Below are 72,089 nucleotides of genomic sequence, written 5' to 3'. Positions count from 1 at the left end.
TTAGAATACCATGATAAGACTCAATGCTACCATGTGTCTCTTGATTTGAGTGTGGTAGATTGTGAATTTCTCAAATCACATTCCTTAAAAGGAAAAAAGTAAAAGTTTGTCAAATAAGAGAGACAAAAGTATTAGCACAACTACAAACCCTTACCTATTGATGCCATCCATTGGTCCTTAAAGTACTTGACAAATTCCTCCTCTTCCTTATACGTATGCAAGAGATCATCCACCAAGTCCATAGCTTCTCCCTCAGTACTTACCTAATTGGTGTTACCTTGGCTTTGGATGTTCATTATTTGACTTAGTGCTTTGAACATGTCTACCCCATCAAGGCATTGGAAACCTTCTTGATCAAGCTCTTTAATCAAGCCTATCTAACATGCCAAATCCAAAGGTACACTAGCACACTAAAGACCTCCCTATCACCAACAATATACAAAGAGCCCCCAAATGAACATCCAATTCCATACACAATGCAACATAAAGTCCCATAAAACAACACATTATGTAATCTATGCATAGCTTACCTAATGGCTTGTATTTTTGCAAGAGCATCGTTGACCATAAATGCATTAGGTTTCCACGATTTTTGGCATCAAACATTGGTTTCAAGAGGTCGCCAACCACAATCAAATGTCAATCATGGTGCCAGAAGATGTAATAATCCAAGAAATAGGGATGCTATTCTAACAAGAGTCAAACACTAAGATAGTGCATAGGTGAAACTACAAAAGACCATTCTATTAAACATTAATTAAATATGTTAGAGCTATTCTTACTCCAACAAGTACTAGGCTAGACTTCCCACATATGTTGCATTTCACGTTTGGACAATTCCTAGGAAAATGTTGACCACCACACCACTAACAACTGAATCTTGAGGGGGCACCCTCTTCAGGGCATCAACTCCCTATCAAATTCTGCTACTTCTTAAGGAAACTAGCATCAATGGCTATTTTTCTATATTGTTTGCTAATCATATTAGTATAGTGCTTCATCATATCCTTAACTTTGCTAAGGACATTCGAGGCACTTGACTCGTAGCCGCTGCAATCGTCTACCTATCATTCCATTGGCCTAACCACTTGATTAGGGATTTGGCTATTGATTCCTTGGAACAATGGTGGGATGTATCCTTAGGCTTCCAAAAATTGGTGGAGCCATTTGACTCGTCATCGGCATGGTCACACTAGAAGGAGTTGGCAACATGTGCACATTTAGAATTATGCTTCCTCTCCCGTTAGGAGGACTCATGAAGGGAGATCTCTAGCTCAACCCCCAAGACCTACGGACTGCTTACTGGTCAAGCATTTCAAGTTGAGCGGCCATGGCTACCTCTCACATAGCCGATGCGCTATCCCTACCCATGGGGTGTAGTGAGCTTACCTTGATGCTCCATCAAGTACCTTCCTCCTTCTTGCACGCCAATAGCTCTCTCCTTGAGTCAAGCTCAAGAAACCTCAATCCCTCTCTATCAAGCTCCATCCTCCATAGCCGCGCAAGACAAGAGAAGAGAGAAGAAGATGAAGAGAGGAGATGGGGAGCTTTTTCTCCTCGATCCCTCACTCTCACACACTCACTCCCTCACTCAAGCACAAGCAAGAAGACAAGAGAAGAGAAGAATAAGAATAAGATTTTTGCCACACACAAAGAATGAGTTGTCATTCACTTTTTGAACTTTATATACAAAACCCTAAATCCCTTTTGGTCGGCCATACCCTTATCCCCCTTTTCTTACATGGATCTGACCATGGCCTAGGCACTTTTTCCCATTGTCTTCCTCTCTTTCTAGCTTAGTCCTACTACCCATTCGTGGTTACAAATTGCACATGAGAGGGAGCTTGGCGCTCTTTTACAAAGGTTTTGGCTGCGCCTTTATATTTAAAGGTGCACCTTCTTGCTTTTGGCTTCTTGCAGCTTCCATGGTTGGATCTTGTACTCCTGGTGGTTGTTCCCATGCTTCTAGATTTCTTTCGTGTCCACTCTCTTGTAGGGCACCTTTTCCTTTTTTCCGTCTTGTGCTTTTCCTCTTAGCCTTGTTTTCCGCTTCCTTCTCTTTACAATAAATATTATCCCCCTCCTAGTTGAGTGCCAATTCCATGGCATTGATGGGTGGTGAGTTGGCGAACGATATTGCTGGAGTAGCTAGGTAGCTTTTTGAGTTTGTATACAACCCATATTGGAAGGTGTGTTGGAGGGATTTATGGTTCTGAAAGGCCCTTGAGTTTGATATGAGCCCTGGTGTTGGAGGGATTTATGGTTCTGAAAGGCCCTTGAGTTGGATATGAGCCCTTGTGGTGGAGGGATTTAAGGTTTTGAAAGGCCCTTGAGTTGGATATGAGCCCTGGTGTTGGAGGGATTTATGGTTCTGAAAGGCCCTTGAGTTGGATATGAGACCTAGTGTTGGAGGGATTTATGGTTCTGAAAGGCCCCTTTTGAGGTTGTAGATGAGCCCTGGTGGAAGGTGGATGGAGGGATTTATGCCTTTGAAATTGAAGATAAAGTTGGGCGAATCCCTGTGTGGAGAGAGGCACATGTGCGGATCCATCTTTGAAATTGAAGATAAAGTTAGACAAATCTGTCATTTGGTCCTTTGTGGCTGCCTTCTCATGCAATGTTCCAAATGAGCTTCTTCATTCATTTTTTGACTGGGGCTATTGTGTCTGCCCCTATGGTGACATGTTGCTTAAGATGGGGGAGTGCATTGCATGGATGATGGGGCCTCTGGAGCTAGTGGTTGGGGCCTTTGTTTGTACCTAGAAAAAAAAGAAGGTGCACTACCTAGGGGTGTTTCTGCCTTACCATGGAGTGCATGGTGCCTGTGCTTGTGGAACTGAGAGATGGATCTAACAAAGTCCTCGGTGGTGTCCTACACTTGGGGACCCAGTTTGTGCATAAGGGAGGTGCAGTGAATGGGGCTTAGGGTGACGGGTTGAACCATAGGCAAGAATTACCTTGCTAGGTATATCTTTCCCTTGATGTACCCTAAGCATGTTTCATGGGTGACGAGGCTAGGTATGGAAACCCTAGGTGCAGTGATTGTGGCGCTCAAGGTGCTTTTGGGGGGTTGGGTGTTTCTAATTTTTTTTTGAGTAGATTATTATAGCCTGCATTTGGATGCAAGGAGTGCTCCTAGGCTCTACCCTGATCTTTCTCGGACATACGATTTGCGAGGTGGTCTCAGAGACCTAGTCAAAAAGGCATGGCTCTGCAGGTATTCCTTGATGCTAGCCTTTGCATTAAGAGGTGTGGTTGACAAGAAAGGATGATTACACCTCGTAAAGTGGCTATCGCTCATGTCTTCAAGGATCCTCATACAAAATGAGGAAAGCACGGTTGCCCTCATCATGAGCCTAGCCATAGTGCAGCTATCTATTCCTAGGTTAATGTCAAAAAAGAATAGGGGAAGATGGGCTTCCTCAGCTACTGCTAGCTTTTGTTTAAGTAAAAACCTAATGATCTTAAGGTAATTACAAGGAGTTATGAAGGCTAGGTCCAAGCAGGAAGAGAAATCCTTGAGGAAGTAGTTGATGGATGGGCATAAGTCCCCTATTCTAAAGGCCATGCATTCCTTGGGAGTTGCTACATTAACATTGTAGATCTTTGGGAAGTCGTACCTACCATGCACCCCCTATCGTAATCCACTTTGTGTTTGTAAGGGTAGGGCATGCCGATAGGATCTTTCCGTTCTTCTTGTAGCGTGCTGCAAAAAGCCATCCAAGCATCAAAATTAGTGTCCCTAATCCTCCTCAGCCACTTTGGTTGCGCCCTATAACCTTGGACGGTTTTGGGAACATGATAGACCTTATCCTACGAGTAGTTCCCACCTCCATTATGTGATTACAATGCTCTACTTCTCGACCCATTGGGTTGCTAGAGTATTGCCCAAATGAATGATCCTTTCCACTAGCTCCAGGGGTAAGACTCGGTCCAAGGCTCGTGGGTAGAGGAAGAAGAACTCGAAGGGTCGAGATTGGAGCTCCCACTATTACCAAATAGCCAGGTCTTGTAGTGGCCAGTTAATGGGATGGTGATCCTCGCGTAGTGGCATGGACTCGTTAGGAAGCTACTGTGGCCTTGATCGCACTCTTTGCTGGGTTTTCTCCACAAGTTCTTGTCTTCTTCTTCTTGCACGAATAACATGCTTGGGAACCTAGGCACCCCTTGGCTCTTTTGGAGGTAGATCAGGTAAGGGCCTCTATTGGGCTCTCTGATTTGTAGTTCTTCTTCGAAGTCCGGCCCTTCCTCGACCCTTCCTCGATGTCTTGTTCCATAGTGGGTTGGATTTGGGGTGGATAGGGATGCTCTTGTTCTTCAAATCCAAGTTCCCAAAGCTCGTTGGTGGAGAGGTCAGCTCGTTGCAAGTAGCCGCGTTGCTGCTCCTTGGTTATGCTCGTGCCAGTTGGGAGTGTGCACTCTTGCACACCATACCTTAAATCTTTGGTTGTCAATTCCAACTTCCTTTTCATTATCTCCACCTAATCCTTGCCTTCAACTTGTGTGACATGAAGCACAGTGCTCAAAAAGGCTTGCCTCTGCTTGTTGAAGCATGTTTCAGTTGCCTCAGCTGTGGATTTTGCGAGCACCCTCTTGCACTTTGCCACTACCAGACGATCTCCCATTCTCTGACATGTTGCAAAAACTACGAGCGTGTTGAAGATGGAGCACCCAGTGCCACTTTGCATGATGGCCAGGAGCTCAAGTAGCCAACCAAGGCCTATCTCTTTCCATGTTCTTAGCAATAGGCTAGAACTTCACAAGATCCTCGAGTATCTAACAAGAAAAGTGTCTGGAAACCTCACCATTAATCTCAAGCCTCTCAGAGACATCCTGGACAAACCTAAATGGAGATGGACCAATGTGCATGATCTAAACTTACTGTACAATTGGGTTTTAGTCACTAATGAGGAAGAAGCTAGAGATGAGAGTCTAGGAGATGATGAGGAGTCAGAAGGTGGCAATTTTGATGATGAGTACGAGGACTGCCTCTTGGTTAGTGATGAAAGCAAGGAAGAAATAGACACCATAGAATATGACATCAAAGGAAGGGTAATAGATCAAATAAGAGCAGACTCCAAGCCCCAAAGAGGGAATTCCTGCAACAAGATTGAGAGAGTAGTCATGTAGATGGAGTGCGATCGCTTCTGGTTGGAGCACATTGGAGCAGTGGAGTACGAATAAGTAGGAAAGGCCCAACCACCTTGGCAACACCCTTGCTTAGGACAAATGCACCCTTTGAGATACAACCACTAGGGGGAAACTCCTTCCTTTAGCGAAGAATGTGAGTTTAATTCCGAATCAAAGGTCAGTAGGGAGAGTGACCCAAACATACCTTGACCTCCTAGGACCAGACGCACCAAGGGAGACCCGCCAGTCCATCTGAGGCGCATATAATTGATGGAATATAGGAAAGGACATACGAAGAATTCAGAGGTGCATAACAATAGAAGAAAGCATAGGACCTACCAAAAATGTTTCACGAAGTTTAAGAAAGGTGACGGGGTAGTGATCCTTCTGGGGGGAAACGACAAGGATAGACAAGTGAGCCGATCGAGGGACCCTCCAAGGTCAAGGAAGTCAACTTGGCAAGGGAAGGCAAGAAGCCTTAACCTATGGTTATAGCTAACCACTTGACCAAGGGGGAAGAGGTTGGTCTCATTGCACTCTTGCAAGAGTACATGGACTCATTCACATGGTCCTTAGATGAGCTCAAAGGAGTGGATCCTAGAGCGGTAATACATACCATACTAATGGCCCCTGATGCGGTGCCTGTAAAACAATGAGTGTACCCTATGAATCCAAAACATGCCCAAGCCATGAGGGAGGGAATCGATAAGCTAATGAGGTCATGATTCATTTACGAAATAGAGCACATAGACTGGGTATCACCGATTGTGATAGTCATGAAGAAGAATGGGAAGATATGAGTGTGCATGAACTATAAGAAGGTTAACGCTGTGACAAAAATGAATAATTATCCATTACCATACACGGAGCACATTCTTAAAAGGGTAGTGGGAAAAAAGGCCTACAGCTTTCTGGATGGCTTCTTAGGATACAACCAAGTGCAAGTATATCCCGACAATAGGCACAAGACTACGTTTGCTACTAAGTGGGGTGTCTTTGCTTACATCATGATTCCCTTTGGGTTGATGAACACACCTGCAACCTTTTAGTGGCTAATGTGCACCATCTTCAAAGATATGCTTAGATGAGAGCTAGAGTTTTTTGTAGATGACCTATGCGTGCACTCCAGTTGGGCAGAACACTTTGAGAAGCTGCGAGTAGTCTTTGAACGATGCAGGCTTTACAACCTGCCCCACTGAACCCCTTGAAATGCCAGTTTTGGGTGAAGCACGGATGCATCTTAGGTCATTTGGTGTCCAAGAATAGCATAGCCACTGACTCTTCGAAGGTCAAGGTCATTGTCAACTTGCCACCACCAAAGGACTATAAGGGAGTTCAATGTTTCTTAGGTCACACCGGATACTATCAGCTCTTCATGTTGAACTACACATTGATTGCAAGACCATTTTATAAGCTGCTGATCATGTTCAAGTGGATTGATGAGTGCCAATGAGAATAAAACACTCACTTCATCAATGAGGTGATTGCCCACCTACTTTTAACCTTCTTAGTCATCCACAGGAAATCCTCAACCTACTACCCTCACGCTAAAGGCCAAGCAAAATCCATGAACAAGATCTTAGTCAATGTCCTTATGAAGGTAGTTTCTACCTCATGGATATGGGTATCCAAGAAAGGAAATCCTAGAGGCATAGCCCAACCAGGACTATCGCTCACCACCCCATCTCCGGGAGCCACACTCCTGCTAAGGCAGGGAACAGCCGAAAACCCGAGTTGCAAAACCCATAGAACTTGTGACGATTGCTGTCAAAAAACCCCAACCAATCTATTGACCCAAACAACAGCTTGATACCCTGGGATCATCTAAGTCTAAAGAGCTTGGCACCCCAATGGGTGCGCAACAAGAAGGAATCACACTATCTATGCCACTGGAGCCACCCTTTGTACCCCAAATCAGCAATGAGCACATGGATTAGACTATGGAGCCACACTTAGCCACACCACTATCAAGTTTGCTACTAGTAGAACCATCACTGTCTAGCCCAATTCCACCGCAACCACCAGTAGGTATTAGACCTTCCTCTGAGCAATGTCTGTTTCTAACTGTCACCAAGGACCTTTCAAAGAATACGAGAGATGATTGGATGACTTGCATCAAGCTCTTGGACAACACTTTCACCATGTTTGCTAGGAGCCATAGACTTGACCTCAACTTGCTTGATGAACCCTTTTCCTCTGATGTTCATTCTTTATCTTGCACTTGGGAAGAATATGAGCTCATAACTATAAAATTTTCCAATGTCACAAAGGAGTTGATCAATAATGGTGAAATCTCAAAAGAGAAAGTGTTCATTAGACGGCTAATAACATCATACCGCAAGCCCCAAATGCATGCGTCACCCATTGAGCTTGAGGAACTTACTTGCCTCACTAAATATCACTCATCGTTCCTTCAAAATGGTGTAACCTATGTCTCGAATGGGAGAAATGCGTTTGCCAAGTAATGACTAATATTGAGCAGTGACGTGCAATTAAAACAATCAAATATGTCCCAACTTACGTAGCACAGGGTCTTGGCCATCACTTGAAACAAACACCTAGATGACCAGCACCCTTACATTGATAGCATCCTTATAGAAGAGGAACTACATGTGGCTAGCTACATTAACTCCGTTGAGTTTCTAATCGATGTCCTAACTTACATCACCCAAGTATACATTAGCCCTCGTAATCTCAATCGTCATGCCCACTTGGAATACAACCCTGATTACTACAATTGGCTTATGCCAAAGTAGATAGCACCATATGGCACTTAAATGCCCTTCCCTCTCCCATGTCCAATCCTAGGAAGGATTCTCATCATTTCCCAAGGGGGGTAAGGTAATTAGGTGATTAAATAAACATAGGAAAGAAGGAAACAAAAATACTTAATCAAAGTTAAAATTAGGAAAGAGTGGGAATGAATAGGTTGTTGTTTCAAAATCTTGTGTCTTTAATTTAGCTTGTTAATTTTATTCGTGGAAGCAAAATCAATTTCCTGATCACTGAAAAGCCATCTAAGGAATACTAATGTTGGACTATGGTAAATAATAGGTACCCACAATGGCAGGGCAAGATAAAGGTGGCGAAATCCCCTTCAAGCACATGTTGAATCTGGATGAAGCAGGGAAAGCATATTGACTACTGAAAGTGTGCAGAATTCTTAAGAATATTTGATGATGCAAGAAATCGTGGCACGATAACAATCAGGATAGGAGGAGAAGAACGTCAAGTGGAGGTGCCCCTAACTACTGCAATGGTAGAGAAGGCCTTAGGTTTGGCCCCCAAGAAAGAAAAATGCCATCGAAGAGATGTGTACACAATGCTGGGAATGAATAAGAATGATGTGCACATGGTGGATGGGATAAGTCTGGCAGACATCCCAAACCTAAAAGTGAGGATACAGGCAAAGATGGCCCATTCCCTCTTCTCGGGATAGAGATACAACACATTGATGAATAGGATTGGTGTGCCATTACTGGAGAGCATAGTTGCAGGGTCCCCTGAAGAGATGGATTGGAATGGATTTGTCACAAAAACCATCAAGACCTAGGCTGTTGTCCTAGCCACAAGCGCAACACCAATAGGAGGGGAGTCCCCATCCTCAATGGCCAGATCAATGCATAAGAAGCCTGCCTCCAAGGCCTCCACGATCACATTCGGTGGAGTCTTAGCGGCCATTATCCAAGAGGCCATAAAGGAGGCAGAAGAAGTTGAGAAGGAGGTAGGAGAGACACCCCAGTAGTCGTCGTGCCTTGATGTTGAGCAATCCAACGAGAGAACCATCAACGACTGGGGAGGGCAAGAAGTGCAGCCTACCCAGAAGGATCCCAAGGCACAATAGAAAAAGAAGGCCACGAAGCCCCATCAACAAAGGAGAGAGGAGATGACAAAGGAAGAATGGGGGAGAGTTGAAAAGAGCTAAAAAAGAATCCAAACGGGCGGAAGAAGAATGAAGGCGAAAAGAGGAGGAAGAAGTGAAGAAAGTGAGAGAAGAATCACAAAGAGCAGAGGGAGGAGAGGAGAAGGAGAGGGGAAGAAGAGATAGAGGAGCTAAGGAGAAAGGAGGATGAAGACATGGCAGAGGCCATGCACAGGTCTGTAGAGGAGACCCAAAGTCCTAGAGAAATGGCCACCTTGAGCCCACGGCATGAAGGTGAACCAAGTGTCAACGTTGAAGCAGCCCCAGGTGTTGCAAGAAAGGGCAAAGCCCTATTGCATCCCCTCCCTTCAACTCTCACACCTCAGAACGCCACCACCACCTCCACAACACAAGATCCAGTGCTTGCCATGGACACCACTCAGTTCATGTCCATGATGCAGTTCCTAGTCATGAAAGTACAAGAGATAGTACTAGGGATAGGAGCCAAAAGGCCAATTGCAGTAGACATCGAGTCAAGGAAAGACCCAAAGTGGCAAAGGTTGGAAGCATCCACCACCATAGCACCACCAACAATGCCCCTGATTGTGGACTATGATGCCTACATAGTTGAATTCCTAGCCCAGCTAGAGAAGGCTAAGGAAGAGAAGAAGGATGTGGATGTAGAACTAGAGGCCGAAAGAGAAGTTGCCACGGCTATAAGGCTAGAGATAACACGCCAAGCCACGAAGCATCATAAAGAAATTTAAAACCTGAAAGAGCAACTCAGTGTCAAAGAAAAGGAGGCATAAGAGAATTATGATCACCTAAGGCAAAGGTAGAGGATGAAGCCCAAGACCTAGTGGCAGAGCAGCGGGGCCACAAGTTGCTCATCCAACAATACAATGAGCTCCAACAATGAATGGCATGGGTGGAGACAATGTATGCAGAACTACAGGAGAGCTAGCGAGAAGGAGACTAGGCAGCATCAGAAATATGATGCCAAGAACATGAGGAGGCCTTAGTATTCTAGCTGTGATCGGAAATGGAGGAGCAAGGAAGGCTAGAGAGAGAGATAGGAGTTGTGTCAAAGGAGAAGGAAGAGGCCATAGAAGAAGCAACCAAGAGTTTGCATGACAACCTACAAAATGCCCAGCAGGAAGTGGAGGGACTAATGCCCATGGCCATGACTGAGAGAAAACTACACCTAGTGAAGCTAGAAAGTCACACGCAAACTATTAAAGATCTATCAAAAAGGCTCGCAAAGGCCCACCAACAGCTCTCCATGGCTGATCAAGGTAGAAGAATAGTTGAAGTGCAGGGTTGAGAGAGTAGCATAATGCAGATGGTTCTATTAGTAGGTACAAAGCTAGGCTAGTTGCAAAGGGCTATGCCCAAACATATGGCATAGATTATGAAGAAACCTTCAATCCAGTTGCTAGGATGGCAAGTGTCAGATGTGTGATTGCTTTGGCAGTAGCCAAAGGTTTGAGTTTGCAGCAAATGGATGTGAAGAATGCCTTATTGCATGGTGATTTGCAGGAAGAAGCGTATATGGATCAGCCAGTAGGTTATGAAGATTTAGAGCATCCCACGTATGTGCAGGTTGATGAAGAAGGTGCTCTATGGGCTCAAGCAAGCACCTAGAGCATGGTTTGACAAGATCAGAGAGTATCTTGTCAATATTGGCTTTTATGTTTCTGATTCTGATCACTCACTTTATGTGAGAAAGGGAGATGCAGGTTTTGTCATCATAGTCATTTTTGTGGATGACTTGATTATTACAGGTGATAGTGATAGTGGGATTGCTGAAGTCAAGTACTTTTTGAAGAAGAAGTTTGAGATGAAGGATTTAGGTGAGCTAAGGTACTTCCTTGGCATTGAGGTGATCAGATGTGTTGATGGTATATGGCTGTCCCAAAGATAGTATGGCTTGGATATGTTGTCCAAGTATGGTATGACAGCATGCAAACCACTTTCAGTCCCATTGGAGTAGAATGTAAAGTTGAGTGCTGATGTTGGGGATGAGATAGAAGACCCTACTATGTTCAGGAGGATAGTGGGGAGTTTGATCTACATGACCATTACAAGGCCAGAATTGAGCTACACTGTTGATCTTGTGAGTTAGTTTATACAAGTACCTAGAAAGGCACATTTGGATGCAATCAGACGCATATCGAGATATGTGAAGTCCACATTACATTGTGGACTTTTCTATGAGGCAGGTATAGATGTACAGGTGTTTGGATACACAGATGCAGATTGGGCTGGTAGTATACCTGATAGAAGATATACCAGCAGATACATGTTCTCTCTTGGTAGTGCAAAAGTTACGTGGAGTAGCAAAAAGCAATCTACAGTTGCTTTGTCGAGTACAGAGGCTGAGTATAGAGGTGCTACAGTTGCAGTATGTGAGGTAGTATGGCTTCAAAAGTTATTGGCTGATTTAGATGTGCAGGTGGAAGGTCCACTTGTCATTTATTGTGACAATATGAGTAGTATACAGTCGGCTAGGAACCCTGTGTTCCATGCCAGGACAAAACATATTGAGGTACACTACCACTTTGTGAGAGAGAAGGTACTAGAGCAGTTGAGATTGACTTGGTGTATGCCAACACACAGGATTAGATAGTTGACATCTTCACGAAGGCATTGGATACATAGAAGCTTCAAAAGTTTCGAAGCTTAGTTGGAATTGCAGAGATGCAGTTGAGCTTGAGGGGGAGTGTTGAGATAACAAGCTCAACACATGCAGACATTAATGGTGGATTGCTTGGTTAGATGGGTCCACACATCTACAATTAGCACGTCAGTGGTCATCATGACTCTCGCATGGCCACTGACTCATTACTTATTATATTCAGGTTGTTACACCTATTTACAGTTGGCATAGTTATAGCGCTAGTTGACTAGTGTAGTCGGTTATGCATTGTTTGACTTAGTAGGCCACTTTCCTTTATGTTGTATCTTATCTATACTTTTTGTACATTGTAAAGTGTGTGGAAGAAGAAGAAGAAACCAGCAAGAAAACGTTTTGGCATCCATCTCTCTTCTTGTCTCTTGAATGAGCTTCTCCTTGTGCATTTTGTGTGTGTTCGGCGCAGTATCTTGAGCAAGTCTCCCCACAACGCGATTCGTGATAGGTGCTACATGAGCAGGTCTCCTACACTCAGAGTCACTGGGGTGGTTACCAACATCGCAAGGAGGTTGTTAGTTGCTTGCCTCTCTCCTATTATTGTGCCTCTTGGCCATTGGTCTTGACTAACTGGCTGGTCCGTAGCATCTAAGCTTGGCCTCGGAGGGGCCGCCTGTGGCATGGGTGCGTCTCTCAACCTTGATCGTGTAGGTGAGATTGGCATGCTCACGTTGGAGAGATCCTTAATCTCATCCTCCAAGAGGGGCCACATGTGGCATGGGTGCGTTTCTCAACCTTGGTTGTGCAAGTGAGATTGGCATGCTCACGCTAGAGAGATCCTTGATCTCGTCCTCTAGGATAGGCTTAGTGTCCTTGAGGTGCTCTTGGGCTTCCCTTACCCACTCTTTTATTTTGGTTATTGCTTTGAGTTGGCGCTTAGGATAAGGATACTCCCCTACCTTGGCACTTCCTTTCCCTACCGTCTTTGGAGTGGTAGTCTCTGCCTCTGCATCCGTGACCTTCTTGCCGGTCACTGGCATTGTCACACCCTCAATCTTAAGTGTAACCTTTGCATTTGTCTTTTTCTTCCTTCTCCTTCAGCTCTTCTTTCTTATTGAGGCTTCATCTAAATTGTTGGGACCTTGCAGTGATATGCCTACCTGCTTCGTTTGTGCTCTGCTCATGACATGCACAGGGATGGGTGTATCTTTGTTGTCAAATGTCTCAACTCTGAACATCCCCAAGGGTATTGATGGCATGATGGCCGAGGTAGGGGATGGTTTCCGTCTAGGGAAATTGGCAAAGAGATGAGTGATGCCGCACTCGACACATCCGAGGTCAACTTTTTCCTTATTCGCTTATTCTCTCTCTAGATAGCGCGATGATATATGGCTTGGGTGATTGCAAGTCTAACACAAGATTGGATCTTGGGTTGGCCCTGCGAATCCTCTTTCCCTACCTCTACCTAATTCCATCACCGATAGTGGTCTATTAGGATTGGATTGCTCTCTTCGTCATACCAGACATAAGGATTCACGCAAGCTTTGTCTTCACTAGGATCCTCCACACAATGAGCTGGAGTATCACTTGCTGGATGGGTCACGTAGGGTCTTGGTAGCCTAGGTATGACCGTGAGGTTGATATCCATCCTAGGGATGGGTGGTTTTGCATCGTTTGGTATTGGGAGTGCCAATTGGGCTCCTCTTCCAAGGAAATTTAGTGGCATGTTCCCTAGGTATGACAGATTGTACTGTTGAACATAGGGGAATCTCCTAGGGAACCTATAGTGCATGGCATCATGGCCGAACCTACCACAATTCATGCAAGGCCTAGATCTAGGATCCTAGCACTTAGTTAGAAGGTGGTTTCCGCCACATTGGATGTGTGGTCTCATTGGTTTTCTCACCAATTCCTGCAGTCATGCTAGCTCCATTCTCACCTCGACTAGCTCCTAGCCTTGATCTACACTCTTTTGCTTGTTCTACATGCTAGGGGTTGATCCCTTGCTCAAGATTGTTGCCCTCTCTGAGGTCCTCTAACTAGGGTTAACTTCGAGAGCTTCTCTCTCTTAGTTGGTCATCCACCCTAATTGCTTTGTCAAAGACTCTAGCTAACACATCTTGCTGCAAGCTAGAGTTACTTGCCAAAGCCTTGTACAACTCCTCACTGCCAATTTCGTTCATGAACACGGTGGAGACAACCCTTTCATTGGTTTGCTCATTCATGGGGATTGTCTTGAAGAGGCTACACACGCCAGTGATGTAGTCTCTTATGTCCTCCTTGCCCTTTTGACTAACATTCATCAGTTGGGACTATGAGGTTATCAAAGTATCATACATCTGAGAATCTCTTAATAAAGATATCTTTTAGTCAGGCAAAGTTTTCCTGCTCTGCCACATCTAAGCTAGTGTACCATGTCATACCTTTATTGCCTAAGTAGAGCCCAAATTCCTGGGAACATTGTGAAAGGTCCGTGAGATTGTTGGCCTTGCAAACTTTCTCGAACTGCTCTATGAAACTATATGGGTAGCTACTAGGCTGGTACTTGTCCAGCTGCTTAGCTACTGTAAGGATTTTTTATTGGTTCTTCATTCCCTGAGTAATTCCTAGGCCTAAGAGTAGAGAGGTTGCTAGTGTTGATGCACTCTATTCAGCAACCATGTTGTCCATGAGCCACTTGGTCAAAATCTCACTCAGTGTGAGGTCTGCCTCTAGCACTCTCTCACTCTCTATGTTGGTCCCACCTTGTTTTTTCTAGCTAAGGTTAGCATGTGTCACGCTTCGTGGACATCTATGTCCTGCTACAGCTTCCTAGCTCTCTACTCATGGTTGCAGGCCGCTATGCCTTGTAGCGCTTTTCTAACTGCTTTCCTCTCTTCCTCCATGCTTGCCACTACCTCCTCTACTGGCCTACTATGGATTACTATTCTGGTCAACAAGTTGTATTCATTGACCATGTCTTGGACCACAACTGGGAACTCACCCAAGTCCAGTTGATCATCTCCCTAGTTTGCATTTTCTCCTGACATCATTCCTGCTTCCTGCTCCATGAGGTTGTTGATCAATTCGAGCAGCTCTAGTAGTGCTTTTTCCTCAATCTTGATGTTCTTTCTATCATGTCGCCATTGTCAAGCATTTTTCTAAAAACTGAAAACCCCTAGTCAAATTGTAGTTAGGTTTGATTTTTGCTAGCTTAGTTGTTTGTGTGACAATTTGTGTTGTCATTTCATAATTGGATTTTATGTGTTTGTTTAGCTTAGGATTTGTTTCTGTCATTTTGTTTGGTTTGTTGAATGTGAAACTTGATAGACTTGGTTGAGCTTGGTATTTTTTTGGATAGCTTGGAGTTAGAGTTTGTCAATAACTATTGAACATTATGGAATAGGTTTGTTTTCTTGCTGAGACTTTTGCACATCACAGGGATTATGGGTTCATGAGCACTTCACATTGTACTTGTTGATGCACATCACTCGGGGGTCATCTCCTGTTCTTATAAAAAATACTTCCATGCGATGGGTTGGGATTATGCACGTTTTGCACCATCATTGTGCACTGGCACGGCATGAGGCCCACTCCAGCTATATGCAATAAATCCTAGTTGCACGTGCACTAGAGAGAGAGCACTTGTCATTGAGCACACACATTTCTTGCACACACGATATTTGGGATGTTAATCACAAATGTAGGAACCATTGGATGAGTGTGTAAGGTGGTTGGGAGAGTTAGAGGGTTGTGAAGGACGCTGCCAATTGTGAGATGGGTTGTTCTTATTTGGTCAACATCTTGAGGACCATCATTTCCAAAGAGATTGTGAGATTTTGGATGGGTGGAGCGGAGAATAACATATTTTCTTGCTAAGAGTTGAGAGGTGAGGATAAGGAACTTTAATAAAAAAGGATCTTTGTTTGCATTTCACATGATGCACGATCACATGCAGATAGGCTAGCCACAATTTCTTCAATGCATACATTATTTTTGTATGTAGCATCGATTGATTGGTTACATATCACAGTCCAACATTGCATATTTTTTCAAATCATGAATGATTGAGCATGGAGTTCATTTCAAAAAACCATATTCCTACTAGGGTACATTGCATAAAAAACAGGTTTATATCTAGAGAATGTTTATTTTCAAGACTCAAGGATCAAAGAAAAAGGTCGTAAGTTTTACATCATCAACGAGTATTTCTTGAAGAAAAAGAGGACATGTGTGATGAAAGTGTAAGCAATTACAAGAAAAATAGGCCAAGGAAGGGAATAAGTCATCCAAGATAAAAGATGGAGAAAAATGATGTGATTTATGAAAGTCAATATTTTTGTCCATTTTTGATGGATTTTCACAATTCTACTTGTGTTGGCTTGTCGATCAGATGTGTTCCGATTGCTTTGAGTACCTGGACAACTAGTTTTGGAGTTCATATGACGAAGTTATGATCCAAACAAGTTACAAACATGCATAGGGTTTAAAAAAAAAGTGAAAAGCAGTAAAAAAGTAAAAGCCAAAAGCTGAAAGCAAAAAGCCTAATGTACGTGAGAGAACTTGTAAAAACTATTTAAGGATGAGGAAGAGAAGAGAAAAGGGCCTTCCCCCTCAAAATACAATTGTATGATGTGAGAGGAGAGTGGAGGGTCGCATGCAAGAGTGAACTCTTGATGTGCTAACTTGTGAAGTCGGAGAACTTGGAAGTTGAAGCGCCGAGTGTCAACCTAAGGTCGTCAAGGTATGAGAATACCATTCACTTGGTTTTGTTTTGGAATTGTTGGTGTTTTTGAAATTTGTGTTGGAGTGATTATCTACTCGCTTTGGGGTTTTAAGTTGTTTTGAGCTATGAGAGGCATTGTGTGTCATTTGGTTTCGTGTGTGGTTTGTGTCAAAACATTTTTTTTTTTGTTGTGTTGTGCATCTAACAAAGTTAATATCCCCAACAACCGGCACTCCTTAACATCTCGTTATTGAGTTGTGAGTGAGGCTTGTTCTCGATCACCACTTGCATAATACCATCTTTGAGGGTCCTATTAATGGAGCTCTGAGGTACCTGACTGTGTTTTTGGGTCTCCTCCTATTGGTAGGTTCCTCCGAGTTATTATGTCTGAGTGTGTTCCTTGTTATTGAAAATAGTCCTCAACTTGTGTACACTCAATGATGGGTGCTCTATTGTGCACAGTGCAAATTTAGGCTTTCCGTCCTTTTAGTGCACTTATGTAAAAGAAGTCACTATGGGGTGCACAAGAAAAAAAAAATCATACAAGTATGACAACCCCCTTGGCTTTTCCATGACCTAGTATGGCTCTAAGTCGGGTTGGTCTCTTGTCCACGACCTAGTATGGCTCTAGTAGCCTGGTCTCTTGGCCAGGTTGCTAGAGGTCGCTTCTAGACTACACCATTGCGATTTTCTCTAGTCTTTGGCTTCTGCCAGCCGGGTCAGGTTTCTATGGGTGTTTGGGAATGTGTCCTAGTTGGTCCTAACCTAGGGGGTGGTCCCATTCCTAGTTCTTTTGTATTTTTCCCAATTGATCAGATTTCCAAAATCAGACATGGTGGTCCCAATTGTGGGAGTCGAACGATTCGATTGGATGGTTTGATGATCGATCACACTGGTCCAACTCAGAGCTTGGTCTGAGTGGCAATTGGGTATCAGATTGAATGCTGGTCCGACTAGACCAATTGGGTGATCCGATTGAAAAAGGTCGTCCGATTGGACCGGGTGGGTGTTGGGTGGGTGTCCGCCAAATGTTGGTCTGATCAAACCAAAGGGCTTGGTCCAACTATCAAAGTGTGTGGGTGTTGGGTGGGTGTCCGCCAAATGTTGGTCTGATCAAACCAAAGGGCTTGGTCCAACTATCAAAGTGTGTTTGACTAGATGGGTGGTCTGATAGGACTTGGGGTGGCGGTCCAACTCTGGTGTCGAATGGTCCAATTCTCCCAGTCAGACGGTTCGACTGCCTAACTTTGGGAGTCGGACTAGGACACAGCATTGAATTGTGAACCTGACGGCGCATCACAATGCATCTTGGTCGAATTCTCCACTTAGTGGTCGTGGCTGCCTAAAAGACTTTCTAGATCGAGCAAACACACAACAAGGAAAGTTTGTATCTACCTGGGGTGGTCGGAAAGGTCCGAATCAATGGGCGTGATCTCTCCCTTGACTTGCAATCCTCTCTCTCTCTCAAGCTTTCTCATTCACTCTCAGTATGCAAAAATGAGCTCTTTCCCCCTATCCTTGGGGTTTTAGGGTCCTTTCTTACTCAATCCTTACCTTCCAACTCACCCTCCTTAGTCATTAGGCATGGAAGCCTATGTTTTTCCTGCTCTTTCCTGGTTGTGCCCTGCTTACAGAAGCAAAACCCTACTATTTTCTCAGAATCTTTTAGTCCTATCCTACCTTAATGCAAACAAAAATCACAAGACAATGCTTGAGCTAAATCATCATATTCGTCTACAAACCCAAAATACTTACCTATTTCACAAATTAAAATGCCTAAATCTCCTATCTACCTCAAGAACCAGTTCGGGGATGAAACCCTACTTCCATGCTCGATTCAAAGAGTGTGCCGTAATAAAACTTCAAGTAGAGGAAGACAAAGATGGAACAAGACTTCAAGTAGAGGAAGACAAAGATGGAACAAGCACAGGTTAGGAGCTACATGTTGTCCTCCTCTTCATTATTCTTCAACCATTCCTCTAACAGTCTACACACACTAAAATGGTATCCTCCTCAAAAGATAGATATCCCAAACTTAAGGACACTTTACATACAACCATAGGATATGACATATTTATCAACACTCCCCCTCAAGCTCAGAATGAGCTTGCACACATAAGACTCCAAGTGCACTCCTAAAGTACTCAAACTTATCTTTACCTAATGCTTTGGTAAAGATATAATCAACTTGGTCATTTGTTTTCACATGGACCAAGTCAATCTCTCCATCAATGACTTTTTCTCTAATGAAATGATAGTGCACTTCTATGTGTTTTGTTCTTGCATGGTAGATTGGGTTCTTTGCCAACATAATGCTACTAACATTGTCACAATACATAATAACTCCACCATCAATATCTATGCCGATGTCATATAAGATCAATCTCAGCCATGTGTGCTCATATGCTGCCAATGCAATGCCTCTATACTCTGCTTCAGTTCTTGATAAAGCAATTGTAGGTTGCTTCTTACTGCTCCAACTTACCATGGCTGATCGAAATGAGAATGCATAGCCACTAGTAGATCCTCTATCCATAGAGCTACCTGCCCAGTCTGCATCTGAGTATCCAAATAATGTAGGCTTGATTCCTTTTTCATAAAACAGCCCAAATCCAGCTGTCTTCTTCACATATCTAAGAACTCTTCTCACTACATCCAAATGTGATTTGCATGGTTTCTGCGTAAACTGACTTATCAATCCAACAACGTAACTCAAGTCTGGTCTTGTAATGGTCAAGTAGATAAGACTACCAACCATCTTTCTGAACATAGTAACATCCTCAACATAAGATCCATCATCCATCAACTTAGCATTTTGATCCAATGGTGTATCAACTGGTTTGCATCCTGTCATGCCATATTTTTCCAACATCTCCAATGCATATTGCCTTTGTATTAGCCATATACCATGAGGTGTGTCAATAACCTCAATACCCAAGAAGTATCTCAACAAAAAAGGGTCCTTTATATCAAACTCTTTATGTAACCCATGCTTGACTTCAGTAATCTCTTCTCAAGTGTATCTGTAATAATGAGATCATCAACATAGATGACCACAACAACCATACCATCTTCTGTATGCCTCACATAAAGTGAATAATCAGATTTGCTCTACTAAAATCCCATACTACATAAGAATTTGCTGATTCTATCACACCATGCTCTTGGTGCTTGCTTCAGTCCATATAAAGGCTTCTTCAACCTGCATACATAATGTGGGTATTTTGGATCCACATAGCCCTCTGGTTGATCCATGTACACTTCTTCTTCTAAGTTGCCATTCAAAAATGCATTTTCACATCCATTTGATAAAGCCTCCAACCATAGATAGAAGCCAAAGCAATTATTGATCTTACTATCATCATTTTAGCTACTGGACTGAATGTCTCTTCCTAGTCCAAACCATAAGTTTGTGCATATCCTTTTGCAACTAGCCTTGCTTTATACCTTTCAAGAGAACCATCCGACTTACATTTGACCTTGTAAACCCATTTACATCCAATGGACTTCTTGCCATAAGGTAGTTTCACCAAATCCCAAGTCTTTTTTTTCCTTAGTGCATCCATCTCTTCATCCATTGCTTATCTCCACTCTTTGCTCTCTACTGCTTCTTCAAAGCAAGTAGGCTCCACATGTTGTACATAAGAACCATGTATGCATAATGCATCTTCATGAACCCATTATAAGTCAATCTATCAACTGGATACCTTACCCTTTCTGACCTTCTCAATTGAGGTGCACTACCGTGTGTCTCATCTGAATCTAGCATGTGGTGGCACATACTTTCCTGCACTTCTAGTGCCAGGTGTTTTAACATGCAGAATGCCATACTCATCATCTATAGATTCATCTTCTGAACTTTCAGTCATTGGTCTCTTACCTTTTGCAACTTCTGCACTCCTTTGTGCATTTCTCAATCTACCACTCCATGGACTGTAGCTGCCACTGCTTTCCACATTCTCTTGAGGTCTTGAAGCATCTTCCACATGCTGATTTTCAGCCTTGTTGTTTGCTGAAATTTTCCTTCCATAGCCATTATCATCATTGCTTTCATAGGGATCAACATCCACTACAATTTTGGGCTTGTACCATGATTCATATTCACTGAATTTGACATCCTTGCTTATGTATACTTCCTTACTCACTGGATCATAGCATTTGTATCCCTCCTTCTCATCCAGATATCCAAGGACAATGCATTTTATAGCCTTATGTTCCATCTTCTTTCTCAAATCATCCGGAACATGAACATAACAGACACATTCAAAGACTCTAAGGTATGCAATAGTGGGTTTCATGCCATACATTCTCTCATATGGTGACATATTATGAATCAAGGCTGTAGGTGTTCTATTCATAATGTGAACTGCAGTATGCACTGCTTCTGCCCAATATGACAATGGCATGTTCATTTGGTTCATCATTGCCCTTGCAACGTGTGCAATAATCCGATTCTTCCTTTCAGCCACACCATTTTGCTGAAGTGTATACCTACATGTCAATTGCCTTTTGATACCATGATCTCTCAAGAAGTCACAAAACTCATATGACATGTACTCTCCACCATTATCTGACCTCAAACATGTTATGTAGCATCCAAACTGCTTTTCAGCCATAGATTTAAATTCCAAGAACTTTTCAAATGCTTCACTTTTATGCTGCATAAAGTACACCCAAGTCATTCTGCTAAAATCATCAATGAAAGTGATATAGAATCTACATTTTCCGCTCATGGAAACATTCTGACATGGGCCCCAAATATCTGAGTGTATTATTTCCAAAGGATAGCTGCTTATTCTCCCCCTCTTTGGAAATGGCAATCTGGACTGCTTGCCAAATTGACAAGCCTCACATACACTATCAAAATTAACATATCCTAAATACGGTAGACCACAGACTATCTGTTTTGATTGCATTTGCTTCAATCTTTGCAAATTAACATGACCAATCTGTCTATGACATAATTCCACATCCTTATCTTGCCCATGTCCTCTCTCAACAAACATAGAGTTTTGAATCACTGGAGTACCTACATCAAAGCAAACAATCTCCCTTTCTTTCTACCATGAGCAATCACCCTGCCAGTTCTCCCATTATGGAACTCTTCAATGAAACATCCAAACTTATTGAATCTCACCTACAATCCTTGATCTTGACCAACCGATGCTAGGTTCTTAGTTATTGTGGGCACATAAAGTACATCACCAAGCTTGTTCTCAATCCCATCTTTAGTAACAAGTGGCACACTACCAATATGAGTAATTTTGTGTAAAGTATCATCACCAGTGGCAACATATTCATCATTCTGCATTTTCTCCTTGCTATCAAACCACTCAGCATGATGAGTCATGTGGTTTGTAGCTCCTGAATCCAAAAGCTAGTCATTCTCACGAAGAGGATGAGTCATGCTCCCAAGCACATGCTCCATAGCAAATAGGTGACCTCTAGGCAATCCACCTCTAGGTCCATAACCTGTACCACCATAAGTGCCTACATAGTGGCCATATTGGGTCCTTCCATGACCCCTAAACATAGCATTCTATTTCTGATAACAATCCCTCTCAAAGTGACCAAACTACCCACAATAATGACAAGTGCCATCTCTTTGTGAAGAAGGACTAGACCGTCCTCTACCTCTAGGGAAAGATCTCCCCCTGCCTCTATGCATGAAGTCACCACGACCAAAGTTACTTCTTCCATGAGCAAAACCATAATTACTACGACCAAGTGAAGAGCCTCTAGCTCTAGATGAGCTGCCACGACCTCTCTGGTGATAGAAAACACTATCTCCACCTGCATTTTTGCCACTGCTAGATGCATTCAATCCCAACTTGATTTCTTCTGTAAGTAGCAATCCAATAAGCTCCTCAAAGTTAGGCATAGAGCCTCCCTTAACGAAAATAGAGGTATCCAAAGATTTGAAAGCTGGTCCAAGCCCATTTAGTGTCACTGACCCTAAATCATCATCATCAACAGGTGCATTAATGGATGCAAAGTCTTCTGAAATTTGCTTGATTTCTGCCACATAGTCACTGATACTGCGATTGCCTCTCCATGCACCATGTAATCTCTGCTTAAGTTGTATCTTACAAGCCTCTGTACATGTTCCATACATTTTTTCTATGATTTCCCATGCCTCCTTACAAGTACTTGCCTTTTTTATATGAGGAATCAATGTTTCTGAAATAGATATGGAGATCCAATGCAAAACCTTCTTATTTTTCCCAGTCCAATCCTTATACACCTTCTTTTGCTCTTCAGTTGGATGTTCGGGAACTTCTGGACATTCATCATCACCTGTTATGAGGTCCCATAGACCTCTACCCATCAAAAAATTCTCCATCCTATAAGACCACACACTATAGTTGTCTTTGGTCAATTTTTCCCCCACGATCTGAGTGACCTGTGCCATGTCAGACATTATGATTGCTACAAATTCAGAAGAAAACAACAATACAATCTGTCCAAAAATGGTATTCAGCAATATGATCGTCATACATGTGTCCAAAAACTGTCATATACATCCATCCATGATGCCAACATGTCATACATTCAGTTCCCAGCAAGAACCATCCAAATCGGATCCCACACGATGTCTGTATGACCCAAAATGCATCAAAACATGGGTCTAAAATTGACCATTTTCTTGTAAATTTTATGCAGTTTTTTAATGACAAGATTGAAGTACATATCAAGCTGAAGCTACAGAAATTTTCCCAGAAGCATTATCATTGATCGTACTGAGGTTTGGGTCCAAATTAGTCACGAATATCAACTTCTGCTGTTCGTCCTCGCAACCAGTGGTACCACTCAGATGGTGTTGGTGTAGAGGTCCCCTACCATGATAGTAGCCCTTTATGGAACCTTGGATGTGCTAAAATATACTTTGGATGTTTATATTGTTTGTGGAGGAGATATTAACCAAAGCAGCGAGACTGGTGGCAGCACTACTCTACAACATGCTACTACTGGAGTTTCTGTGTGCGCTCTTGACACTGCAAAGTTAATTTTGGATTTTGGAGCTGATTTGAATGTTTGTGACCTTCAAGGAAGACGGCCTGTCGATGTCATTGCCAAATTTACTAGGCTTACACATGTCAAGATAGCTTTGGAGAAGATTTTGACATCAGAAAATGGTATGCTGATGTCTTCGGATGATGGAAAAGAGGGTCAAAATGCACTCAGTACAGGTCATGTTGTTGATAGAGATTTTTTACAGATGAACCTGTTATTCTTCTTTTTACATCCTTATCATTGAGGGGATCTGGGCATTCCCCCTTTTCCTCCCCTTCTCCTTCTACGACCTCTCTCTTCTTGCCTGCTTGCAGTTGCTTTTTTTTTTTGGAGATGAACCGAGTTTCACAAGCTCACTCCTGGGTCCTGACAGAGGATCTCTGTGCCAATTTGGTAGTGCCTCGAGGAATACACCGTGAAATATGCCTCCTGGCATCATACCCCCGGGGTGGGATAGCAATTGACCTCAATTGCTATTAGCTCAATGTGGAGCTAACAGAGTGGGGAAAGCATTTAAGTCTCTAGCGTGCATCCATTGTGCTTCCTCTACAGGATGGTTCTTAAATTTAACTAGATATCTAGAATATCTTCGGCCAGTTCTAGTGGTCATAAAGTCAGTATCTATGATAGCTTCAGGTTCAAGTATTTCAGTCTCTTCCTCTAACAAAGGTGACAAGGTGTACAGGTAATTGATCTCTAAATGGTCTTAATAAACTAATGTGAAATGTGTTCTGAATTTTCCAGTGAGGTGGTAATTCTAACTTGAATGCATTGTCATTAATTATGAATGATCCTAAATGGTCCATAGAATCTAGGGGCTAATTTCACAAATGGGTGTCTATCTACACTTTGTAGTCTACGTTTTTCTATTCTCAACCAAACATAGTCATCAACTTTGAAATTCATTGCTTGTCTTTTCTTATTGGCTTGTTTGGTATATGATTGCTGGGCTTTGGCAATCATGGCTTTAACCTCATCAAAAATAGTATTATGCATACTAGCAATATCATCAGCACTCTGAATTCTATTTGATAAAGATGCAACATGTAGATAATCTATAACCATAAATCACTTCAAACGGTGCTTTCTTTGTAGATGTGTGTGGTGTATTGTTATATGCAAACTGTAATAAATGCAAATGTGTATCCCATGTCTATGGTTTAGAAATAGTATAAGCACGTAAAAGATCTAGAATAGTGCTATTAGTGGCTTCTGTTTGTCCATTAGTTTCAGGATGAAATGCATATGAGAAATCAATTTTTGTGCCTAGGTTAGCAAACAGAGTAATCCAAAAGTTGTTACAAAATCTAGAATCACGATAAAAAATAATAACTTTTGGTAATCCATGGTTAGTAAAAAACAGTTTTCAAAAACAATTGTTACTAAACCTATCTACTACTATCCAAATCATATTATGGTTAAATTTAGTATTAGGTAAACCAGTAATAAAATCCATAGAAATTTGTTCCCATGGTCTTGACGGAATAGATAAAGGCATAAGTAATCCATACTGTTTACCATGATGTCTCTTAACTCTTTGACAAATCAAACATTCAGAAACAAAGTTAGATACATCAGTGTCCATATGCGGCCAATAAAAATCTTCAGTTAATGTATGTAAAGTATATATGATACCTCTATGACCTTGATATGGAGGACAATGAATCTCATTTAAAACAAAAGGTCAGAATGGAACTGTAACACATAATCTCTTTTCATAAAACATGAATCCATCATTATAAGATAGTGAATCAATAGGAATCAAGTTATTTTGAACTAATTTATTCCAATCAGCATGAAAAGTAATGTCCTAATGATAAGTATATTTCATAGCAATCAAAGAATCAAAAGATATAACAGAAATATTATGAATGGCAGGTCTTCTACTTAATGCATCAGCCACTACATTTTCTTTACCGGGTTGATATTGAATGATAGGATGAAAAATCTGAATAAAGGATGCCCATTTGATATGTCGGTTAGATATTTGAGGTTGGCTAGGTAAATGTCTAATACTTTGCTGATCGGTCTTAATCATAAATTCTGAGCCCATTAAATTGTTTCCACTGTCTTAAGGCTTGTACAACAGCTAATAATTCTTTGTCATATGTGGAATATTTCAGTTCAGAGGGTTTCAGCTTACAACTAGAATAGGCTATAGGATGATTGTCCTGCATAAGTATGGCTCCTATTCCTAATCCACTAGCATCAGTCACTACTCAAAAGAATGGTCTATTAAAATCAGGAAACTGTAAAATAGGAGCATGGGTTAATGCATGTTTCAATAAGTCAAAGGATTTCTGTTGGTTATCGGACCAATGATAAACAATACCTTTCTTCAGAAGTTTGGTTAATGGTAAAGCAAGTAATGAAAAATTACGCACAAACTTCCTATAGAAACTAGCAAGACCTAGGAATGATCGTAACTCATGCACATTTTTAGGTACATGCCAATTCAATATTGCATCTATTTTCTTAGGGTCAACTTTAATTCCATCAGATGATACAATATGACCTAAATACTCAATTTCTGTTTTAAAGAACTCACTCTTTTCCGGATTTGCATACAATTGATTATCTTTTAATAACTGGAAAACCAAGGACAAATGTTCATAATGTTCTTTCTCATTTTGACTAAACACCAAAATATCATCAAAGAAGACAATAACACAATACTGATATTTCAAAAATATATGGTTCATCATTCTACTAAATGTAGCAGGTGCATTAGTCAATCCGAAAGGCATCACTAAAAATTCATAATAACCAAACTATGTCCTAAATGCAGTCTTGAATATGTCTGACTTATCTAGTCTCACCTGATGATAACCAAACTTAAGGTCTATTTTACTAAATATGGCAGAACCTTGCAGTTTATCCATAAGGTCATCGACTCTAGGAATTGGATACCTATTCTTTACAGTGATCTTATTTAAAGCTCGATAGTCAATGCACATACGACAGGTATTATTCTTTTTCTTGACTAACAGAACAGGTGCACCAAATGGAGAACTACTAGGTCTAATCAATCCTCTATTTAGTAATTCCTCAACTTGACTTTGAATTTCTTTTTGCTCTATCTGGTTATGCCTATATGGTGCTTTGCAAGGTGGTTGGGTACCAGGAATCAAATCTATTTTATGGTCTTCTGGACGTGAAGCAGGTAAACCAGGTGGTAGATCTTCGGCAAAACAGTCTTTAAAATGTGCAAGAAATTCTTTATGCCTAGGATGCATATGATTTTCTTTTACTTGCAGTTCATTCACCCAAATAAGATAAGATTTACTACTTTTGTGTAATGCACGTTTAGCTTGAGTATGCAAAAGCAGTGGAAAAGCATTAGATGCATGCATACCATACAATGTAATATGTTTTCCTTGAAAATTAATATTAATTGAATGTGTGGAATAATCTATATCTGGGTTATGCTGGTGACGCCAAGGCATAGCTAAAATAATGTCACTGGATTGTAATGGAACAACTAGAAAATTTCTTCTTTCAGTGTATTGACCAATTTGAATTTCTAAGTCATGCACTTCCTGTGTACCATTATACCTAGTGCCTAAGAATGCTGCTTTAATGCGATAATGCGTAGGTATAGTCTGTAACTTCAATTCTTTTACTAGCTTTGCTGAAATAAAATCATGAGTACTACCATCATCATGCAAAATAATCTTTTCCTTTCCATGCACTAAACATTTCATAGTCAATAAAGAATGTGGAGTTGGCATACCTGGTAAAGTATCCGAAGGAGTATTAGTGTCGTCCTCATCTTCTGTGAAATCAGGCATATCTTCATGTTCTTCATCTTCCATTGCTCCAAGGTAGTTGATATAGACAAGTGGCTTCTTCGAATGGCAATTTGCTGCTAGATATCCAAGATGGTGGCATTTATAACATACTATAGGCTTGGCTTTGGTTACATTGTTTGTAATGGCGGGAAGTCTAGGTACATTAGGATTTGGCTGTGGAATAGGCTTAAGGTTTTGATTGGCATTGGATGATAAAGCAGGTGGTTTTGCCCAATTTTTATGGAAAGATGATGAAGGAAAACGACCTTGATTAAATCTTCTAAAATTTGAGTTGAATTGCTTAGATCCATAGTTACATTGGCTTGGAATTGCTGTGGATGTCTGTCTCTACCTCGCAGCTTGTCTTCAGTGTCGTGAGCTAATGAAATTGCGTCTTCAAGAGTTGCAAGCTTGAACATATTAACTTCAGCGTAGTAATGCCCAAGGAGTCCAGACATATACTTGCGCTTGTGTGTCGCTTCAGGTACGTCTTCAAGCATGTGTAACTGGAGTAATGCATTCCAAAAGCGCTCTGTGTACTAAGGAATAGGCTCACGATCCCGTTGCTGAAGAAGATCCCATTGCTTTATAGCTTTTTCATGAAATTGTGGAGGAAGGAAATTCTGCATAAACTTCTTCTTGAAATTCTCCCAGGTAGTGGGACAATCTATACTTTTGCATACCACAGTCCACCAAAGAGATGCTCTATCCACTAAATGATTAGTGACACACTTGATTTTATCTTTTTCTGCATAGGTTTCCTCATGAAAATAGTCATCGAACTGACTATTGAATGGAAGAACAGTTTTACCCTCTCGAGTGCCATTGAAAGTACGGAATTTGAAATTTCTTTTACTTATCTTTGATTCCTTGCAGATAGTTTGAGCTTCGAGAGTCACGTCGATGGTACGTCGGATAAGGTCTTCAGATTGAGATTCCTCTTTGTCGGTAGACGATCTTTGTAAATTAGCCAATTGAACTTGTAATGCTTGCCTAGCTCATCATTCTTCATCCAACTGCATCATAATTAAATCCAGCTTTTGCTCCATCGTAGGTTCAGGTAGGTCGCCTTCAGCCATTAAATCATCCATATGTGGTTCCGTCATCCTGTAAAACTCAAAAGACCTTACACTCTCAAAATCAAGTTAGCGGGATGAGCGTAGCTCAAGTTCGGGAATACAAGGCTTATATATTTTTGGGTGTGGCTTTCATAATCTTTGAAAAATCTGCATTTTATCCTTCTTCATATGCTGAAAATGCTTTAGCAAACTTGCATACGCGTAGCGTACCTTCCAATGAACAACTTTACAGTTCGGAGTTTCTGCACAGGAACAGCCCTTGTATGAGTTTTGAACAGAAGTCAGTTTTGACTTCACGTGACTTGTCTGACTTGTAGAGTACCGGACTTATGTGACTTGCAGAGTTTGTAGACTTGCAGAACTTGGTTTCTTTATGTAACTTGCAGAACTTCGACTTGATAGACTTGCAGAATTTGATTGGTTGTGTGTGACTTGCAGAATTGGAAGGACTAATGTGATTGGAGCTTAGGTGACTTAGTGTATTAGCCTTAGTAAAGGCAAAGCAGCAAAATGTCAAATCGTGGGGGGGGAGGGGGGGTTTTGCAATGCGGCGCAAATTTCAGACATGTCCAGATACCACGCGATGATGTTTTTGAAGCTTTAAGCTTCTCTTAAGCTTTCTAATCTTTAAATTTTAAAGCTTTGAAAATATCAAGATTGAAACTTATCTCTGCAACTCCACGACTTGAAGAAGAGGATGTAGGAGTGGTCCCCCGCCTCTGCAAGTTGGTCCTTCGTGATCTGATGATGGAAACAGAGGTTCTTGATTGCCAGGAATCCACCTGTATCGACCGTTCGCGACGAGATTGACCATAGAGCCCGATCGTTCCAGGAGCTCCGCCTTCGCACAAGATGGGTAGCGATTGGAAGCTCTTGATCTCAGCTTCACTCTGATACCACTGGTGCGCAGATCGGATGCTATACACTCGCGTAGTGAATGCTAAAAGGTCCCCAAGAACAATAGAACTCTACTTTTTGCACAAAATTCAATGTAAAAAGCATGAACGACATGAACAAGAGACCAATTGGGTGCAATCTCCCCCCATGCCTTGTGTGAGTGCTCCACAAAGCATGTATTTTATGTATTAATCATCTTCAAGCTCAAATAATAGCCCAAATTACAAAATAGCAAGCTTTTAGCTTTTGAGTTTGCTTTAGCACAAAATAGGAATAAAGCTAACGGACAGTGCCCAAAGAGTCTGGCATGCCCAATACAATGTCCAAGTACAAATAGTATAATCGTGCACCCATGCGCATACAAAATAATAATAAATATCCAACGCCTCAATAAATAGGCGCGACAAAATATAGGTGCCATTCCTAAGGTATGCGCCCATCAAAATATAAATAATAAATCGAATACTCGCTATCCTCCAATGCTTTCCTCCGCCACTGTTGCTATCTCTACACATCAACTAAAGCATTCACAATCGTTAGTAAAATAATACAATTAAACCGACAAAAGTGAATACCTAGCAGTCTTCAGCTACATAAATAAATCAACTGGTTAGAAATCAATCCTAACCTTAATTTATTACGAGTGCGCACTCTAGACTCATAAACGTTTATTAATTTAATATGCATTTTTCGAAATCACCCGCTATGGAATCACCCATGTACACACTAAATTAATGAAACACTCGAAAATGGCAAGCGTCCCCATCAACTTCTCGCACAAAGAATCCACTTTGTGTATGAGCCCCGGTCATCAAAGTTTACGGAATCCACCGTAAAACCTCACGGAATCCACCGTGGCACGGAATCCACCATGAAATATGCCCTCCTGGCATCACATACCTATAGTAACCAAAATGAAGGAACCATGTGAAACTTATATAATGGAAAAGCGACAAAGAAAGGCATTTCCACAAGAAAACAAGAATAGAGTGAAGGATTCTCTAAAGTTTGTGCATCCTGACTTGTGTCGTAAATGCATATACAAGCCTGGAACACCATATTAGAGAATTTGGGGATTTTTCAAGTCCCAATTTTAAATAAGTGATAAATATTTGACCACTTAGCTAAATCTTGATCCATATTTGAAAGTGGGATTTGGAAAGATGGCTTATATAGTATTTAGAGTAGACTCCACCTTTAAGTAAGAAAACAAGAATTGACCATGTGGTCAAATAATAAAGATATTGGGGGTTCCCAAAGTGCATGGAATTTCCTAAATTCCCTAACATAGTATTCTGGGAGGATCATCTTATTTTATATTGATCATTGATAACTACAAGAAAGCAAGAACAAAGTGAAGGCTTCTCTAAAGTTGATCCATCTTGACTTGTGTGGTAAATACATATACAAGTCTTGGGGGGATCATCTTATTTTATATTGACCATTGACAACTATAGTAGGAAGTTTTAGACATTCTTGTTGTAGTTGTCAATGATCAACTCAAAGGAGTTTGAAGGAAGACTTTTGCAAGAGCAAAGGGATTAAGTGTCAATTGATGATGCCTCATATACCTTAGCAGAATAGCATTATTGAATGATGAAACTACACCATTGTGGAAATGGAAAGGTGCATGCTTAAGGGCAAGAAATTGCCTAACCAGCTTTGGGCAAAAGCTATTAATATTGCAGTCTACATTGTCAATTGGAGTTACACAAAAGGCAAGAAATTGCCTAACCAGTTTTGGGCAAAAGCTATTAATATTGCAGTCTACATTGTCAATTGGAGTTACACAAGGGCTTTTAAGGGAAAAACTCCTCCTGAGGTCTATTTTGGTAAGCATCTTTTAAAACTTTTGGATGTGAATATTATATACATGCTCTAAAGGATAAGAGAAACAAGTTAAAACAAAAAATCACAAAATATATATTCTTGGGATATAGTGATGATGAGCAAAAGGCTTATAAATTTTATGACCAAGTGGCAAACAATATCATAGTGAACCGTAATGTCGTGTTCAAAGAGCAGCCACATACATTAGTCACTTTATCATCCAGTGAAGATGCAATCTACTACAAACTTGTCTTAAGAGCTATTCCTACTCTCAAGGAAGAGAAACCATAATCTTCAAATGATGAGGAGAAATTTCACCAACCTACAATCATGCCACCGAAAAAGCCATTACCACAATGGGTAAAGCAGCTCTATGATCATAGTAATCTTATACCTACTAAAAGGAAAATGGACCAAGGAGGTCTTTGAGAATAGAGAATCAAAGAAAGGCTTTTCCTCACATAGTCAATATAGCCTTGATGGTGGGTGAGATTATGAGAGAAGTAAAGCAGACAAACTTGGAAGAAGCACTTGTCAATTCAACATGGAGAGCAACTATGCAAGTTGAGCATAATAGCATAATGAAGAATGATACTTGGGAGCATAATAGCATAATGAAGAAATATTTTTGGCAACAAGTGGGTCTAGAAGGTTAAGTACAAGGATGATAGAAGCTTAGAAAAGTATAAAGCCAAATTAGTTACATAGGGATTTTCACATGTTGAAGGATTTGATATTCAAGAATCATTTGCTTCAACTACTAGAATGACCACTATTTGCATAGTACTTGTAGTGGCCACTCATAAGAAATGGCCAGTTTACCAAATGCATGTTAAATGAGCATTATTGAATGGAGAACTAAAATAGGAGGTGTACATGGATCAACCACTCGAGTTTGAGGCCCCCCATTTTGAGAATAAAATTTGTATGCTAAAGAATGCATTGTATGGGCTAAAACAAGCCCCTAGAGCATGGTACTAGCAGATATATATATTTTTTTAGAGCTTGAATTTCAAAATTTGTGCCTTAGATGCTAACTTGTATGTTTATAGGGATGGTACCTTATTACACATGAGTATGAAGATATGATCCATGAAACTCAAAAGGCCTTGAGCTCTAAGTTTGAAATGATAGACTTGGACTTGTTACACTATTGTTTGGGGATTGAATTTTGCTAACAAAATCTTCGACTCTCAAAATGAATACGCTTGGGAGATCTTAAAAGCATTTGGTATGACTAAGTGTAAGGAGATAGCTACACCTATTGAGGTCAATATTAAGTTATCCATTGAGGATACATTAGCACTAGTAGACATTGAGAGGTATAGGAGATTAGTTAGAAGCCTCATTTACTTATGTAACATTAGGCTAGATTAAAAAAATTCCTATTGGTGTTTTGAGAAAGTTCTAAAATAAACCATAAGAAATTCAGTAGGAAAGCTAGGATGCAGGTGCTAAGATACTTGAAGGGAACTTTTGACTATGGTATCACATACAATTCCGAAAGAACTCTTGTGGGGAACTATGACTCAAATTGGGCAAGTGATAGTAATTCAAGGAAATCATTTTTTGGACAATTTTTATCGTTAGTTTCAAGAATATTCTCTCGGATTAGTAAGAATTAACCAACTATGGCATTGTCTTCTACTACCAAAGAAAATTATGAGACATCTTGTTTTGCTGCATGTGAAGCAGTATGGTTAAGGAGGATCCTATGGAGGGTATATGGGAGTAAAGGATGAAGATCCAACAATGCTAAGATGTGACTATTAGAATCACATCACCATTTCCAAAAATATAAACTGTAATGCACACACCAAACACATTGAGATCCAATATCACTATATACATGACTTGATCGAGGATGGGATAGTAGAGCTTGTCTAATGTCCAATGAAGGAGAATGGAGTAGATATCTTCACTAAAGCTCTTACAAAGGATCTGCTTTATATCACATGAAATTTTCACCTCCTCCATTGACACTTAAGAATCTATAATGAATTCATTGAATATGTCAAGGGTCTCTCAAAATATGAAGAAGATTCCTATAATTTAAGAATGCTTTTAAGAGCTTGAATTCTTGACCCTCACCTCTCTCCACTAGCATTACCATAAAAAGTTTCTAATGATGCCAAAAAAGAATAAGTTATGGGAACTTTCATAAACCAAGATAGTTTAAAGAAATTTAGAAACTTTAAGCTTAGAGCTTGTACATGTCAGTCTTGAAATCCACCATTCATTAATAATGTCACTAGCATTTGTCAATATTTCCTCTTTATAGCTCAAAGGGATGTGCTTTTGCATTGAAATTTATTCTCTAGCATTTTGTTTTCTTCCTCCATTACTAGGAGACTTTCTTTTAAGGACATATTCTCAATTATCCCTTCATTTTTATATTGGAGGTTCATATTCCATTTATTTAATTCTTTTTCAAAATAGAAAGGCTATATTTCTTATTCTAAAATCTTGTTGACATGCATTCAAAGGACCATCTTCACGTAATAAGGATAAATTAGCATTATTTAGTAGTCTTCTTTATGATTTTATGGGTAAGTAGATGTTTTCATTATCCTAGAGAACTTTGCTTTCCAATTCCAAAATTTGGGTAAGTAAAGAACTAAGAAAATTGGAAGGGGGATTAAGATTGTCCAAATACTCATTTTCACCCAATACTATGGACATTTGTGAGCTCCATCACTTTGTTTAGGCACCTATTATTTTATCATCATCAAAGATAGTTATATGGGTAAATAAGGATGACATGAAGGAGCTCCATCTACCCTCTCTTACTTCACTTGCCATTAAGTTTACTTGGTTTTCTTTAGTTGCAACCACACTTTGTGCTTGAAACTTTTTTGAAACACTACTTTTCATAGAAAATAGAGTATACACTTCATAAGGTGCTCTTGATAAAAGAAATGCACATCGGTTCCTAGATTATAAGTATCTGACTGAATAGAAGATGCGTGCAAATTCACTCAAAAGTGTTTGCCAAGGTCATCAATCTATACCCAGATAAACTTTTTTTTTGGTAAACTAAAGCCAAAACAAGCAAATAAAGCATAGGTTATACTCATGATCATTACAAGGACAACATAGACGTATCCAGCGAGCCTCCAATGATTCATGGAAGCTTGAATTTCTCCAGCTTTACATGTGTCACAATCATAACATAGTTGACTTGGAAGATCACTCCAATGCTTGCAATCATGTACATAGGCGTGGATCGATCTTTTCATGGTATGTTCTTGATGTAATGTTTGCCTCGGTACTCCCAAATATGTACCATTGCATTCGCTAGGAGCCTTACAACAACCCAGCTGTAAAAGTAATATAAATATTATGAATCAATTCCCTTATATTGGGTCATTCTTATTTAATCTTTTTGCATTATTCTAAGCAAGAAAGGAATTTAGAAATCAAATTAGAAAGCGATGATCACTTTACTTGCAAAAAGAGAACTAGACACTTTAACTCAATGAATCAAATTGTTAGTTTGAGTTTAATCATAATCTAGACATAAAAAGTTTTACATGTAGCATTGGAAAAAATAAGCATCTACCATAAATGTTCTCATTAAGATTTGCAAACTACTTCCCCGGAAACATTTATCACACTTTTGGCATGATGATATTATTATATCTAGTTACCAAAATATTGCTATGCTAGCCACAAGAAGGATAGGTTTTGGAAGCCCAAAATGAAGATTCCCGTTGCATATTGTTTCTATATCAATTGATACTCATATGTTACATGTTTGGTACCACTTTATGATTACACATCTTTCATGAGATCATGAACTTCAAGCTCATAGGTATCTTTATTTCCAATACCCCTTATATTCTAATAGGAAATGCATTTAGTCCTTGGTGATGAACTTTTCTACCTCTATGTCTATTCAAGATTTTCTATTGTTTTCAATACCCTTTACGTACCTATCTCTCTAGCTACTCTAATGGGATGCATTTAGTTCATGATGATGACCTTTTCTACATCTATGGCTATTCAAGGTGCTTTATCAAGCCCTTAATACATATATTGAAAGGAATGGCCATTGGAAGGAGGCTCATTTGGTGTGCTCTTAAATCCATGCAACATGATTGGTATTTGAAACTACTTTTTTTATATGTGTTCAAGATTCTCGATATCTTTTCACTTTGGCTTATAGTTGTACCTATATTAGCTTGAAATTTATATTCCTTCCACAGTGGCAACATTCCATGGATTTACCATTCTAGGTCTTCTTCCTTTCCCTACCTTAGGATCATAATAGTATGTAATATTATTAGTAGTAGTAGCAAGTTTTACCATTCTAGGCCTTCTTCCTCTCCCTACCTTAGTGTAGTACTAGTATGTAATAGTACTAATAGTAGTAGCCACTATACACAACTTTTCTCCCTTTTTGTTGTGTGACCTCTCTATAGATTTGATACTTTTGTCTTTTTTTCTTATGACCCTTGCATGTGAGGAGCTTGTTAAATGATTCAAATCTACTCTTGATATGCAATCCAATTTGTTTCTTTAAAGCTTCTTATGACTTGGCTAATGCCTCTTGTAGTTCTTTCAAAATTTTGGCTCACTCGTAACTAGTATTTTTTGCAAGGCTCTATTTACTCGATATCTCAAATGCTACACATACAAATTGGAGACAAAACTTTTTCTTTTGAAAATGGTGGCGTGTTATCTTCTTTTAGTTTTGTCTTATTTCTATTCTCTAGCTAGGTAGATATTGAATCTAATGCCTTTATGGATGCTCTTTAATTAAAAGGAATATAGAAATCATTTCTCCTCTTTCCTTTCTACTTGATAGTAACCATATCAAATTGGTTATCAAATGATAATTTAACACCTTTATGTTTTTGCTAGTATGGCTATTCTTTCCTATTTGGCTAAAGAGTGAAAAGTTTTTGTTTTCCTTGTTATTTTAGCTTTGAGAGTTGTCTTGCCAATGGGAAGTTAAAATATTAGACATTGAAAAGGGATCTTTCTTCATGACTCATTTATGCAACACAAAGGTGATGAATATATAATCAATAGTAGCCACATGCCCATCCTTGGAAATGGTATTCATTTTTTGATCTATTAAGGATTCTCATCAAGGATCTTTGTGTTGTTATCTTTAATTTCTCATCCACCAATTTCTTGTTCATTTAGTTGACTATCGTAAGCAAATGATAGTGAAGAACTATTGCAAAATCTTAGTTTTGCATCATTGAGTTGTGAAAGTAGGAATGGAAAGAGTTACAATGGGTGAGCATGTTTGAAATTTTCCATCCAAGCAAGCAATAATAATGCTATATACGAAATGAGAACTTTGTAATTCCTAAGCTATTCTATAAGTCTTCATTTATTAGCATGTAGAAAATGAATGGCTCTAGGAGGGAGGCACTGCTCTCTTCCTTAATGCGAGGGTAGAAACCAACCTTTCAATGGAGGCTCAAATGGGTAATTGTTACATTTTCCTAGTTCTTTCCTTCCCATGTATTTTACATTAAAGTTCCAAAAATCTCCCAAGGGAAAGGCACCGTCGTGTTACAAGAAGCATAAGCACTACTTTAGAAAGAATAACAAGCATTTCTTGAAACTTTAATTCAAATGAGAAAAAGATATCCCTCTCTCCAAGCTTCAAATATGGAAGATGTTAGACAAAAGTGTCTATTGGGATATGCATACCCATGGCTCAACTTGGCTCTTTGGACATTAATCAAGGCCAAGTATAACATGAAGGATAGAATGGTCAAAAGATCAAACATATCAATGCTCTATCCCATAGGTAGGAGGAAGGAGGAAACTATGCATGACCTCCCCTAGTCATGTGTGAAATTCACGTAATGGTGGAATTGAGTGAGCAAGCTACTTAAGTACATTGACCTCCTTCATGGAGCCATCACAAAGGAGTTCCCGTGTGAACAACCCTTTTTGATGCCTCATCTTTAGAGGCATAGTTATCAAGTTCATCTGGTTATGGAAAGTAAGGCTTTATTTTGGGGGGATCCCTTTTGCAAACCATTGGACCATTTTTGGAGTCTTAAGGATGGGCTCCTCATAGCTTTTAGAGGTCTTAGTAAGAAGCTTCAAGCTTATAAAGTTGGTTTTAAGGTGCTTCACACATTTGTTTTGTCCTATGACTTTGGTCTTTTGGGTTACCATGATACCATCTTTGATTGATGCTGTAGATATTATGTCAATAATATTAAATTACCATTGTAAAAAAGAATCCACTACTACATCGATTTATGATATTGTGATAATCACTAGATTTGGATTCCCATTGAACTAGGGAATTCCCAAATAATTGATTTTCCAAGAAGCAAAAATGATTGAGTTTATTGGGAAATCTGCATGCCATTATCTCTCACTCTCTTGTTCTCTCCACAAGTGCTCACCTTTTTCCTCATGACCACCTCCATCCACCATAACTTCCCACTCACATCTATTTTTCTCACATTTATTAACAACCATGATTTCTTTCTTGGTAATAGGTGAATGGCCTCCTTCTCTATCCTCTTTTTCTTTCTCAGTCTCAACCTATATATCACCTTGCTAATTGAGGCATTTGCTTAGAGCCCATACATTTAGCAAACCCTCTACTTTTTTGCAATAAAAAGGCATAGAGAAAATGGATAGTCTCAATTCGAGACTTAAATGTGAAGAATCATCATTATTTCTATTTACAACAAGCAAAGCATTGGTTAGATTTGCGACTTAATTTTATGCACAAGATTTGTGATGGTCTTTTTTGTTAAGTGCTATCACTAAATTTTGGTCCTCGACCTTCCATTTGGTGATAGGGTATTTGATTGCATGCTTTCCTTGGCAACTTCCTCATGAAAAGGCTTGAAAGTCAAGCACTTGCATGAAGGTCTCTATGGCATGTAAGATTAGGAGAAAGGATTGACCAATCTATTTTGGGACATATGTAAGGTTGAATAATTATAGATGTAAGCATTGGAATTCCCAACAAGTGAGTTGATAGGGCATCTTAGCTAAAGCTATGTATTTTGGAACTTGACTCTAACATGGACATAAGCATTAGGACTCCCAACAAGTGAGTTGATAGGGGTGTCTCAACTTAGGCTATGTATTTTGCAACTTGACTCTCTCATTTTTGTGAATAGTAATTTTGCAAACATTAGAGTAATATAGAAATGCTTGTGTCTATTAGGATAAGCCACATGACATTCCTAGTTAGAGGTTAAAAATAGATCCTTTGGGATTCTTGGTTCTTTGGCTCATTATTGTGAAATATAAACTTAGCTTTTTCCCAAGGAAAAGTAGACCTAGGGGTTGTGGAATGCCCAAAATTTTGTAATCAATAGGAATTTTATATTCTATATTTTAGATATTTTTTAATTACAAAATGAACAAATGTGTGCTAAGAAAAAAGGTAACATATCAAGCTATGTCCCATGGAATGTATGTCAAAGCCATGAAATGTATGGCAAAGCCAAGAAAATGTACAAAAAATGAGATTAAAAGGTAGAGACCTCAAGTACATCCAATATGTTCTCATTTATGCATATCTACCACATGCTATGCAAAGAATACACATATTAAGAAGTAAGTTCAAAGATACTCCAATAATTGAAAATCTAAGGCAAGTCATCTAAGAACATTGCCAAAGAAAAAACATGTATCAATTGTGTCAAAGGGTTGCTTTTTATGCCAATAGCCACAACAAATTTGCTTCTCAAGATGTACCTACTCATTCTAGGAAGTATCCTCATTATGTTCTATGTCTAGGCATCATGTTATACATTCATACAATTTGCCAACAATGATGGTGGATATTCACATTTTTATATGCAATCTCATGTTTATGTTCCACATATTAATAGCTACTATTGCAAGCCCCAATGTTTTCCTCTTCTAATTAAAATAATTGGAATCACAACTAGAGAGATTTGACGGGTGATTCTAGGGGATGAGAAATTTCAACCAATGCCATGGTGGAAATTATTGATGTTAAGACTTCAAATCATCCTTATGTTGTATGTCTAGGTATCATGCCATGTATTCATAGCATTTTTTCCAAGAATGATAATACTAGAATTTCATATAGTTACATACAACTTCATGTTTATCTTCCACATATGGTAAACCACAGCTTAACACATATGATGTAGCCTATGTGGTAAGCCCCAAACTTTACCTACCTTTTCCTCTTAGGATGATAGCAATTAGAACCAAACCTTATATCACATGTTGTTATGTTTTCCTCTATAGCAATAGCACTCTTAGAATATCAAAAAACTTTTCAATGTTAGGTAATCATTATGATTTGGGGGTTTAAAAATGATATTTCTTGTGTGATATGTCTAGGGAACCATATGTTTAGCTAAAAAAGAAAACTTTTGCTGAAAAGAAAAACATAGATCACTACCATAATGTACTATCACATGTTTAGAAGGATGGGAACAAAAGAAAGTAGAGGGTGGCCAAGGGTAGCCTAATGATGAAAGTAGGTGGTAGTAGCTTGGAGCAAAAAGAAAACAATGTATTTGGTTGAAAATAAGAAACCCACAATATTTGGATCACTCTCACTCAAGGGGCAAGCTATAAAAGAGGACAATGGAATATGTGCCTATTATGGGTGTTGTAGGCATGAACAATGTATTCGGTTGAAAATAAGAAACCCACAATAATTGGATCACTCACACTCAAGGATGAGCTATAAAAGAGGACAACAGAATATCTGCATATTATGGGTTTTGTAGGCATGAACATCGAAAAAAATACGCAAGAAGGCATGATAATAGTATTTATAGCAAAGTCCTAGAAATCCACATCTCAAACATGAAACAAGTTGTCAACTATGATACAACTCCATTGCCTAGCAAAAAATCTATTGGCCCTTTCTTACACATAGACCCCATTTGCTAGAAAGTCTAGCCAAAACTTAAAGGGAGTAAATATGGCAAAAAAAAGTGAACATGAAATAATAGACACTTGCAACATGTCAAAGCCTGCAAATGAGCAACTCTTAGGGAAACGTGAACAAGATCATCATGTAAGACCATGGAAAGTAGAGATGGAGGAGTTGCAAGTGTTGATGTAGAGGCTCCAAGCTGACCTAATACTTCAAAAGGCCATTCAAATGCTAGCTTGAAACATTACACCTAAAACATTACCACAATACATTAATAAGTTATCTAACTAGATGAATTACATAATTGTACCTTGAAAACATTAGGGGAACCAAGCAAGTCACCTTTCAAGGTGTACTTTTGGCTTGGTGCACATATGCATTTACCTATGATTATGAAAGATAATGTTGATAACCTATTACTAGGCCTCAATATTATTGTTTCTTAGTCTCCTTAGACATTTTCACTCTACACACATGCTTCCTCTTTCCAATTAGTTACATACATATATGGTCATTCCTCTCTAAGTATAGCTTGAGGTAGAACCCAATTAGAATTTTACTCACATGTGTTTGCCCAATGGCTCTAAAAGGGTATTTGTCAATGTGTTTATAGCATGAATTGGTAAATTTTGGTTGGCTTGTCATAGTTTTAGAGCATGTTGAAGGTACTTCTTGATAGCCTTCAAGAATCTATGGGCTCTTGGGAATGCTACTAGCTATGGTCATAATATTTTTGCCATTAGGCACGAGTTAGCTAGCTAGTGTTTTTCGGAACCACTCCTACCACACATCAAAATGAGTGTGTGCAAAAGTTGTAATAAGTAGCTATTTGCCACACCTCATGTAACAATATACCAACTTTGCTATTCATTTGGTGCTTCCATTTTCTATGGAATTTTATTAACAAAAATACTAACACAATAGATAGGACCTTGAATTCTTGTGACACATTGGGCATTCTATTCTTTTAGTGATATTTAATACATTTGTAACTTAGAGAGGGATGTAGAAAACAAAGAGAGCTAATTACCCCTATGATTATAGGCGTATCCATAGCCAACAAAATTAGATTAGCCATATGGTGTTGATTTACCCCTATAATTATGGATATGTTCATACTAAAAAATAGTAGATTAAATATATGATGCTCAAAATGTCATCTTATTGGTGACACCTAGATTAGTAACTCTAAAATGCGTGTCTACCTCTTTTGGCCTTGAATGGAAGTTTACACACAACAATGACATACATGAGAGGGGGTGTCCAACACAATGATGACTAATTATTCTATGAACTTATATGTTTCATTATTGAAAAGGGAGAGTAGACATGTAGAGTGGATATGTGGTGTTGAAAATATTGGTTATGATACTTGGATTGGTAGCTCCTAAAGGCTAACTACTTGAATTAGTCATTTAATGGAAGTTTGGACACACTAATGGAATAATAAAAGATTTCCATCCAGACATAGGTTTGCCTATACTTATTACTCTAGGATGGATAATAATAGATTATCCATCCATACTTAGGATTGTTTGTGCTTATTATTGTAGGAGGTTTGTTTGCGCTCATTAGTCTAGCAAGTTAATGTGTGACTCTTTGTTTAGTAGAACTTGTGGCATGCTTTGGGGCATTTTGATTCCATTAAATTTTAAACATGATTGAGTTTCCTTTAAGAAATAGATTAAAACCAACAAAGTTTTTAACACTGGAAAATTGGGTTACCTGGACTGGGCTTAGACTAGAGAGATCAGTATAAAAGATCGAGCCATTGTTGAGGAAAGCAGGAAAGATGCCATTTCCACATATGTGAGGTGATTGTTGTAAGCAAGCTTTTACTTGAGCCCAATACTGTGGATTCTCCACCCTATGCCTCATCCACTTGGGGTATTGCTTCAACCTAAATTCTTTATATGGTGGGCCTTGTTGTGTGATTGTCCTCCCCAAATCTTGGTTTGTGATCTCAAGTGCAAATATCGCCAAGCAAAAGAGCAAGGTGACAAGGCAAAACAACACTAACAAGTGAATCCATGCCATCTTCTTTTTGAAAATGGCAGCCAAAAGGCCCACAAGGGATACGATTAGTAATAGGACACCAAGAATGATGATGGGTCTATGAAGGAATGTAGCACAATCATCCCTGTACTTGCTTCTAAGCCATATGCCAGTGCCCAATATTGGTACAGAAAGAATTACTCCAATAGCATTCTGCATAATAAGGAACACTCTTTTGAGGTGCATTCCCTCCTCATTGGCACGATTTCTCGCAAAATCCTCCACTTCCTCAACCATGGTGTAGATAAATGATGGATTGGAAGCGTTTGTAGCACTACTAAAGTGGTGAATTGAGGACACCCATGGTTTTATGATCTTTCAAAGTAAGAAAGGTGTAGTTATGGTCGACACACTTTGAGAAGGACCACGGCGAAGCCCATTATGAAGCGGGGAGCATGGAGGGTAATGAGATTTGGGGGAAGAAGAAGAGGACGAATGTGAGGGATTGATGGGGTGCGTTGTGTATATGGGTTACTAAGGTCCATAGAGCGAGCGATGGCAGAGATCGCCCACAATGTGAGCGAGAGAGAGAGAGAGAGAGAGAGGCTAATTAGGCATATCGCCCACAATGAGAGAGAGAGAGAGAGAGAGAGAGAGGCTAATTAGGCATGGTGCCTGATCGCTTAAGCAAGAATTCGGGAATAAACCTTGACAAGGATCACACGCTATCCCATATCAACATGTCTCCACCACACAAGCTCAAGACCCCCCCCCCCCCCCTTTTCTTTCTTTTTGTTAAAGAAGCCAAGTTACCACACACAAGGAGACTCCTAACGTGATGCTTCACTCCCCATTCTTTTCCCTTCCTCCCATTGTATTCTTCGGGAACCATCCAAAGTATTAACTACCTCCATGCTCCAAATCCTAGCCAAACAAACCTTTCTTTTGGCTTAGCACTATCTTGGAAAGCGTTGTCTCACCTTATCACCACACAGAGCCGATGCCCCGGCTAGATTTAAGGATTTCCCATTAGATGTCGACCTGTAAGGCTTCAGCTTGCAAATACAAACTATGGAAGAGTGTAAATCTCTAAAAATTGTATGCCAAATTTTCTTGATTTCCCAAGTTACAATAAGTCCAATGGGATTTGTGTATGTCTCTCAATAAAAATTTTCCCCAACACTATGGCTGAGGCTGTAGGCACCTATAGGCCAATAAAGAAGTGAAGTTGCCCACTTATCATGCCAACCAATTTGTAGTTACACATGCATATGCTCGCACACATGCGCGCGCATGCACACACAAACACACACACACACACACACACACACTCTCTCTCTCTCTCTCTCTCTCTCTCTCTCTCTCTCTCTCTCTCTCTCTCTCTCTCTCTCTCTCTCTCTCTCTCTCTCTCTCTCTCTCTCTCTCTCTCTCTCTCTCTCTTGTGGTAGCATTTATAATTTAACTCTCAATTCTTACATCAACATATAAAACATCTAGCACACTCTCCCTTTATGGGATTCACACAAACACACCTTCGCCCATACAATTCTTACATCAACATATAAGGCTTCTAGCACGCTCTCCCTCTATGGGATTCACACAAACACACACCTTCACCCATACACACAATGTAACCATCCAAAATGGAACATACATAAAAGTCATAGTAAACAAAAACACAAAAACATATAACATTTTGTCGATACTACTAGTTCACAAAAGTTAAAGCTTGCTTTAATAAAGTAAAAAATAACAATCCCATTTATGCCTTCTAAATGATTGCAATGAGGACCATCTCCCTTCTTAATCCAACCAAAGATGAATTTAATGCACATATGTCATTGCATTTTATTACATTATTAGAATTCAAACCAACATTGAAGAAGAGTTACAAGTTGTTATAACTTAAAATGCACCACAAGGAGAATATTTGATATAAATAGAATGGCATTCAACCCCAAGCATAATCTAGTGTATCTACCAAGGAATTTACTTAAACATAACTAAGAAAACAAAAAGGTCTAGCAAAGAAAGAGTGATTGCTATAATAAGCTATTCTTTTACAATAGCAAAATAAATAATTTATGTGTGTGTGTGTGTGTGTGTGTGTTGCATAGCCCAATAATATGCCACTAGGATTTTGATTTCAAAGGTAGGCTCAATTCTCACTTTTATTCTTCTACATGATTGTGGAGAAGTAGGGATTGAAATCTAGACCTTCTCATTAATGTGCATACACCCTAAAATGATGGCTCTCTCTCTCTCTCTCTCTCTCTCTCTCTCTCTCTCTCTCTCTCTCTCTCTCTCTCTCTCTCTCTCTCTCTCTCTCTCTCTCTCTCATGTGTTTGTGTGTGTGCACATGCATGCGCATAGTGGTGAATATTCTTCTTGCATGGGTGGACATTCTACTCGACAAGGGAACAAATTTCTCCATTTTTTGTGGGCAAGGAACAATATATATTTCAAATTGTTAGGGCAACTATTGTCATGGTAGTTGATTAGCTTTCAAGTTATTACTAATCAAGTTGGCTAGTTAATTCACTCGTATATTTACAGCGATATATCTCAGTCCAATGGTAACTCCCTTCAACTTTTTAAAGATTAATAAACTTCTATAAAGATCGCACAATCCTGCTGCAACAGCATCCATAGGATTTCTCTTCCTATTTCGTAAACAATCATTCCAAGAATCTTGCTATTGAGATTTCCAATGAATTATCTCCCATTTAAAAAAACAGATTTTCCCTTGACTATTTCAAGATGATTGTTTAGGCTATCCCAAATGTTGGCCTCTCTTTCTTGCAAACCGCAAGGCTAAAAGATGGATTGAACCGAACTTTAAGGGGAAAAAATCATCTCTAGTATCTAGTTATGGTATGCAATTTAGATCTTTATCCTCCTTTTATCATGATCAGCTTCCATTAGCCATAATTAAAGGTATACAAAAATTAAAAATATAGAAATTCAATGAAAATAGATACTCTAGGCTCAACATGTATTGAAATTTCATTCCAATATTAGGCATGGAGAAAATATGTACTCTATACTTTGAGAAAGTATTTGAAGAAGATGTCATTTAAATCAAAATACTCAGTTACATAGATCATAATCCCTAGGAGAGATTGTCCATGCCTAAATAAGAGAAGGGTCTACTGCTACTTGTATCCATACAAAAGAAGAAGGTGAGAACCTTGGCTTCTAATGCATATTCTAGGTATCGTTATAGGACCTAGTGTCATGCTACTACGCGAATACAATATGAAAAACCTTGGAGTGCATCATCATTTGGGTTTCTTATTGATCTAGAGAGTCAATGCCATATTAGTCCATTAGTATCAGTGTCCATAGTATGGATGGTTCAAAAATACGGGATTTTTAGACAATTTTAGCCTATTTGTGATATTTTGGATATTATTACTTGTAAATATCCTAAAAAGGCATAGAAAACTTCTAAAACAGGGTGACATGCAAAAAGCAAGTTACTTTTCAACCAGATTGGGAGATCTCATGTAAAAAGAAAGGCTCCTGAATTTGTGTAGGCACGATTGCAGTTTTAGGATAAACATCACTCTGAATGGGAAAAATAAGAAAGAGCAATCCAGGAGAATTTTGAGCAAGTGTCCTGTGGTTTTACCCTCCTTTTGGATCCAATGGAACCATTTGATTTGCCGCCTGAGCAACAAAGAAGAAGCTACTATTTGGTGCATGCTTTTGGTCTACCAGGGAGCTCCATGAGATCTAATGCTTGGAGATTGCTTCCAAGTAGTCCCATACAAGGATTTTGTTTATCTTCTAAGGTTCTAGCAAGACATAGTGCTTGGAATCATTGAGCTTTGTCTTTGTCTTGTGTACCTCATACTTGTTCTTTTTCTTCTCTTCTATCTCCTATTCTCTATTTCATTCTCTCTCTGATCCCCGGTGGATACGACCTTTCAACTGAAACCCCTCCAACACCAATTGTCATCCCAAGTGCACCTATAATGATGCTAGAAAAGCTAAACCTCAAGGACATATATGTATTTAAATATCTTATCTTATGAACCTTCACCACTGAGGTAACAAAAAGGTCCAAAGAGTTATACTAGTTTAACTACTAGAGCACTTTAAAATGAACCTTATCATAAGACATTTAAAAAGTATACATAAACTAAATTTCAATGATCAATGCTTTTAAAATAATGAAATATTCTTGCTACGTAAACATTTTATAGTTGAGAAAGAGTATATAATGCTCATCAACTTTAGTATTTACATCAAAGTAGAGTATGGAATGAAATTCATAACCAAGTAAAAAGTAAAGGACTATTTATGTTGGTAATAGTAGCCATCACACAAGTAACAACTAAATTTACTCCCACACAAGTATCCATTAAATGTTGAATTATGTTTATGTCACCTAGGCAAGCAATCTAATGTCATAAAAAGTTTTGCAATCTATTTGATACACATATTCCCATATAACTTCAATCATTTTCATAATGCTTCTATAATATTATACTAGCATTTTATGCATGCTTCATGAGTATAGAATGCTAGGCTACTTTGTGGTAGCTTCATGTGAAGTAGTCGCAAAGCAAAAAGTGATGTTGTTGTGCAGCGCCTAATAATCCATTTCTCCTCCTCTCTCCTCTTTCCCCTCTCTGTCCATTTCTCCTCCTTCTCTCTCCTCTTTCCACTCTCTATTCCTAATTTGTTTCCTCTGTGTGTGTGTGTGTGTGTCCCCCAATTTTCTATGTTTAGACTTTTTGTCCCCCTTTCTCTGTCTCCCCCCCAATTCTCTCTATAGATTCTCTCTCCACCTTTTTTATGCTATTTTCTATCATCTCCTTGTTCCCTCTCTCTCTCTCTCTCTCTCTCTCTCTCTCTCTCTCTCTCTCTCTCTCTCTATAAATTTATAGAATTTGTAATGGAGAATGCTAGACATATATACAATCGCATGCTTACTTCGTGTAATGTTTAGAAATTGTTCTCTCTCTGTCTCTCTCTCTCATCAAACTCAAAACTAAAAGTAATTTATAAAAATTGCAATATAGAATGCCAAACATATAAATAATCTCCTTTATGCACCAAACTTATAAACTTAATAGATATCCTTGCTTCAGATATATCTAGAAATAACAATTCCCTCTCCCTCTCTCTTTCTCTCTTTGCTCCCCATTCTCTATTTCTAGATTTTTTTACCCCTCTCTTTCTATCTCTCCCCCCAATTCTCTCTATAAATCCTCTCTCTCTCTCTCTCTCTCTCTCTCTCTCTCTCTCTCTCTCTCTCTCTCTCTCTCTCTCTCTCTCTCTCTCTCTCTCTCTCTCTCTCTCTCTCTCTCTCTCTCTCTCTCAATTTGTAATAGAGAATGTGAAATACACATATAATCTCATACTTGCTTCGTGTGATCTTTAGAAACTGTTTCCTCTCTCTCTCTCTCTCTCTCTCTCTCTCTCGCATCAATCTCAAAACTAAAAGTAATTTATAAAATGTGCAACATAGAATGATAGACATATAAACAATCTCTTTTATGCACCAAACTTACAAACTTCCGAGATATCCTTACTAAGAGCTGATTTTAGAGGCAATTTTTGAAGTAGGAAAGAGCTCGGGGATGCTGTAAAAGACCAAATTTTCATGCAAAATGAAACGATTGTAGATTGATGAGCTGGATTTTTCCTAGATGGAGTTCGATGCCATGAACCCAACACAAGTATCAGTTTGTTGATCGAAGTGTGTTTGACCCCTCATTTAATCCCTGCAAGGTTTCACGTTATGAAGCAACTACATGATCTAGAAGTCAAAAAGTGTGTGATGATGGTCATGTTTATGTATTTCAATGTCACGAAGCCAACATCTAGGAAGATCTCAAATTCGAGCGTGTTTGGTTCCTCAAAAGTAGAAAAACCACTTGGATTGAAGTGTGAACAAGAAAAAGTGAATTAGTTTTTTGTAAAACAAAGCTTAAAGCTTAATGAAGCTTTAGGATCTCAAAAGGTATGACTAATCAAACCGTGGGGGGTGGGGTGGGGGGAGGGTCTTTTTTTTTGTGGCCCCAAATCCTCAAATTTTTATCATTTTTGGATCTACAATCATGTGAGGAATGCTCTTAACAATAGGCTCCATCAATTCTTGGCCCGTCATCGCTTCATAAATCATCAAAAATCTCGAGGAAGTTACTATATGTATATTCTCTACATCAGTGTGTTTAAGGCCTATTTATAAATATCCTTATCTGTGATTTTTTTCCTGAATAAAACATAGCCCTTCTCTATTCAATCTGCAAATAACACCTTTATATTACGCCCTTTTGTATATAAAAAATGTATAAAAATGGTATTTTAAAAATACATTTTTTTGAACCCACATGATGCATATATATATTCATGAGTAACTTACCCGAGTCAAAAATGATGCATCAAATCAAAAGATTTGATTTCAATATTTCTCTCTCCTCTCTCCTCTCTCCTCTTGTGGTTTGTTCTCATGGATCAATGTAAAAGAAAGGGGGATGGGCTGAGATGAATGTTTTTGGTCAAACGATGATGCGGGAGTGGAAAGAGACATGAATCAAAGTTTGACCAATCATCAATGGATGTGGAAGAGCATCAGCTAACGTCCAACATTGAAAAACGTGTATCATAATGAGCAGTTTTATGAAAAAGTATAGATTTTATTGTTTTATAATCAATTGTTGTTTGAAATGGTTAGTAATGATTGTATTTGATTACCAATCCTTTGTTTGATTAGGTATGTTAAAAGAATCATGAAAAAATTAGTCATATAATAATTCTTTGCAAAACACGCAAAACCCGAGACTAGGCTATTTAAGGAAAAATATGTGATTTTTTGGGTTTTGGTGTGCATTTGTTGTTCTTAGGGAATGAAACATGTTAAGAAAATTATTTAAGATATGTTAATTTATTCTAAACTAGAAAATTAGTAATTATATGTAATTTTCTATAAATAAGTAGGAAAACATAATGAAAAATAGAAAAACTTAGTTTTTTCACTTCATAAAAATAAGATTAATATGTGTGGACATATGATAGAGTTGAAGCATTATGTTTAGCCTCAATTCAGCCCATCTCTTTGTTAGAGGGAGTTTTTATCACTTTTAATAAATAAAAATATATAAAAAATCATGCCATACACTTATCAACATATGCAAATTTTTAAAGGGTAGGGCGTAGGGGGTTGTTGAGTGATGAAGTACATTAAATTCCAATTTTTTGTTGCACATATCATATAGGATTTTCTATTTTTTAAAATTAAAAAGGAACTAGTAGCACGAGGCAGCTCGGTGATGCCAACCCTAAGCAACGAAGCATTATTGTAGAAGAAGAAAATCATGAAAAGAATTGTTTTTGCACTTTCACATTGTTGATTTTCAATGGTTAAATTTGTTTGAGCATGATGATCATATTCACACTTGCATTGATGCACCACATGGTACTGTATCCTAGATGCATATCACTTGTTTGTATGAGTGATGACCCGATGTTGAGAGTGTGAGGTATCCCAAGCCATAGGGCTAGATATTCGATTCCTTTTGGGGTTTATTTGGTGAGTTTTATCTATCATATCCTAGATTTTTTAATCGAAAGAGTGGACTTTGTTTCAATTGTTCACGGTACATCTTGGGGCCAATCCTCGAGGTGTAGGAGAGCCATAATGGAGCCGTGGTGAACGACTGAGGGATGCTTCCTGTGTGTGTGCTACGTGGTGTATAACGCCAGCATGTTTAGGGACTCTCTTTGAGGAGTGGAAAAATAATTATTCATTGGACTACAAAATCAAATAAACGCAAAGTTCTTAGATGCTCTTGGTTGTGAGGTCGTGTGGGGTGGTTTTAGGTGAGTAGTAGAGGCCCTGGCTAGTGCCTTAGAGCTAGTTTCAGGCTTGTTTTAGGTCCTAACAGGTGGTGCATTTTTTGGGAGATGCTAATAAGTGGCGGTTTCCGAATCTTGGTCAATAGGGACCAATTTACTAGTGCACGCCAAAAGGCAATGAGATATATTTAAAATATTGTCAAGCTGCTGAACTTCAGAAGCAAGAAAGAGCTGAATGGGATAAATGGTGGGCTGAAATTATTAGAAGATATTCTCCACAAAGGAGTGGTCCAATATCCCTACAAGGATAGGGTCTTAGTAACCATAGTTCGATGCATAGTCCATCAGGAGGAGAAAGTTCTAGTAATTCCCCCCTTCCAGTCAGTCCATCCAATTTGAGTGGAGTAATAGTTCCGATCATTCAAACTCCTTTAGCGGATCCGGTTGTTACTATGGCACAACCCATTGTAATCCTAGCAAGAATGCCAAACTTGTTAGCCTTAGGGTTTCCTCTACCCATTTTTAATGGGTTAGTAGAGTAAGATGCAGAACTTCATAATTGTCGAATTCAAGATGAAGGACACTTGATGATATTCTTTAATATGACTTTGAAAGGACAAGCTATAGTATGGTATCATAGCCTAGGAGTTGGAACCATAACTACGATTGACTTCTTCCGCCTTTCAAAGAGAGTTTGCTCCTGATAGGGGAGGTCAGTATTGGCTACGTATCCTTAATGTAACACATCAAGAATCTCACGAGAATGTTCATGTCTATGCCAAGAAACTGAAGGAAGTATTCCCAAAGTTGCAAACCTATATTCCTATTCTAGCTCTGCTGCTTAGTTTCAATACTTTTTTGAATGGGGCTAGACTTTAACATTCAAGTGAAATTGAGCATTGTTGCTCTTTCCGACATTGATACAGCTATTACAAGAGTAAAGGAGATAGAATCGTGATTACAAGCAGCTTATACCTCTAGGGCAAACTAGAATCTAAGTCTAGGTGTTGGAAATACTTTGGCGTTGACGAATGGCGGTGGTCAAGGGATGCCCATGAGTCCTCCTAATGGGAGAGGAAGCATGATTCAAAATGTGGATATGTTTCCAACTCCTCCGAGTGTGACCATGTGTATGGCTAGTCAAATGGCTCCACCAAATGTTGGAAGCCAAACAATAAATCCTACCATTGTTATAGGAAACTAACAGCCAATTCCCAATCAAGTAGTTGGGCCAATGGAACCATAAGTAGACGATTGTGGCTATGAGTCAAGTGCCTCAAATGTCCTTAGCAAAGTTAAGGATATGATGAGCACTATATTGACATGATCATCAAACAATATAAACAAATAGCTATTGATGTCGATTTCCTTAAAAAGCAACAGAATTTGATAGGGAGTCGACACCTTGAAGAGGTTGGGCCCTCAAGGTTCCAGCTGTAAGTGGTGTGGTGGCCAACATTTTCCTAGGATTTGTCTAGATGTTAAATGTGATATATGCAGGAAGCTTGGCCATTGAGCTATTACTTGTTGGGGTAAGATTAGTTCTCTCTAGTAAGGAAGTAAACAACTAGGTCCAGTTAATCATCAAGCACAAGGAAATAATCTCCAGCAAGATAATGGATTGAAACAAATACTACAAAGAGGGAAAGCTATGGTAGAGGAGTTGCCTAGTGGCAATAGAGTTAGCCTTATAGAAGTTGTTTACCTCAATGGTACTAAAGCTTCTAACCTACGAGTCATTATTATGAGAGGTCAAAAGGGTAAAGAAGTTGACAGAGATATCCTAAGTGTTAACCCCGAGTCAAGATGGTGGAAAATGAAGGAAAAAGTAGAAAAATCACGGAAAAAGAGCAAAGACATGCAGGCGACCGCTAAAGCTAAGCCGGGATTAAAAACATAATTTTAAATGAAAGGCGCCTTAAAAACTTGGAAAATTCTTGTAAAAGAGCGCCAGGCTCCCTCCTGTGAAAATATATAATATTAGACAGGTGTAGGCTAAAGGCATAAGGCTAGAAGAGGGAAATGGAAAAGAGACCTCGCCACAATGTCCGGACATGTAAAAAAGGGGATAGGTGCCCATGGGATTTTAGGGTTTGTACATATAAAGTTCAAAAAGTGAATGGAAGACCATTCTTTTGGTGTGTGGCAAAAGGAGTCTTCATCTTCTTCTCTCCTTCTTGCTTGTGTGTGCTCTTGAGAGAGGGAGTGTGAGAGTGTGAGGGAGTGAGTGTGAGGGAGTGAGGGATCAAGAGGGTGAAGCTCTTCACCATCTCCTCTTCTCTTCTTTTCTTCTCTTCTCTTCTCTTCTCTTCTCTTCTCTTCTCTTCTCTTCTCTTGCCCGCACGGCTATGGAGGATGGAGCTTGGAGATGGAGGAGGCTTGAGGATGCTTGAGCTAGCATCGAGAATCATGGAGCTACCGAGGTGTGCAAGAGAGAAGGCTACTCACATTGGCATTAAGGTAAGCTCACTACACTCGTAGGATCGACGGCACGTCGGCTAGGTGAGAGATAGCCATTAGAGCTCGCTTGAAATGCTTGAAGCAATAAGCGGTCCGTGGGTCTTGGTGGTTGAGTGAAAGCTCCCACATTTTGATTCCGTTGCCGGGACCAACGGATTCAAGCTTGAGCACTTGCGCACCTCATATCGAGCATCAAAGTAGGGAGATTCATCCCCGAAATGGAGCTTGTGATAGGTAGGAAGTTTGGGTGTTTTTGATCTTCAAAGACAAGTAAGTATTTTGGGACATTTTGTGTTTTTGATGATTGGAAAACATGGATAAATTATTTCAGTTTTTTTCTTTTGATTCTTGTTGCGTTTAGAGTAGGCTAACATTAGGAAATCGCACCCGAGAGGCATAGGGTTTGCTACTGTAAAATAGGGAGAAAATTGGGGAAAACAAGTGGAAAATGGAGGAAATGCTCATTTGAATGTGTAGGAATCGCAAGGAGAGTGATCGGTAACATCCGGGTGATGTCCAGCAGGGGTATAAGTTCTTGGAGGGCAAGGAAATCCTCATTTGCAACTAGTTGAGAGTGAGAAAGAGAGAGAGAGAGAGAGAGAGAGAGAGAGAGAGAGAGAGCTTGGGTGACCCATTTCGATCGATCAGTGCGAGGAGTAATGTTGCTATCGGCGATCCCCAGCTATATAGATCTCTTCCCCATCACTCTAGTATCATTCCCGTTGAATCTTGTAGCTTGTAATAATCAATACCTTAAGATTTTTGACAATTTCATGCTTGAAAGTGCGTTCGGGTCGGTAGAATCGGACATCTGATCTAGTGTCTGATTCTCAGAATCGGATGCTTGGACAACCTTCCAATCAGACCATCCTGTCCGATCGGACCACTCGGACCAACCCGTCCGATTTTGGAAATCGGACCATAGGAAATCGAACCACCTGTCCGATCGGACGCCTCGTCCGATCGAGGTAATCAGACCCACCCCTGTCCGATTCGTAGAATCGGACCCACGAATTAGGACACTTCAGCAATCGGGCCACCCACCTGGTCCGATTGGACCACCTGTCCGATTTTCAAAAATCGGACACTTGGCCCCCGTCCGATTTTGAGAATCGGACATCTCAAAATCGAACCCACTTGGTCCGATTCTGAGAATCGGACCACTGGTAAATCGGACATCCAATTCTCAGAATCGGACACAGACCTTAGGCAAAAAAAAAAAAAAACATCAAAAATTGACCCCCACGACCGACTGGAAGCGCAACCTGCTCCAAGACAACATAGCGAATTCCTTGTAGTCAGTTCCCGACGTAGGAGTCACGACCAAGGGACAGGGAAACAGTGCTAGAGCACTCCCCAGCGACTTGACGCGTTGAGAACGGAAATCCAATCGTAGAACTTGTGATCGACCCCCGAGTGAATAGCAAGAAGCAGCGCAGACCCTAGAATCCACTAGAATGGCCAGGAGTTGAGCGATGAAGCTTATCAGGCCTGAGACGAGACAAGAGGGTGTAAGGCATATAGAGATTATTTGCCGCACTCACATTGAATTTCGCACTTGAAGTACACATAAGAAAGCTGAAAGCCTGATTGACCACAAGTGCACAAGAAACGACACACACTGAGTGATCATAAATTGAGGATTGTCTTCAATAAGTCAAGGAACTCACTCAGATAAAACCACTCAAGGAACCCACAGCAGGAGAGAACCAAGACATAGACAAACCATCAAAGCGCAGAGTAGGACCAAGCAAGGAGTGCCAACAACGTGGATTTGTCAAGTCTATTCAACCTGATCGGCAGCTTAGTGGAGCGCGAGAACTTGACCATGGCGGAAGAGAGCTCAGACCATCAGTCTAATGAGGAGCTCAATTTGAACGTATTCCCAGATGCTATTCAGCACAGCTGGTGAGCAGTTACGATGCGCACGCTCGGTACGAGCACCCTGGCAGGACAACAGACACAATCATCGCAGATCTAGAAGAGGAGAGAAGGCTATCCTGCAAAGCATTGCAGAGCATGTTAGAAGTCAAGCTCTCCAGTCTGTCCATCTTTATGTATGATCGACATCTGTGACAGCTAGTGTGCAGCTGTCTACATGTGACTACATTGAATAAGTCGGTTTAGCTAGTCGGTGACCTGACTAGAGTTAGTCAGTGAGTTAGTCAGTCTAGTTACACTTACACTAGGTTACTCTTTGTAGTGTGGATATTACTTGAGTGTTGAATAATGAAAGAGAAGAAGAAGAACCTGATGGTTCTCTGTTAGCTCCATCCCTGTCTCTCCCCTCTTTCAACATGGTATCAGAGCGGGACTTGGTGGACTCCGTGAAGCTGGAGGAAGTGAAGAGGACTTGACTTAGGTTTTTCCTTGCATTAAACAAGCTGCCATTGTGAGCTGCAAGTGAGCATTTGTTCATTTCATACTCTAGGGTGAAGATCAGTGCTTGTGCCTTGTTGAGAGCCTTGAGGAGGCCAAGAAGACCACATCAGAGTGTGTATCACTCACTACCATCATCATCTTCTTCAAAAGCGTGCTGAAATCCAGGTTTGCAGGCAGCATGAACTGCACCTGTTTGCTGTCATCATTTGTTGGGATGCGCTTCATCAAATGCTAGTGTCTTTGGTCATCAAATGCTTAGTTATGTCATGTATGAAGTGCTTTGAGATTGCAAGAAGCAAATGCTTGACTTTGAGCTCTGACATGAGCTGAGATCAGAGTGGGCAAATCTGGAAAAAAAAAAAGGCCTGCACTACTGTATACACAGTATACATGGTATATGCAACACATTGAAGAGCTTTGGAAGCTCTCTGACAAGCCCAGAAGCACTTTTGGAGCATAGGTATATGCTGGAGGTCATATGTACCTGTTGTGATCCACTGCAAGCTAATTTTGGTAACTGAAATACTCAGATGTGGAGCATTTCAAACAGGCTGAAAACTGTCATTTAACATGGACAGCAAGCATTTGTTATTTACTAAAGCATAGTGTGACATTTGGTGACATCTCTGAGATGTATGTACTGACATATGTATGTCAGAATGTTCATGGGTTGAGAAAAGCATTAAGTGCTACTGAATGCTGAATTTTTGGAGCTGAAGTAGATGCGATCTTGTTTTTTTGGCTGAATACAAATTGCAGAAGTAATGTATGACTTTGCTCATTAGAGACAGATAGTCTATGGTCACTACAAAGTCATGCATTGACCTTGTCATACTGAAGCAAATGTATGGTTTGGTTTGAAGACACTTTGAAGCGGTTTGAAGCTGGTTATGTTGTTTTTTGGTTGACTGCAACCTGCAAACAAAACTGTTGACACTTGTACTTGCTGATTATGCATTGTTTCGTGCTTCTATGCTCATGTCTGGAGTGACATATGTACTTGCAGTCATCTGAGAAGACTTGGGACATATATGACATGTGTGCATGTTGTTTTTGGCATTGAAAGTGCTAATGTTAATCACAGTTTACAGGTTTAGACTGCATGTTTTTGGACCCTGGAAGTGGATTTTTAGGAGTTCAATCTGAAGCAAGTACACAGCATATGTATTGACAGTTATGTCTACGAGCTCAACCACTTGATTGTGGACTATTTTGGGCTGATACTGAGCTGAAAGTTACTGGTTTTTTACTGCAATTAATTGTAGAAAACCATCATCAACTATAGTGGACTGAAAGTCAGTCGGACTTATTGACTTGCAGGGAGTCAGGCATTTGACATGCAGTCTGTTGCATCATGGCTAATGCACATGGGACTGATAATATCACGCAAATAGTTGGAGAAAAGCTAGACAACAAAAACTTTGCATTATGGAAATTCAGAATGAAAAATTTTCTGGTTGGCAGAGGATATTTGGACTTATGCACAGGAGATGAAGCAGCTCCTGAATTGCCTGAAGCAAATGCAACAAATGAACAGAAGAGAGCTCACAAGTTATGCACACGAGATGAAGCAGCTCCTGAATTGCTTGAAGCAAATGCAACAAATGAACAGAAGAGAGCTCACAAGTTATGGACTGAAAGAGCATGTAAGGTACTGCATTGGTTTTCATTATGTATATCTGATGCTATGGCTACTCAAATCACTGGCTGTGAGTCTGCGAAGGATGCTTGGGATATACTGATGAGAAATTATGGAACCATGACACATGCACAGAAGATCCAGTTGAAACAATAGTTCAATAATATGTCTAGAAATGGCAGGAGCATCCAGGTGTATACCACGGAGATCAAGACCATAGCTAATCAGTTAGCTACCATTGGTTCAAGGGTATCAGAAGATGATATGATTGTTGTTGCATTGAATGGTTTAGGGAAAGAATACAAAGCATTTGACACTTCCATCTCATTAGAGCAAATCCCCCTGACTGGGAAGAACTGGTTGCATTGTTGCTGCATGAGGAGGTCAAACTTGGCCTAAATACAAGTTCCAGTGCCTCTCAAAGCAGAGACACTGTGTTATACTCTAGCCAACGTGGCAAAGGAGGTAGAGGCCGTGGTTCATATCGAGGTCGTGGCGACACTCGTAATGCCTATGGACAGCAGCAATAGCAGGGAAATTGGCATGGTGCCAATACACAGGGCCAGCGAGGATCTGGTGGTTTTAGAGGCAGGGGGAGATCACCTCGAGAAAGAGGAGGTGGATCTAGATCTTGGAAGTCTTCTGATCAGTCCAACAGGGACAAAGATTGCCATTATTGTGGCAGGTATGGGCACATAGCGAAGGAATGTTAGAAAAAGCAGAATGACATGAAGGCAAAAGGGAAACAACATGGGCATTATGCATCCTCTAGTGGTGGTCAGGATGATCAGGTTGATAGACTCTTTGCCATGTAGCATGTGTCCAAGACTGCATCAAGGCAGAACAGAGATGACAGGTGGTACATTGACTCTGGTGTGTCAAACCACATGACTCTACATGGAGAGTGGTTTGATGAGATGGTTGCAGGTACACATGGTCATGTATGTACTGGGGATGACACCCAACATGACATAAAGCATAAAGGGATTGTTCCATTGATGATGCCTGATGGCAAGAAGAAAGGCCTGCATGATGTCTTACATGTACCAACCATAACGAAGAATTTGTTGTCTGTGGGTCAAATGGCAGAACAGAATCTGCAAGTGAGGTTTAACAAGGATAGATGTTTCATTGAGGAGTATGGAAATGGCTGCAAGCTAATTGCCAAGGGCAGAAGGGGTGGCAGGATGTTTACTTTGGAAGCGACCATTCCTGAACTTAAAGCAGCTATGTTTGCTCATGATGGGAGTGCCATCAGAGGTGTAGATATTTGGCACAAGAGAATTGGACATGTAAATGTACAGAAGCTGAAATCCATGCAGCAGAAGGTAGTCGTACTTGGATTACCAAAATTCAAGTATAATGACTTTGGGCATGTGTGTCTTGCATGTCAGTTTGGGAAGCAGGCATGATTTCCTTTCATGAGACATGTACAAAATAGCACTAGGCCTTTGCAGTTGGTGCACTCTAATGTCTGGGGACCGTCGTATAATGCGTCTTTTGGAGGTGCACGGTACTATGTCTCATTTATTGATGATTTCAGCAGGTACACTTGGCTGTACACTTTGAAGCATAAAGATGAGGTGTTTGAAGTCTTTAGAGACTTTAAAAAACATGCTGAAAATGAACTTGACTGCTACATATCATGCTTGAGATCAGATGGAGGAGGTGAATATGTATCCGAAGAATTTGACAGATATCTTGCCAAGTATGGGATCAGAAGGCAGCTCACATGTAGCTATACACCGCAACAGAACGGTGTTGCAGAACGGAAGAACAGAGTCTTAATGGAGTCAGCAAGAGCTATGCTAAATGAGAAGTACTTGCCTAATGCCTATTGGGCTGAAGCAGTAATGACTGCAGTTTATGTGCTGAATCGTACTCCTACAGCAGGAATACATGCAGTCACCCCTTATGAGAAACTGTATGGTCATAGACCTGACATCAAGCACTTGAAAGTCTTTGGATGTATTGCGTATGTGCATGTACTGGATGAGAAGAGGAAGAAATTGGATCCTAAGGCAGTGAAGAGTGTATTTTTGGGATATCCACATGAACGGAAAGCATACAAGTGTTATGTATCTTCTACGCATGAGATACTCATCAGCAGAGATGTAGTCTTTGATGAGTTAGCATCATGGTATGGGAATCCGGTTGTGGTGCCCTACTGATGGAGCACCTTGTCAAGATTGTGGGAGAGAAGGAAAGAGTCTCACTTGTAGCTTTCTTGCTTGCACAATGGGGGAATACACACAAGGGTGGAGGCTGAAAAACAGTTTTCCTCTTCTTAGTTGTGTAAGCCAAAAGAACTCAAGTACAAAGAAATAGAAGAACCCTATATATGGGTCTCAAACCAAACTCAACTAACTAAGGTGGCATACTAACTGAGCCACGAACTAGAGTAGATAAGGATAGCTATCATGTAGCTATTATTCATGGGCGGTGTACCAACCGCATCTGCAACTGACACGTCGGTGACATAAATGCACAACGGTCACCCTGGCATATCACGAGTGGAGCTCGATATCTCAACACTCCCCCTCAAGCTCAATCCCAATTCCTGCACACCAAGCAGGTCTCTGAACTTGCGCAGCTTCTTTGCGCTCAATGCCTTCGTAAATATGTCAGCTACATGATCCTCTGTGCTAACATAAACTAGATCAATAAGACCTAGTAAAACCCTCTCCCGCACATAGTGATAATGCATCTCAATGTGCTTTGTTCTAGCATGATAGACTGGGTTATTTGCCAAGTGTATATTGCTCATGTTGTCACAATAAATGACAACTGGCCCATCTGTAGGCTGATGCATATCATAAAGTAGCTTATGCAACCAAGCTACCTCACATGCAGCCATTGCTGCACATTTGTACTCGGCCTCTGTGCTCGACAAGGCAACTGTAGGCTGTTTTTTGCTACTCCAAGTGACTGCAACACTCCCAAAAGAGAACACATATCCACTGGTAGATCGTCTATCAGAAATACTACCAGCCCAATCAGCATCAGTGTATCCATGCAACTGTATCTGAACCCCAGTCTCATAAAATAGTCCATACTGCAATGTGGACTTCACATACCTGAGTATGCATCTAGCCGCATCCAAATGTGGTTTCCTTGGAGCCTGCATAAACTGACTTACCAATCCAACAGCATAGCTCAAATCTGGCCTGGTAATAGTCATATAAATCAAACTTCCTACTATGCGTCTGTACATAGTAGGGTCTTCTAGAAGCTCACCTGCATCTGTGCTCAGCTTCACATTCTGCTCCAAAGGAACTGAAATAGGCTTACAGCCTGTCATCCCATATTTGGACAGCATGTCCAATCCATACTGCCTCTGCAAGAGCTGTATCCCACTTGGTGATCTAATCACCTCAATGCCCAAGAAATAACGCAGCTCTCCCAAATCCTTCATCTCAAACTTCTGCTTCAATAGCATTTTCACATGAAGGATATCTTCATCACTGTCACCTATCATAATCAAATCATCAACATAAATGACAAGTAGCATAATACCTTTCTCTGTTTTTCTCACATAAAGTGAGAAATCTGCCTTGGAAATCTGAAAGCCAATAGTGACAAGATACTGTCCTATCTTGTCAGACCATGCTCTAGGTACTTGCTTCAAGCCATACAAGGCTTTCTTCAACTTGCAAACAAACTCAGGATGAACAGCATGCACATAACCTGGTGGCTGCTCCATATAGACCTCTTCTTGCAAATCACCATGCAAGAAGGCATTCTTTACATCCATCTAATGTAAAGACCATCCCTTTGATGCAGCCATCGCAATGACTGCTCTTACGGTTGCCATCCTTGCAACTGGACTGAATGTTTCTTCATAGTCAATGCCATATGTTTGTGCATACCCCTTGACTACTAGTCTTGCCTTGTATCTGTTTACAGAACCATCTGCATTGTGCTTCACCTTATAAACCCACTTACAGCCAATTGCATTTTTACCTTTAGGCAAAGGTACCAATTCCCATGTAGCATTTGCTTCCAAGGCATCCATTTCTTCATCCATGGCTTTCTCCCATTTTTCTTTTCCCATGGCTTCCTCAAAAGAAGTGGGTTCTGGTTCCTGTATCACTTTAACCATATATGCATAGTGAATGGATGTAAATCCATCATATTTCAGCCTATCCACAGGATACCTAGCTCTCGTAGACCTACGCAAAGTAGGTTCACTCCCAGGTGCTCTCAAAACATCCCTGGTCTTCCTTACTCCAGGTGTAACAATAGAAGGAATACCCAACTCATCATCAATGCTCTATTCTGAGCCACTGGATTCACCATCCACATAAGAGTGACCTGCATTCACATTAAACATGGGCTGATCAACCTTCTCTTTTCCTTTTCGTGATACCTGCATACCACTATCTGCATTGATTTGAGAAGATTCTCCTGATCTCAATCTGCTTGTCCATGGCGAAGAATGTGAACCACAGCTAGAGGATGCTCCAGGTCCACTAATATTTTGTGACTGCTGCTGTGAATTCTGTGCAGCATTACCGTTTTGTGCATCTACATCATCAATCACATTTATTGGTTTATACCAGCTACTCATCTCATCAAAAACAACATCTCTGCTCACTGTAAACTTACGAGTAGAAGGGTTATAGCATCTATACCCTTTTTGCTCTGCAGAGAGTAACCAATAAAGATGCACTTCTCAGCTTTTGGATCCAACTTGGATCTCAACTCATCTGGCACATGTACATAGGCAATGCAACCAAAAATTTTGAAATGAGAAATATCTGGTTTCCTACCAGTATACCTCTTCTCTGGAGTCATTCCATGTATTGCTGCAGTGGGAGTCATGTTCATTATGTAGACTGCTATAGCAACTGCTTCAGCCCAATAAAAATCTGGCAAGTCTTTTTCATTGAGCATAGCACGAGATACCTCTCCAATATGCTTGTTTTTCCTTTCTGCAATTCCATTTTGTTGTGGGGTATGACTGCATGAATATTGCTGCTTTATCCCATGCTCCTGCAGGAACCTTGCAAACTCATTTGAGAGGTACTCTCCCCCTCCATCTGACCTTAGGCATTTTATCTACAGGCCTGTTTCTTTTTCAACCATAGCTTTAAGAGTTTTGAAATGCCCAAAGACTTCACTTTTCTTTTTCATAAAATACACCCAAACTTTTCTGCTATAGTCATCAATAAAAGTGACAAAATAATGACAGCCTCCAAGAGATGCAGCTTTAGTAGTCCACACATCAGAGTGGATTAATTCCAATGGCTTCTCACTCTCTTGAACATGTCTAGGAAATGGTTTCCTTGCCTGTTTTCCAAACTGGCAGGCTTCACATACCTTATGCATTTCTGCAACCTTGAATTTGGGCAATCCTACAACAATATTTTGGGCCTGCATTGATTTAAGTCGCTGTACATTAACATGACCAATGCGTTTATGCCAGATATCAATATCTGCAACTACACGGTCCCATGTGCAAACATTGCTGCACTCAATTCAGACATGTCTGCATCCAACGTAAACATTCTGCCCTTCTTCTTTCCTTTTGCTATCAAGCAACCTTTATTTTTCATATCCTCAACAAAGCATCCATGAGGATTAAATCTGACCTGCAAGCCCTACTCAACCATTTGACCAACAGAAACCAGATTCTTGGTGATATTCGAGACATGAAATACATCAGACAGGTATTTCTTTTTCCCATCCTGCATAGACAAAGGAATTTTTCCAATCTGCACAATAGGATGTGCAGTATCATCACCAGTCTCCACAAATCCTGGTTTTTCCATTTTCCTTGCATCCTCCATCCATTCTGCATGACCTGTCATGTGGTTTGATGCACTTGAGTCAACATACCATACATCATTGCTTTCTTCTGAACTTGTCACAGAATTGTTCATGTGCTGCACCATAAACAAATGCTCATTTCTGTCATCACCCTGTCTACTAGAAGATGCATAATTTCCTTGTTGCAGTTTTCCATTCATGATGTCATTCTGCTTTTTATAGCAGTTCTTAGCCATATGACCCATTTTACCACAGTAGTAGCATTCAATATTACTGTTTGCATTTTGGCCTCTTTGCCATCCACCACGACCTCTTTGGCTCCCCCTGCCTCTAGAGTTACCACGTCCTCCTCCATAGGACTGGTTTTCTTGAGTTTGTTGCATATTCTGATTTCTACCACGGCCTCCAAATCGGCCTCCTCTACCTCTGCCTCTACCTCTTCCAGCATTTGAGTAGAAGACAACTTCCTTTGAAGTTCCTCCTGAAGAAGATGCACCACCATTTCTCTGCTCCTCAGAAATTAGAAGAGCAATCAACTCCTCAAAATCAGGAAATCTTTCACAAACTGAAATGGATGTCTGAAACTGTGCATAATCCTTTCCTAGACCATTCAAGGTCACAGAAACTAAATCATCATCTTCCACTGGCGACCCAATGGAAGCAAGTGCATCTGCAATCTTCTTCACCTTCATGTGGTAGTCATTGATGCTCATATTTTCTCTTTGCACATTATGCAACTCTTGCTTGAGCTGCATTTTCCTGGCTTGCGTATTTGTGCTATACATTTTTGACAAAGTATCCCATGCCTCCTTTGGCGTACTTGCATCCTGAATATGCACAATCATAGAGTCTGAAATACTGATAGACAGCCAGTACATAACTTTCCTGGCTCTCTCATGCCATGCTTTAAATGCCTGCATTTGCTGTTGATTGGGAACATCAGGAAGAACTGGTTCTTCTTCATTTCCTGCAACAAATTCCCAATATCCTTTTCCCATAAGGAAATTCGTCATTCTAAACTTCCATGCTTGGAAGTTGTTCTTGTCAAGCTTTTCAGTGACAATCTGTGAAAGAGAGCCAGACGGCATTACAGAACACTGTAAAAAATTCTGTCACTGCAAAGAACACAACTTCAGCCTCACAAGGGCTAATCTGCAAAACTGACGAAAGTGGTATATGACCACACAGTCACTTCCTAGTGACGATTTTGCATCAACAGGCAACAGGGATGATTCTGTAACTCCCAATGTCTCTGCGCACAGGTATACGATGCAATTTCTACAGTAACTTTTCATCGACCTGTAGAACAGTGGTCGCACAGCATAAAACTGGGCCTTTTGCTGAGTGCGTGCAGAAAACTTCCGCCTCCAAAACAGGCCCCGAAATGGCCTCAAATCAAAAAAACAGGGTCGCCGGGGCTAAAGCCTCTGCCCGCAGCATATACTGCCCTCTTGCTTCACCGCGAAGGGCGTCTCAACCTGAGACAATGCACTCTTGCAATTTCTGGCTGTGCTACCTGCAGAGATCTGCTCCCAAAATAGAAAATGAAAGCAACACTGCTCCTCTTACCAGAACACCGCGAGCTTGGCCTACTTTCTTGAGCTCCTTACCACGAACAAGGCTCTGATACCATGTCAAGATTGTGGGAGAGAAGGAAAGAGTCTCACTTGTAGCTTTCTTGCTTGCACAATGGGGGAATACACACAAGGGTGGAGGCTGAAAAACAGTTTTCCTCTTCTTAGTTGTGTAAGCCAAAAGAACTCAAGTACAAAGAAATAGAAGAACCCTATATATGGGTCTCAAACCAAACTCAACTAACTAAGGTGGCATACTAACTGAGCCACGAACTAGAGTAGATAAGGATAGCTATCATGTAGCTATTATTCATGGGCGGTGTACCAACCGCATCTGCAACTGACTCGTCGGTGACATAAATGCACAACGGTCACCCTGGCATATCACGAGTGGAGCTCGATATCTCAACTGTAGAGAGTACTTCTATGAGTGGTCAGATAGTAGATGTATCTTCCGCAGTGAGTCCTTGGTCAGGACGCTTACGGAACCGTAATTCTACGTCCACTGACACGGACATGTCAGTGAGGGGGAGAAATGACAAGGGAAAAGGAAAAGAAAAGGTTTTTGAGGATGACAAGGAGGAAAAGAAAAGGTTTTTGAGGATGTGACAGGACCACTCATAGCAGGCTATGAGTCATCGAGCAGTGACAGCTTAGACAGCGAACTGGGGATTCCGTCTATTATGATGCCAGGTGCTAGGCAGAGCCGTTATGTGCCACCTCATGAGAGGCAAGCTCAGAGTGAGACACAACTTAGGAGATCAAAGAGGATCAGGAGACCTGTTGATAGGTTTACGTACACTGGTTATGCTGCAAAGCACTATGCTTACATGACAAAAGTAATGGAGATCAAAGAACTAGGTACTTATGCTGAAGCAATAAAGGATGAAAATTGGTGCAATGCTATGGACGAAGAGATAAATGCCTTGGCTGAAAATCAGACTTGGTATCTGATGCCACTGCCTAATGGGAAAAAGAACATTGGCTGCAAATGGGTCTATAAAATCAAATGTAAGTCTGATGGCAGTGTGGAAAGATACAAAGCCAGGGTGGTTGCTAAAGGATATGCTCAACAGTATGGATTGGATTATGATGAAACATTCAGCCCGGTTGCAAAGATGGCAACCATACATACAGTAATTGCCTTGGCTGCTGCAAAAGGCTGGAAATTGCAGCAGATGGATGTCAAGAATGCATTCCTCAACAGTGATTTAGCAGAGGATGTATATATGGTTCAGCCGGGAGGGTATGAGCACCCTGATTTTCAGCATTATGTGTGCAGGTTGAAAAAGGCACTGTATGGGCTGAAGTAGGCTCCAAGAGCCTGGCATGCTAGGGTCAACAGCTACTTGGAGAGCCTTGGATTTGTTGTTGGCAGGGCTGATCACAGCCTGTTCACAAAGAAAGCTGACAGTGGCTTGGTAGTGCTGGTCATATATGTTGATGACCTGATAATTACTGGAGATGATGACATGGGAATTTAGCATGCAATGAAGATGCTGAAATTTGAATTTGACATGAAAGATCTAGGAGATCTAAAGTATTTCTTGGGTATTGAGGTTGTACCAACTGAAAATGGTTTATGGCTGATGCAGAAGCACTATGCCATGGAAATGCTTAAGAAGTATGGCATGGCTGAATGCAAACCACTGGATACACCTCTGGATCAGAATGTAAAGCTAGACATGAACACTGGGGCTGAAGTTGAAGATGTGACTATGTACAGGCAGATGGTTGGCAGTTTGATTTACGTAACCATCACTAGGCCTGATTTGAGCTATGCTGTAGGGCTAATGAGCCAATTTATGCAGAAGCCGAGGAAGCCGCACTTGGATGCAATAAGACGCATCATGAGATATGTTAAGTCCACTGTAGACTATGGGTTGTTCTATGTCAGAGATAAGCCCTTGACACTGATTGGATACACAGATGCAGATTGGGTAGGATGCTCATTTGACAGACGGTCTACGAGCGGCTATGCTTTTGGCTTTGGTAGCGGCATGATCAGCTGGAGCAGCAAGAAGCAGCCTACGATTGCTTTATCCAGTACTGAGGCTGAGTACAGGGGAGCTACATTGGCAGCATGTGAGATTGCATGGCTGCTCAGACTTGGATATACATGTTGATGCTCCAGTGACACTGTTATGCGACAATCTCAATAGTGTACTCCTGGCCATGAATCCAGTTTACCATGCCAGGACAAAACACATGGAGGTACACTACCACTTCATTCGAGAGATGGTTCTTGCAGGAAAGGTTGATCTCATGCATGTGAGGACTGATGAGCAAGTTACAGATATCTTTACCAAGTCTCTAGGTAAAGATAAGTTTTGTGGTTTTAGACAGCTACTTGGTGTGCAGATGCTGTCTTGAGCTTGAGGGGGAGTGTTAGAAGTCAAGCTCTCCCGTCTATCCGTCTTTATGTATGATCGACATCTATGACAGCTAGTGTGCAGCTGTCTGCATGTGACTACATTGAATAAGTCCGTTTAGCTAGTCGGTGACCTGACTAGAGTTAATCAGTGAGTTAGTCAGTCTAGTTACACTTACACTAGGTTACTCTTTGTAGTGTGGGTATTACTCTAGTGTTGAATAATGAAAGAGAAGAAGAAGAACCTGATGGTTCTCTATTAGCTCCATCCCTGTCTCTCTCTCCCCTCTTTCAACAGAGCATAGCCAAGTACAATAGGGATTAGCAGGCTAGGAGCCAAAGGCAAAGCATGGAGCTGCATGAGGTGCAGCGAGTGCTGAACTTAGCTGGCCGAAACCGAACGGACCATGAGAGAGCACTAGAGGGAGACTTGACATTGAGCGAGCTTCTCATGAAGCGGCTGCTCGATAATACAGCAGTAGAGAAAAGTGTCACCGCACTAGTGACGTTGATGCTCGCAGGACTAGGGGCAAACCAAGGCTCAAAGAGCTAGTCCAAAATACTGATTGTTGCTAAGCAACTCGACAAGTATCAACCCCATGATGACCCATACAGCTTTGTTGAGCAGTTTGAGCAAGTCTGCGAGGCCAACGGCCTCAACGACCTAACTCAATGCTCTCAAGCGTTCAGGCTTTGCCTAGGTGGCAAGGGTAGGACGTGGTATACAAGCCTAGATGCTGTAGAGCAAGCCAACTTCAATGGCCTCAAGCATCTCTTCATCAAGAGTTTTGCCGAGCCTAGATACTCCGATAATCTACTAGTACGCTTGATGACTGTCAAGCAGAAAGAGGAGGATATCCGCGACTACGTAACCCATGTGAGGAGCCTCTTCAAGAGAATCCCTATGGGCGAGCGACCGACTGAAAGAGCAGTTTCAACTGTGTTCATCAGCGGCATTCGGGACGAGGAGTTATATAAGGTTTTGGCAGGCAATTCGAGCTTGCAGCAAGACACGATAGCTAGAGTGTTTGAGGAAGCCATCAGAGTCGATGATTAGTTGAAGGAACGGAACTCCAGGAGCTCGAATCTAGAGGAGACCAACTCGCAGGGTTCAGAGAGAGCGTTAGCCTCTAGTGAGCGATCAATCCCATCATCCCAATATAAGGGGAAGGCCACTGAGACAAACCAAGGCTTGGCTGATGTCAAAATGGAATTAGCCAAGTTGCAAGATGTGTTGAGACGACCAACGCGCCCGCACGTCCAATGTGTGTACTGTGGCGGAAACCACTTACCAGCCGAGTGTCAAGACCCTAGGTCAAGACCTTGTGCTAACTATGGTAGGTTTGGCCATGACGTCGTGCAATGTAGATTACCAAGAAGACTTCCATACTCGCAACCCTACGGCCAGCCTTACCTAGCGAACAGGCCGCAGCCATTCCTTGGAAGGGGAGCCCCATTGGCCCTTCCCACGCCTAACGATATGAAGCCACCCGTTCCTAGGATGGAAATAAATCCTACGGGCATCCATAGACCGCCTGGTCCTTATGCAACCCATCCACCGAGTGATGCTCTAGTCCACTACGTGGAAGAGCCAAGTGAGGAAGAAACCTACATATACCCTTACGTCTCGCATGATGACGAGGACAACGCTGTCCTCATGGACTATCGACCCGTGTCGGTGATGGTGTTAGGAAGAGGACGAGGTAGAGGCCTAGGGGGGCAGACGCAGGATCCAATCATCTGTTGGACTTGTGGTCACCCAGGTCATGTTTCATCACGTTACCCTGAAAGAGAGCAGCAAAATAGAGACAAGGCTGACCAAAGGTGCACAGAGTGCGGAATCACCCATCTCTTTGTAGATTGCCCAAAGAAAAAGCCATCTTCTAGCTCAGCCAACGTACCATCTGTCCCATTGGGGCTGTTTGGTGTCAAAAATCTCAATGGGGAGACCACACCTATCCCATTGCGGGTCATGAATCGAGCCCAAACAAAGTAGCCCGGCATCTCTCTGCCAGGACCTAGCAATCTTGACGCAGCCTCGATAGGGAAGAAAAGCCGCATGCATAAGAAGAAGAGATCGAAAGCTAAAGTCGCACTAAGAACCGAGAGTGCTACGACTTTGCCTGCTAGAAAGAAGGTTTCAGATGATGCAGAGGCAGAGACTTCAGCCCCTAAGACGGTCGAAAAGGGAAACACTAAGGTAGGGGAATACCCGCATCCGAAGCGACAGTTGGAGGCCATAGAAAAGGTGAAGGAATGGGTGAAGGAGGCTCAAGAGCATCTCAAGGACGCTGAGCCTATCATAGAGGATGAGATCGATGATCTCTCCAGCGTAAGCATGCCAATAGCATCACCCCAACCTAAGTCCGCAGAAGTAACCGTGCCACAAGCAGTGCCGCTAAGACCAAGCCTTAATGCTACAGAGCCATAGATCAATCGCGGCCATTGGCCAGGACAATCTAGGTTAGGGGAAAGACGAGTATCCAACAATCTCCTGACCACGCTAGTGATTACCCTTGTAACACTTAGCCTAGGAGATCGGCTTAGGCAGCATCCTACCCTATGGCAAGATCTTAAGCAGTGGGTTGAAGGGTCGCGAGAGCAGGTCATGGTAGACCCTCAAGACAATGACACAGAAACAAAAATACCGAGCTTGACGCTGTACTCTATGCCTAAATCCTTGCACGTCAATGCCTTCTGGGAAGGTTCCGAGATGCATGCGATCTTGCCGGTTTTAGCCTTAGGTGACACAACAAGAAAGGGAATCGTAGACACGGGAGCTGGGGTTAGTGTGCTTAGCCACGCACTGCTTCAGACTTGGGGAAACTCGCCTGTCGAAACTGCTAGGTTTAATGTCACGTTAGCAAATGGTATGAGAGTGAAGCCATTCGGGGTACTTAAGAATTGGCTAGTGAAGATTGCAGGTGTCCAGTTCTCTGTTGACTTTATAGTCATGAAGGGAGTGGACTACGATATCCTATTAGGCCGACCTTGGATGCGTAACGCTAGAGTCATCGAAGATTGGGGTAACGGCTTGATCTTCCTTGGCAATAGAACGGATGCCGTAAGGATAGAGATGAACACTTGGAAGACCTCACCAGTCGACCTAGACGCCATCTCTATTATGCTCAAGGGTAACACTCAGGTCAAGAAGTCTTATGGGCCCTTGACCAAGTATATCCCATGCCCAGAGGATGAGTGGGATTGGATGCACATTCTCGCTACAATCGACCTGCCATTCTCAGATCATGAGGCATATGAGCAAGCCATCAAAACGATCGGCAAGTCTAACGAAGCACTCTCTATACCAATCTGCATGATGGTAGGAAGCCTCCGTGAAAAGCCTAAGCCTGTCACCGTCCAAGTACCATCCAGCAAAAGGGAACTCCAAGGGATACTGGAATACCTAATGGACAAGCTAGCTAGAAATCTAGCTGCAAACTTCAAACCACTCCAAGGTCTCTTAGAGGAATCCAAGTGGCAATGGACCAGGGTGCATGATTTAAACCTCATGTATAACTGGGCCCTAGTTCTTGACCAACGACACGAAACATACCAAACCCTAGGAGACGACGAGAAGTTGGATGACAAAGATTCTAGCGACGAATACGCCAATCCTTTAGTGATGAGAGCGAGGGTGAAGTAGATACCGTAGAATACGACACTGAAGGACAAGAAATTGAGCAAATACGAGCAGACTCCAAGCCGCAGAAAAGGCAGACCTTTAGGGTAGAGTGAGGAGTCATGCACATGGAATGTGATTGTGATTGGTTGGAACACGTAGGAGCCATAGACCTTGAGCAAGCAGGCCTAGCCCAGCCAGGAACGACATCAGTACTTAGGACTGAATCACCATCTGAACTGCGGCCACCAGGGGAGACCACCTCTTCTAGCGAAGACGGAGGGTTTGACTCTGAATTGGAAGTTAGCCCAGATAGTGATCCAGAGATCCCTAGGCTGCCCACGACTAGACGTACCAAGGGGCACCTACCTGTCCACCTAAGGCACAGATGGTTAAGGCAGGAAAAGGCAAAGTAACCCAAGGATACACGAAGAGAAGTACAACGAAAGCCGCAGGATCTCCCTAAACGCTTCACGAAATTCAAAAAAGGGGATAGGGTAGTAGTTCTGTTAGGTGCCAAACATCAAGGGCAGAGGAGTGAACCAATCGAGGGACCAGCCAAAGTCAAGGAGGTAGACTTAGCCCAGGAAGGGAAAACACCCCGACCAGTATTCATTGCCGATGACTTGACTAATGAAGAAGAAATGAGTCTTGTTGCTCTCTTGCGAGAGTATATAGACGTGTTTGCCTGGTCCTTAGAGGAGCTTAAGGGGGTAGATCCGAGTGTTGTGACTCACAACATACCCATGATGCCAGACGCAACGCCGATCAAGCAGTGACCATACCCTATGAATCCAAAACACGCTCATGCTGTCAAAAGAGGAAATTGACAAGCTGATGAGAGGTGGATTCATTTACAAAATTGAGCACATAGACTGGGTATCACCCATAGTCATTGTGATGAAGAAGAATGGAAAAATCCGAGTGTGCGTCAATTACAAGAAGGTGAACGCTGCTACGAAGAGGGACAACTATCCATTCCCGTACACCAAGTACATGCTTGAGAGGGTGGCAGACAAGGAAGCCTACAGTTTTCTGGACGGCTTCTCAAGGTACAACCAGGTACAAGTGCATCCTACGAATGGGCACAAGACTTCCTTTTCCACTGAGTGGGGCGTCTTTGCATACAAAGTCATACCCTTCGGGTTTACCAATGCCCTTGCCACTTTCCAACGTCTCATGTGCACCATCTTTAAGGACATGCTTCGCAAGGAGCTAGAAGTCTTTGTTGACAATCTCTATGTCCACTCGACTTGGATCGAACACTTAGACAAACTCCGTGCAGTCTTTGAGAAGTGTCGCTTGTATCGTCTCTCCTTGAACCCCTTAAAGTGCCAATTTTGGGTTAAGCACGGATGCATCTTAGGGCACGTGATGTCGAAGAATGGCATTGCCACTGACTTCTCGAAGGTCAGGGTTATTATTGACCTTCCACCCCCAATTAACTACAAGGGAGTTCAATGCTTCTTAGGCCATACGGGGTACTATCGGCGGTTTGTATTGAACTATGCCTTGATCGCTAGACCATTATACAAGCTGCTGATTGTCTTCACATGGACCGAGGCATGCCAACAAGCGTACGAAGAATTGAAAAAGGCTCTAACAACAGCACCAATTCTACGAGCCCCAGATTGGACCATTACCTTCCACGTGCACATCGACGCTTCTAAGTTTGCCATGGGGGTAGTGTTGTGCCAACCTAGCGAACACAACTTAGATTATCTAGTGAGCTTTGCTAACAGATAACTCACTGAGATGGAAATGAACTACTCGACAATACGCTTTCTTCTTTCAGCAAGTTACTTGTCAAAAAGCACTAATAGTGGAAATGGTTGAACTTGTAGGCATCTAGCATGGCAAGCCAGGACAAGGCTGGCAAGCTCCCCTTCTGGGAGGAGGAGCAAGCGAAGTACGGGCTCACTGTGGAGACTAGAGCCTTAGCCAATTGAAGTTCTGTCACATCTTCAACCTTGAAGATGTGGCCATCGAAGAGCCGGCAGTGTGCCAGATTATAGACCAGTGCCATCTGCAAAAATACCTAGAAGCAGTGGGCTAGAGGGTGGACTACACCCAGTGCGCCGACTTTTTGCGCACCTTTAGCAGAAACAGAGGCACCATCACGGTGCACGAGAATGAAGCCACCCGGCAAGTACAGATTGAGCTGACCCCGGAATTGGTGGAGAGGGCACTAGGGCTGCCAAATAAAGTGGAAAGAAAGCCAAAGAGGGACGTCTATGCCATGTTGGGAATGGACAAGGTGAAGGTCCATACCAACGATGGGATTAGCTTGGCAGACATCCCAAACCCAAATATCCAGCTGCAAGCAAAAATGGTGCAGACTTTGTTCTCGAGCCAGAGGTACAACACCATAATGAGCCAGAGCAATGTGCCTCTGCTCCACAGCATTGCGGCACAATCACTGGACGAGGTAAACCTGAACGGGTTTGTGAGGAGAACCATAGAGGCTTCAGCTAAGGCTCTAGCAACGAGAGGAAGAGCCACTGGAGGAGAATCCCCATCGTCTAGATCAAAACGCAAGGCATCATCCTCCAAGGCCTCAACCATAGGGTTTGGAGGCGTCCTTACTACCATAATCCGAGAAGCACTAGGGCAAGGACGGGAAGAAGAAGATAAGAAGGGAGATGAAGAAGGA

The 72,089-nt window shown here is 41.0% G+C and overlaps 1 protein-coding gene across 1 annotated transcript; it reads right to left on the bottom strand.

The window, feature by feature from the left end:
• Window positions 1–29,254: 29,254 nt before the first annotated feature.
• Window positions 29,255–42,520, bottom strand: LOC148013116 (tetraspanin-7-like). The gene is made up of 3 exons (XM_087668065.1): window positions 41,535–42,520; window positions 34,027–34,260; window positions 29,255–29,628 (listed from the first exon to the last, which is right to left on the bottom strand). The coding sequence occupies exons 1-3, from the start codon at window positions 42,099–42,101 to the stop codon at window positions 29,368–29,370; spliced, it is 1,062 nt and encodes a 353-aa protein (XP_087524191.1). The 5' UTR covers window positions 42,102–42,520; the 3' UTR covers window positions 29,255–29,367.
• Between the last annotated feature and the right edge of the window lie 29,569 nt (window positions 42,521–72,089).

This window comes from Lygodium microphyllum, chromosome 26 (assembly GCF_053477565.2).
Source record: "Lygodium microphyllum isolate KBCC chromosome 26, Lygodium_microphyllum_v1.1.10, whole genome shotgun sequence".
Classification (NCBI taxonomy): Eukaryota; Viridiplantae; Streptophyta; class Polypodiopsida; order Schizaeales; family Lygodiaceae; genus Lygodium; species Lygodium microphyllum.
This window is presented reverse-complemented; position numbering and strand designations above follow the sequence as displayed.

Excerpts from the sequence above, each read along its gene's own strand:
- LOC148013116 (XM_087668065.1), bottom strand. The coding sequence starts at position 42,101 with ATGGTTGAGGAAGTGGAGGATTTTGCGAGAAATCGTGCCAATGAGGAG. Across the intron at positions 34,261-41,534 it reads CTAGTCTAAGCCCAGTCCAG|CTGGGTTGTTGTAAGGCTCC; the intron begins GTAACCCAATTT and ends TTACTTTTACAG. Across the intron at positions 29,629-34,026 it reads GATACGTCTATGTTGTCCTT|TTGATGTGTAGAGATAGCAA; the intron begins GTAATGATCATG and ends TGAATGCTTTAG.